General features: G+C 40.6%; 6 protein-coding genes across 7 annotated transcripts; 5 read left to right on the forward strand and 1 right to left on the reverse strand.

Annotated features, from left to right (window-relative positions):
• The first annotated feature begins 210 nt into the window (after positions 1-210).
• Positions 211-9,463, forward strand: LOC136676067 (uncharacterized). The gene is made up of 2 exons (XM_066652919.1): positions 211-920; positions 7,352-9,463. The coding sequence occupies exons 1-2, from the start codon at positions 291-293 to the stop codon at positions 8,078-8,080; spliced, it is 1,359 nt and encodes a 452-aa protein (XP_066509016.1). The 5' UTR covers positions 211-290; the 3' UTR covers positions 8,081-9,463.
• A 1,808-nt stretch (positions 9,464-11,271) lies between these two features.
• LOC136675618 (claudin-4-like) lies at positions 11,272-11,904 on the forward strand. The gene has a single exon (XM_066652261.1). The coding sequence runs from the start codon at positions 11,272-11,274 to the stop codon at positions 11,902-11,904; it is 633 nt and encodes a 210-aa protein (XP_066508358.1).
• Positions 11,905-14,046: 2,142 nt separating this feature from the next.
• LOC136675670 (claudin-3-like) lies at positions 14,047-15,129 on the forward strand. Its single transcript, XM_066652362.1, has one exon. The coding sequence runs from the start codon at positions 14,047-14,049 to the stop codon at positions 14,701-14,703; it is 657 nt and encodes a 218-aa protein (XP_066508459.1). The 3' UTR covers positions 14,704-15,129.
• On the reverse strand, positions 15,130-21,387 carry LOC136675669 (ribosome maturation protein SBDS). Its single transcript, XM_066652361.1, has 5 exons — positions 21,161-21,387; positions 19,920-20,049; positions 19,247-19,447; positions 17,133-17,297; positions 15,130-16,179 (listed from the first exon to the last, which is right to left on the reverse strand). The coding sequence occupies exons 1-5, from the start codon at positions 21,286-21,288 to the stop codon at positions 16,051-16,053; spliced, it is 753 nt and encodes a 250-aa protein (XP_066508458.1). The 5' UTR covers positions 21,289-21,387; the 3' UTR covers positions 15,130-16,050.
• Positions 21,388-22,336: 949 nt separating this feature from the next.
• On the forward strand, positions 22,337-50,526 carry LOC136675567 (NADPH--cytochrome P450 reductase-like). 2 transcript variants are annotated; one of them, XM_066652186.1, is made up of 16 exons: positions 22,337-22,384; positions 24,863-25,052; positions 36,685-36,733; positions 37,308-37,436; positions 37,930-38,079; positions 40,981-41,105; positions 42,001-42,090; positions 42,737-42,835; positions 43,803-43,919; positions 44,878-44,996; positions 45,488-45,669; positions 46,051-46,200; positions 46,397-46,664; positions 47,178-47,323; positions 47,986-48,071; positions 49,136-50,526. In XM_066652186.1, the coding sequence occupies exons 2-16, from the start codon at positions 24,877-24,879 to the stop codon at positions 49,278-49,280; spliced, it is 2,031 nt and encodes a 676-aa protein (XP_066508283.1). In that variant the 5' UTR covers positions 22,337-22,384; positions 24,863-24,876; the 3' UTR covers positions 49,281-50,526. The 2 variants fall into 2 exon arrangements, with proteins under 2 accessions (XP_066508283.1, XP_066508284.1); XM_066652187.1 differs by lacking the exons at positions 22,337-22,384; positions 24,863-25,052 and adding an exon at positions 34,014-34,114.
• A 10,515-nt stretch (positions 50,527-61,041) lies between these two features.
• On the forward strand, positions 61,042-70,352 carry LOC136676099 (RNA-binding protein FUS-like). Its single transcript, XM_066652957.1, has 16 exons — positions 61,042-61,163; positions 62,322-62,355; positions 62,464-62,509; positions 62,599-62,665; positions 62,769-62,871; positions 63,001-63,122; positions 63,559-63,730; positions 65,627-65,661; positions 66,216-66,248; positions 66,388-66,494; positions 66,760-66,889; positions 66,979-67,092; positions 67,185-67,260; positions 68,138-68,220; positions 69,728-69,863; positions 70,245-70,352. The coding sequence occupies exons 1-16, from the start codon at positions 61,154-61,156 to the stop codon at positions 70,285-70,287; spliced, it is 1,311 nt and encodes a 436-aa protein (XP_066509054.1). The 5' UTR covers positions 61,042-61,153; the 3' UTR covers positions 70,288-70,352.
• Positions 70,353-70,684: the final 332 nt, after the last annotated feature.

A 70,684-nucleotide genomic window follows, 5' to 3' on the forward strand; every position in this document is an offset into this window, starting at 1 on the left:
GCGAGAAGATACTTTCTACCGACTCTTGGAATTATTTATTGTTTCGTCCTTAGCTCTTAAAGTAAATTCAATTGCTATGTGTTTGGCCGAAACTGGTTCAGAGGAATCTGGTCAGGCCTGAAACTAAAACACCGGAGAGGTTTCAGGGCCAGTCGCTGGAGCCTTGACTCCACCCTTTCAGAGCAGCCTTATAACTCGAAGTGAAGGACATCTCTGACATCAATCTTGCAGCAGACAAGCCAGAGACGAGCACAACCTTTTTCAAAGAGAAGAACAAGACAAGAAGCAAAATGGTGTCCTTGTGTCGGCAGATACTAGGTGTGACCCTTGCGGTCTTTGGCTTTCTGGCCACCATTCTTATCTGTGCCCTGCCCATGTGGAAGGTCACGGCATTCATTGGGGCCAACATTGTGACGGCTCAGATCATCTGGGAAGGACTGTGGATGACCTGCGTGATCCAGAGCACTGGTCAAATGCAGTGTAAGATCTACGACTCCTTGCTGGCCCTACCCCGGGATCTGCAGGCCGCCAGGGCTCTAGTGGTCATCTCCATTGTGGTGAGTGTCTTCGGCATCCTTCTGAGCACCTGTGGAGGAAAATGCACCAATTTTGTGGAGGATGAAAGCCGCAAAATCAAAATAGCCATCGCCAGCGGAGTCACCTTCATCGTTGCTGGGGTCCTGTGCCTCATTCCTGTCTGCTGGTCAGCTAACACCATCATCCAGGACTTCTATAATCCTGTGCTGACCAGTGCCCAGAAGAGGGAGATAGGAGCTTCGCTGTACATCGGCTGGGGGGCCGCTGCCCTCCTGATCCTCGGAGGGGCCCTTCTCTGCAGCTCCTGCCCACCACAGGAAGATGACCACAAGCCTGTTTACAAATACTCACAGGCTCAATCTGTAGCCACCAGCCGAGCCTACGTCTGAGAGCGAGCACGGGAATGGCAAGGAAAGACTCTGCTGTGATTCAGAAAGCTGACTTCTCAGCTTCTCCTGAAATACGGAAAGAAAAAAGTGGCAAAGATGGACTTGATATGTTTAAATGCTTTACTGGGAAATATAATGTATGTAAACTATGCACTGAGCATTTACAGCTTTACAGGGATAAGAAGGAGGTGAAGGATAAACCCTGTATCTCCAGAATGATCACTTCACAGGACGAGGAAAAACCTCTAATGAAAAAATAACAAGCTTCTTTCAAATTATGCAAAAACAAAAATACAATTTGGATAGAAAGTGTTAATATTTTCTGTAAAATCTCTTAAAATATATACTGTGTTATATCAACAGTTATAAATACATGTGCAATATAGTAAATATGCCAGTTATTACATGTAATTGTTAAATTCACAATAGATGTAAAAATGTATGTTTAAAATCTAGGAGTACACTGGTTGACTCTTTGTTTTTATAATTTCATCTCGTGAATTTTGTTTTGAGTTGGGTGCATTTTTGCACATTATAATAAACTTGTTTAAACTGACTTCATGTGTTCCATGTGTTGTGTGATGTATTTCATGCGGAGTAACCTTATCACAGATCATATTCAGTACCATAGCAATAAAAGCTGTTAAACTGGTACAACACCTCACAAAACACACCAAAAATCCCCTCTGTTCATTTCCCATTCACTTAAGTATGCTGTGAAACTGGATGGACTTGTAAGACAAACTCAGTGAGCCTCCAGTGCCTTCTTTGGCAAAGTATGTGGCATGTGAGAATTCTTTCACATAATAAAATTTAAACAACTTCTAAACAATATTATTTAAATAGCAGCATTAATCTAAAATGAATACGTAATTCTCAAATGAATTACTGAAATGTGGCACACAGCTCCGGGACCTGGAGGTTTTGGGTTCGATTCCCGCTCCGGGTGACTGTCTGTGAGGAGTGTGGTGTGTTCTCCCTGTGTCTGCGTGGGTTTCCTCCGGGTGACTGTCTGTGAGGAGTGTGGTGTGTTCTCCCTGGGTCTGCGTGGGTTTCCTCCGGGTGCTCCAGTTTCCTCCCACAGTCCAAAAACACACGTTGGTAGGTGGATTGGCAACTCAAAAACAGTGTCCGTAGGTGTGAGTGAATGTGTGTGTTGCCCTGTGAAGGACTGGCGCCCCCTCCAGGGTGTATTCCTGCCTTGCGCCCAGTGATTCCAGGTAGGCTCTGGACACACCGCGACCCTGAACTGGATAAGGGTTACAGATAATGAATGAATGAATGAATGAAATATTGCTTGATTTTCTAATTTTTCAAACTCAATTTAAGCTCCGCCTTTTTGTAAAATGAAATAAAATCCATCTTTTGTGATGTGTTCATTCTCCAAAACTTTACAAATCACAAAGCTTTTCAAAGTTGCAAATAACCAACTCGACTATATTTGGTAAACATAAGCCAATTTTGTAAACAAAAAACATACACAAACTCTAAAATCAAATGAAAAAGCACCTGGTATTCTCAGAATAATGGACTGAACGCCCCAGAGCACAGACCTCGACATCACTGAATCTTAAATATTTGAAGCATTCAGATTTGAAGGTGTAGTTGAATATGAATGAGTGATTGACTGTGTGAGTGCATGAACCCGTTGAAACTGTAAGTTTTTGAGGGACTGATTGAGTGCGTGGGGCAGTGTGCGAGTGCCTGGGTGAGTGTGGAATGTCCTGTGATGGACTTGCAATCCTCTTTTTAGGGTGGGTCAGTGCCTTGTGTTCAATGATTCAAGACAGGGCATTGGCTTTAGCCTGTGAATCAGAATGAATATTCCCATCTGAACTTTCTGTTTATGTTGAAAAATCAATAAATTCCTGTAAATTAAATGAAGGACAGATGCTCTGTAATTCTCCCCAGTACTGGAGGGTTTTTAAGTTTGTGTATGGCTTGTATTTTCAACTGAGTTGGTTTCAGTGAAACTCTTGACAAGTGTCTGGAGAATCCTGCCAAACCGGTTGGACATTTGTCCACAAATATATTTTAGCTCAGTTGACACAACATCCCTCCACTTAGTAGCTTTTAAAAACAGAAGCAGGGCTTCACAGCCTAAAATGGAGTCACGTCTTACTTTCCTTAAAGGAGGTAGGGTGCCATGGTGGCGCAGTCTGTAGTGTCACAGTCACACAGCTCCAGGGACCTGAAAGTTGTGGGTTCTCTGGACCCCTGTGTCAGTGTGGGTTTCCTCTGGGTGCACCAGTTTCCTCCCACAGTCCAAAAACACACGTTGGTAGGTGGATTGGTGACTCAAAAGTGTCCGTAGGTGTGAGTGTGTGAATGTGTGAGTGTGTGTGTTGCCCTGTGAAGGACTGGCACCCCCTCCAGGATGTATTCCCGCCTTGCGCCCAATGACTCCAAGTAGGCTCTGGACCCACCGCGACCCTGAACTGGATAAGGGTTACAGATAATGAATGAATATAGAAGATCGGATTTGACAGACATGGATTTCACAGGATTAAGTCCGTTTAATCACAGGTTGGGGAGAGTACCTGATATTTAATCCAGGGCAGTAGCTAACACAGTGTCTAGGTTAAAGCTAATGGGGAATGCGTGGATTAAATATTTGCATGTTGTATGAACATAGTTTTGCTTTCTAAATCTTCCTCAGTGAACACCAAGTGTAATAACCACCAGCTACTTTAGAGACATTGTGGTTAGTTGTATTCGTTATTACAGTAGATCACAGCCAACATATGTTCTATTATATAGATGTAGTGTATTCTACCTGCCAAATGCTCATTAATTATAATACATTTTTCAGAAAATTCAAACTGTTCTTTACAGAATCAAAACACATTTAGACAATTCAAAAAAAAAAATTAATAAAACAAAAATGTATTTTTAGATTCCAAACAAATTTGTTGGCTCAGTTGTGGACATAGATATAGCAGTGTTTCTCAAAACGTTACGTTTTCCTGATAAGTTCTGAAGAACCGAGACAATCACTTGCTATTCATTAATCAACAGAAATTAATCAAAATTAAGAAAAAAATGTAAATAAGTCTAAAGAACAGTTTTAACTGATGCAGTGAACTAATTGAAAGACCAGTTAAAGAAAAGGTATATTGTTATATGCCTAAATATGATGCATTCAAAATGTATACGACCCAAAATGTAAAAATGAACTACATTAGGATTTTCAGTTAAAGGGCCACATGATGTGTGATTTTCAAAAAAAATCTGTTTTATTGTATTATTATTTCATGTAAAATGACATATAATCTGAAAATTTCCCAGGATAACTACATTGGGCCCCTTTTGCAGAATACGTTGTATATAATTGAATTACCTTATATATTCTCACCTACACACACATTGTCAGACTCTCCAGGGCAGGGGTGTCCAAAGTCCCGCCCCTGGGCTAAATGTGTCCCCCTGTAAGATTTTAATTGGCCTGTGACATCACTTTTAAGAATTCAGTAACACCTTTATGGAGTAAGATTACTGTCAACAATAAACGTGTGCATGCTCATATACTTTCATACATAAATATTTAATTTCTACACAAAAGTCTGTTTTGTGTGTGTTTTGTACAAATACGACTTAAAAGACTATTGAAAAAATTGATAAAGACTTACACATACGACATGAATTATTACTGGTACGACTTCTAAACTATGAACATGAATTGGAAAGTGAGAAAACACTGAATAATACATCACTGGACTCACAGACAAGACACAGAGCAGAAGGCTGTGTCCACATGGTCTAAGAGTTTGGGACTTTTATTTTAACTGCAGAGAGCTGCTAAAGAACAGGTGAACGCTCAGACTGACCAATGAGGTGTAAAGTGTGCTTTAAGCCCGCCCACACTTCCCAGTCAAAATAATGAACCGTATACAAAACATAGACTGTATTCTCGTATTCTTCGTGTGTTCAAACTGAAAATGAATAAACAAGCTGGATTTTGCGTTTCTCCCATTCTCCATTCCCTCCCAGAACCAAACTTATCAAATGTACACGGACCCTGCCTCCGCCACCCGTTCAAAACAAGACGCAGCATACGACGCATGCGCACTATATCGAATCGATTGGCCTTCTGCTCTATGCGTCATGCCTGTGAGTCCAGTGATGTATTTTTGACAGTGTTTTCTCACTTTCCAGTTCATGTTTGTAATCTAGAAGTCATACGCGTAATAACTGAAGTCGTATGTGTAAGTCTTTATAATCGTTTGTATGGAGTGAGATCACTCTTTTATGCGAGAGCGCAAAAAACAAACTAAATCGAGCACAGAATCAAGAAAACCGAGCGAAAACAGCGACAGCGATGTAGCTCCGCGCTCTCGTTTTACTGTTTTCAGTGCGCGCTCCCGTTTTTTCCTCGCTTCAAAAATTTGAGCTCGCTCTCGCTTCTCGGTTTTAACAGGAAATACGTCACAGACTCAAAACCTGGTAACCGATTCCTAAAAGACTCACTCCAAGTTATCTCACTCCATACGTACATTTATGAAGTCGAATTCGTACGAAACACACACAACACACGTTTGTGTACTTATTAAATATTTATATACAAAAGTATATTAGCATGTATGTTTATTTTTGATAGTAATCTTCCTTCATATACCTTGACTTACAAGTTTAATTCGTTCTGTGACTGAGCTCGTAACTCTATTTGCACGTATACCAAATTAAATTTAGAACTCAGCTTGCATCATAAAACAAAAGATGACAGAGGGACAGCTCATATCTTGGAAAATTCGTAAGTTGATTCACGTGTAAGTCAACGTTTTACTGTACATTATTAGTGGACCACTGGCACTTTGTTTTTCCTTTCACCTGATGGTGGCAGCAGTGCGCAAATGTATAGGATATAGCACCACGGTGTTAACGAACATTTCTCTAGACCAGCGAATTAATTCACAGAACATTTAGTGAGGGCTGCAGAAAATAAAAGTCAGTGTTGAAAGTTGTCAATGTTGAGAACTGGCGATTTCAAGAGAGATTAAAGTATCTGCAGCATATCCTTTGATATCCTGCAGCAGTTAATGCTCTAAAATGAAACTGAGTTGCAGTAGTTAATAAATACAAACTGTTTTGTAAATATATGTTCTTAATATTTTGAATACAACGTTATAAATACTTTAGGAATTATATATTTGGAAAGAGAGACTGGCCCTTACGAATTTTGATATGATCCTGTTTGGCCCCCTTTGAAAAAACTTGGACACCCCTGCTCTAGGAAGAGTCTGGTACTTTTCTCCACGCAATGTAGCTAAGAACCATGCTACTGCACGACTTTAAAAAAATGACTGACATGAAAAGTGACCAATCACAAGTCTGCTGTTTTGGCTTGTGGTGTAAAACAGACCACCAATCAGAATTCACCTGGCAGAATCCTGACAGTGAGCCCAAATTAAGTCAATGAATGCATCAGACTCTCTGTCAATTTGTAGGCGGGGCCTCTGTGGCCGAGACACACATGAACCAGCTGATACATGACGTTATACAGCACTACTTTTTAAAATACTGTTAACATTACAGAGGGAGGAACAAATAATAATAATCATCATCATCATCATAGTTACAGACAGAGGGCGGCACGGTGGTGCATCAGGTAGTGTCGCAGTCACATATCTCCAGGGACCTCCCTGTTCTCCCTGTGTCTGCGTGGGTTTCCTCCGGGTGCTCCAGTTTCCTCCCACAGTCCAAAAACACACGTTGGTAGTGAGTGTGTGAGTGAATGTGTGTGTGTGTGTTGCCCTGTGAAGGACTGGCGCCCCCTCCAGGGTGTATTCCCGCCTTGCGCCCAATGATTCCAGGTAGACTCTGGACCCAAAATAAAAACCAGGTGTCATATTAACCTTATGCTTCCACGTAAAATGCTGAGTCATGACCAGATTATTTAGCTGACATTGGAGTTTTCCAGTGCAGCTGAGTTTTTCCATAGTCCCTTCTTCCCTTTGTCAAAGTGCAAATGGCAGAGTGGATAAAATTAATTTATATGATGCAGTTGAAATTTTTATGATTTTGGTTCACAGAAGTAAAATATAACTTGCTTCTAGCGCTTCACTCTCTGCGAGTAAAACAATTTGGATGTCTCTATATTTTAATGCTTGTTTTCCTAGGGCTCAGCCCCAGTGGCCTGTTCATTTCAGGTGGCCATGGATTGACAAAACTACAGCTAACCGAAACCAATACTGAACATACAGGATGCATTTACCCTTTTCAAAGAGGTGCGACTGTTTTTGAGATAACTCTTAGGTTTCAAACACATTCTCATAAATGGAGCACAAGCACTGCCCCCACAATCTTTGTCCCAGATGCAAAGAATTCTGTAAGACTGGTAAGACCAAGAATTACATACAACAGGACACTCCCCCTTCCTGTAAGCCGTGACAAAAAGCCTGTTGCTCAGCTTCAGGTGGCTTTTGCAGCGGTCAAAGGGAGCAGAGTATTGTCAATATTTGAACACCGCTTGTCAAGCAATGGCATCTTTTGGTTTGCAGTTTTTGGGCTGCATCTTGTCCTTGATCGGTTTTGTGGGGGTCGTCCTCATCTGTGGACTGCCCATGTGGAGGGTCTCAGCCTTCATCGGCAGCAACATCGTCACTGCTCAGATTTATTGGGAGGGCATCTGGATGAGCTGTATATATCAGAGCACCGGACAGTTACAGTGTGAGCCCTATTTCTCCATGCTGGCCCTCACCTCGGACCTCCAGGCCGCTCGGGCACTCGTGGTGGTCTCCCTGGTGGTGGGAATTATCGGGCTCATTTTGGCCTTTATTTCTGGAAAGCGCACCAACTTCATCCCAGAGGAAAACAGAAAAAAGAGAATAGCCATCGGTGCTGGAGCAGTCCTGATAATCTCAGGCATCCTGTGCCTGATCCCCGTGTCCTGGACGGCTTCCGTCATCATCCAGAACTTCTACAACCCCACGCTGCTGGATGCGCAGAAGTATGAGCTGGGCGCTTCTCTCTATATCGGCTGGGGTGCCAGTCTTCTTCTGATAATCGGAGGGGGGCTTCTCTGCAGCACTTGTCCAGAAGATGACAGAGCACCATCACTATATCACCCAGTGACCAAATCCAGGAACGACTCACTGCCCAGTCAGAAAGCCCCAGCGCCACTGTCCTACGCCCCTTCATCCAGGACATACATATGAACGGACATTAGAAATACTGCTGCGCAAACGTTTTGAAGACAGTGCAAATGTTTCTGTATAGTCTTTATTTGGATTTATATTCTTCACAATAATTTTGTCTCTTTATGCAGACATTTTACAATGATTTAATAACAAAAAAGCAGCTTAATTATTATTTTAAAATGTATTATGATATTGTAGCTCTAAAAAAAGTAATCTTTTTGTATTTTTGTATTTGGGAATTTGAAAAAAGCTTTATATTGTGTTAAAATTTCCTGATAAATAGCCCAATATACATGCTCTTGTTCCCTCAAATTCCTTTAAAATGTAAGTGTTATACTAACATTTGGAAGATACCAACACAGACGGCCAGGCTGCCGCACACCTAAGGACCCAGTCCCCACAGCCTAAGTTGTGGAGGCGATGTCCATATGGCATGGTTAAAAACAAAACGTGAGGGGATTTTGTGAGCTATACTTCAGTATTGTTAATAAACGCCGGCAGCCGTATGTTCGTGTCTTTTGCTACATCAGAAATGGAAAAGTGGTTCCAGTGGAACGTGGAAGCTGACAAAACGTGCGTGGGAGAGAGCTACAGCAGCGACAAGGAAGATGCAAGTTAAGTGTCACGGCTGGTGGTAAGCTCTGGCGCCCTCTAGCGTCGGACGCTAGGCTTTGACGTCATTGTGAAGCAACAAGAACGGAAGCGGAAGGAAAAGGGACTTTGTTGAGGGCTTTTGGTTTTGCTACCTTGGTGGAAGTTTTGGACATAAGTCGCTGAATTACTCCATTAATGCCATTTGAAAATGTGTACTTTACAGATTACAGTAAAGCAAATAATTTTATAAAATAAAAAAATATATATTTTCAAATGGGATGAAGTTAAGAGTGTGATCTTAAGCCGCAAGTGAGCAGCTGAGGTGTGATTCCATGAAGGAACATGAAGGTTTAGACTTATCTTAGAGACTTTTAACACTTTAGGGGATATTTTTGGAATATCTGTAACTCTGAACTGAGAGATGTTTGAATTTTAATCAAAGACTGGAGTGGGATTATTAACTTTAATATACAAACACAGTTTGTTTATATATATATATATGGTCTGTGTTGCAATATTGGAAGTTAGGCACATAATCTGAGTTGCAAAAGTGTTTTTTTGTTTGTTTGTTTGTTTGTTTTACATATTTCAGTCTTGGGGGAGAATGAAATGGATATGTTGTATAATCTACTGTGACAGTTTTCCCCAGTTATTTTTGGTTTGAAGTATCCTCTGTAATAAAAATACACTGTTGAAATAGCTCTTGAATTAAACTGTGCACTAATTCTGCACACAATTATACAATTTTTCCTGTACTTTAACAGGATTAGTGTTGCATTTGTTTGATGACATTCTGTTTATTTAAGACTGACTTTAATTTCATAGCCTGTGTCCAGAGTTTGTTTCCTGGTCAGATATAAGTCCGGGTGTAGGTTTCCTAAATTTAGTACAGGACACAACAAAAAACAGTTTGCTAAGGAACACTGAATTACAAATTACAAACCGGTCTTCTACATTGTGTGTGTGTGTGTGTGTGAGAGAGAGAGAGAGAGAGAGAGCTGTATCCTTCAACTCTGAAAGAACCTGTGTTCTTGACTTTGTTTATAAAGATAAGATGATTTAAAATACTTCAGACACTTTCTCCTTGTCTGCAAATTAGTTTCCAAACTCCCAGTAGGATGTGTAATGTGAAAAAAGAAAAATTTAATGTAGTGTAATGTGTAAAAGAAGAAAACAACACTTACTGTGTGTGTACATGTGGTTTCTCAAAAATCCATATTCACCACAAACCCCAGTGCCTGGGACATCCAGCATGGGGGAAAATACAAAACTCCGCACTGACGCGAGGCGAGTGTTGAACACAGGACCCCCTGGACCCCCTGGACTACCATAAAACACATTTAAATTAATACAGTCCTCCACTTTCCCCAAACAAAGTTGATAAGTTGAGAATGGTGTCCAAATTTGCTTTTTTTTGCGGCTGCACAATCAACAGAAGTAAATCATTACTCAAACCTTTTCTGTACATTGATTTGCCAAAATTCTCTTCACTTTCAAACCACATCTGGATGTTTATCAGGGGGAGGGGCTTGATGATGTAGTTGCATACTGTTTACAATAAGCGTGTAAAATTATACCTTACCGTGTATTTGTTGTGCACATTTTTATTAATTTTTTGGGGTTTGTTGAATTAATTTACTTGATGTTTTATGTATTTTAATTTACATTGATATAGTTGAACACATAAATAACAACAAAAGATACATCAACTGATTTTTATTTTAAATTCAGCAAGCAGACAGTAAGTGTGCACTAAATTGTGAAGAAGTGTGAATACATATGTATTGAGGCCCAGATTTAAATTCTTTATTCACCACTGCCATCTAGTGAAGGAAACATGACACATGCAGACAGAAGATAACTAGACCTGGATCACAACAGTTTCTAAATCTCATTTCTAGAGCAATAAATGGCACTATTGGAGTGACCCTAAGCTCATATGTGCGACTGCTCAAACTTAAGGGGTATCTACATACAAAGCCCAAGCCCATTTCTTATTTTACACCTACCCTTTGTTTTCAAGTGTCCCCTTGTGCTTTGGAGCTAAATTAAAACGTGTAGAGGTGAAAATCTCCCCTATGAACTAAGCTGACCATTCAAAGGCCTGATATTTCACCACTTTACTTCATTTCAGATAAATGTAGGGCCTCATTTGCCTTCAGAAGGATTCCACAATCATATATCATCACCCCTTTTTCACTCTTCTGTGATTCAGATTCTTATTCAGCTGCTTTTTGTTCATACCTTCCAGTTCCACCTTAAATGGTGCAGTAGTTTCAAGTCCAGAATGCAATTACTTCACAATTTAAGGTGGAACTGGAAATTTACAGCTAACTACAGAGACATTGCTACTACTAGTGATGTTTTTTGTTTGTTCTGAAGTAAAGGGCCATAATACACTACATTAAACATTACATTAAACTAAGAGAATACACTGGTATATTAATATAGAACTCTCCATTTGGTGTGTGCAACTAAGAAAAAATTGCAGTTTGAAGAACATGGCACTTCACCCTACACCTCTTTTCCAGGGGCTGAAATGAAATTGACTCTTGAATAAAACAGACTTTCTAGTTCCTCATCCCTCTCCCTTTTTTGTCTCTCCAGGCTCCTCAATGGCTCTTCAGGTCATGGGCATCACTTTGTCCATGATAGGCATGGCAGGTACAATCATAATTTGTGCACTGCCCATGTGGAAGGTCACTGCATTCATTGGCACCAACATCGTGGTGGCGCAGGTGTTCTGGGAGGGTCTGTGGATGACCTGTGTGTACGAGCGTACCGGGCAGATGCAGTGTAAACTCTACGACGCTCTCCTGGACCTAGATCCATCACTGCAGGCCTCCCGTGGCCTAGTGGTCACCACAATGGCTCTGGCCTGCCTTGCCTTCCTCATTTTCCTGCTGGGGGCCGACTGCACCAACTGCCTCAGTAACCCAAGGGCCAAAGCACGGATCGTAGTGGCCTCTGGCATCACCTTCATGCTCTCTGCCCTGACAACCTTGATTCCAGTCTCCTGGACAGCCGACTCCATCATCAGAGACTTCCACAACCCCATAGTGCACGAGGCACTGAAGAGGGAGATGGGGGCTGCCATCTATTTAGGCTGGGTGACTGCGGGCTTCCTGTTTGTCGGGGGGGCAGTCCTCTGCACAAGCTGCCCACCACAGAGGGTGAAGCACTCACAAAGATACACCTCAGCAAGGTCAGGGACTCAGAGCAGTTATGCTTTTAAGAACTATGTGTGAAGTTGATGAAGGCGATGGACTGATGAATGGCTAGAACTCTGACAGATACGTTTTTGTCCTTTCCAAATCTGAAGTCTGTACATATCATCTGACACTACCAAGCTGGGAGGACAAAGACTAGTACATCTTCCTTCCCGGACACATGAATCCAGCTAATGCTACCATTTAGAGTAGTTTGATGTGAAATAGCACAGTGCTGAGATACTCAACTCCAAATTAATCAACAGAATTTTGTTCAGTGCTGATGGTGGTCATGGATTGGGTAATGTAAGGATTATTTTGCTTTGCATCTCCCTACAGGCTCCTCTCAGCTATGAGTGGATTCTTAAAAATACACTGTAGGCCACTGTAGTAGGGTGACCAGACGTTGTCACGCCCTCGTCCCGTCATGTCTGTTTTCTCTATCTCAGCACATGGCTTTGTTTTGTTGTCGTTCATGCCCCGCCTTTGTTCCGCCTCCTTGTCTTTACCCTCGTTATCCATTTCAGGTGTTTCTCGTTTGTTGTTGTATTTAAGTCCCCTTCCCTCATTTCCTGGTGTCGTTCATTTGTTCTTTTTATGGTATGGCTCTTCGTACTGTTTGTTCCCGATTCTCGTTCTCAGTCTTGTTCTTTCCCCGCTTAGTGTTTGCCCTCTAGTTCGTTAATGTTTGATTTGTTAATTTCCTGTTAAATAAAGTCTGTGTTATTAGCTCGTGCGTCCGCATCCGTCAGTCCGCACCCCCGTGATCCTAACAGTCGTCCTCTTTTTTAGACTTAAAAAAATGTCTGGGCGGAATTTCACAAAGGTCCGGCATTTTGTTTTTCTAGAACTTACACAGAACTTCGAGAAGTTTCGTTCACAAACTAGTCCCGCCCTCCCCTACTCCGATTGGTTCGCTTGAGTGAGAAGGGGGCGTGGTGAAGTAGCCTAAAATCTTCTGATTGGACGGGCTGACTGTAGAGCTACCGTTATTGGTCGAGAACCTTCTTTGTAAACATTTAATTGGTCAGTCTGCACGTCAGTAGTCCTTGTTTACGTCAGACAAAGCTCATGTACCCACCCTCATCTCGAGCAGCCATGTTTTGTGTAGAAAATTAAGGTGTAAAGGACCTAAAAATAAGCATACATGTCCAGAGACATGTCCTCTTTTTCACCATCTCAGATCTGCTCACCCTACACTGTAGACTGTACGACAGAGGCCAACATCATCATCATCATTTTCTTCTCCGCTTCTCCATTTCAGGGTCGCGGTAGAGGCCAACATGTTTGAATAAATCTGCTGCAGGCCATTGTCTCAGTTAACAGTCAACATCTGTGTGATGAGGGAACTTCAAGTGCTATTAAAGTCTTCAGACATTAAGTTTCTATCAGCATAAATATTGAAAAATCAGTGGATTTTCCTTTAATAAAGAAAACAAGATTCCAAATATGTCTCTGCATTTGGGGAAAGGGGCTGCAATGTGGAAATCTGACTTTTTGACCGAACTGTCCTTTGACCTGCACCTTTTTTTTTTTCTTTTTTTTACGTTTTACAAATATGACTCAATGTGAATGGTTTTCTGAATCGGTTCTCTTGACATGTGCAGTCACTGGTGGGCAGAAAAGCTATGGCGGTGTGTTAGTTTTTGAATAATTTCTGCTGTTATTGACTGTCATTCAGGATTTATTTATAAAATACATAAAACCAAAAGAAGCGTATGAATGTAAAATATACATTACAGTAAAATGAAAAGTCTGTTTGTAATTCTAAAGATTATTTTCCTCTGTTTAGATCTAGAGTGATGTTTACAGGCTTGTAACATCACTGGAGTGTGTCGCCTTTACTCTGACAGTGCTGGGTGTTTTAAAAGTGTTTCCTGTTTGAATAAAATTTGGTTACATGTTTCATGCATGGCCGTGTCTCTGCATTTCAAATGCATCACTGTGTCTTGTACAGAGCTCCTCAGACAAAGGAGGAAGCACACTGACCTCATTGTTTTTGCCTTGGGGTGGAAAAAAAGCAGATAGAAAGTGAATGGGCAGTGTTTTGAAACCATGGAATAAAGAAAAACAGGAGAAACCCCAGTGACTGGGAAACAGTGCAGACTCCACACCCACTGCTGGAATCCAGAGAGGCCGGTTCCCCCCCACATTTTGTTCAAATATTTTTTCACTCCGAGCATGGACAGGAGGTTCGAACTGGCTGCATTCGGGCTGGCTTGCACGGGTTGGCTGTGTGCTCTTTTCACCAGGTTCCTGCCTATGTGGAATGTGACCGGCGTAATGGACAACAGCACCGACACTCTCGCCATGTACTGGGACGGAGTTTGGCTGAACTGGCAGGAGCTCAGTAAAGGAAGCCTCCACTGCAACTTCTACATGTCTTTGTTGTCTCTGGCTGGCAGCTTTCGCTCTTGGAAAGCCCTCCTCCTCGCTTCTATTGGGACAGGGGTCTTCCCTATGGTGGTCTACTTTGTAGGATTCCTGAAGTTCCCTCAGCGTGTGCAAATCAAGGCGGCGGCTGGGCTGGTCTTCATGATATCAGGGCTTCTGCTGCTGGTGGTCATAGCCTGGACTACACACACCACGTACAGCCACCTGGACGCTGATATCCACCTGACCAGGGACTGGGGGGCAGCTTTATACTCAGGATGGACAGGAACAGTCTTGCTGTTTCTCGGGGGAGGAGCTTTGTGTGTCTTTTGCTTCAAAGCACCACAACAGGAACAAAGAGGACCCGTGCAATCACCCGAACCAGGGACAAACGACCCACTCTTCGCGATACACAGTGCTGCATTCAATCAAAGCCCCTACAGACAGACTACAACACCCATCTGAAAAAGTGCTGAACATTGTTGTGTCCTGAGTTGGGGCTGAAATTGCTTTAAAGGAAACGTCCACCAATTTTACAAATCCGTTTCAGTGTCAGTGGGTAAGACTTAAACTAAACCCTTCAGAATGTTTTGATGCGAAATGCTGCTTTCTGGAGAAATACAGAACTGTTCACAGGCAGTGTTGATTAGAACCAGATGCCTGCCTCTAAAATCTCACTTCACAGAACATGCAATGGTTGGAAATACACTCCACAAGAAGACAGACATTGTTTTATAACAGTAGATAAGTTTAGAAGTATGTTTGTTTAACTCCAAATCTATTTAGAGACCCACACAAAGCATGTTTATTTAAGTATTTACATTCTATCAGTCTCCCTTAGCTAATGCATTGGATCATGCACAAACATGACCACCTTTGTTTATATAAGAGACCTATCTTGATCTTGTCACCACCACTTTATATAAATAAGATTTAGTCAGAAACAGTGAAACCATTTTGCATCAAAACAGTCTGAGGGACTCTTAGTTAATGGGACTTTTGAAAAGTTGGTCGAGTTCCCCTTTAAATGTTGTTATATGAAACTAGACATTACAGAGATGTTACAGCATGTACATTTCACTGTGGCTCACCGTGGCCACGTCAACACTCTAATTTATTACAGAGATACAGTGTTCTGATGGAAAAATAGTACATTTCTCCCCTTTAAAGCATAGTTTAAGCCGCGAGTCCCAATCCAGACTTTCTACACAGAAGACAGACAAGGAATATCACATTTCTGTTTTTATTTGCAGCTTCTGTTAGCATCCTGACATTGGATGTTTCCTCAGTGGCACAAGCCGCACTATTAAAGGCAGACATTAGAGTACACGTCAGAGGAAGGCAAGCTGGATATATACGCTCATATATGTCATTTGTTCAGCCGTACATTAAATGTGTGCTTATATTTATTTTAATATTTTATTTCCACTCCCTTTCTGCAGCAAAACATGTAAATTTCTTAAATTTTCACAGAAAATAAACCCCTTCATTGTGGTTTGAGTTTGATTACACTCAGCCATCTCTGCTTACATTTTTCAGGAGGATTTAGTGAAGCCTCAGACATTTGTGGAAGCTGTGTGCGTGCGTGTGTAAATTAAAATAATATAATCGCTGGTCTGTAAAATATTTCACTCAGCCTCTGTCATAAATATTGCATGAACGATCTTCGACAAATGCTGCTGACGGCTTCATTAAATCCAGCCCTGAGATATATACATCCACTTAAATAATCTCCATATTTAACAAACCACAAGAAATGTTATAGTTAGTGTGGTGAAAACACGTAGAACTCGGGGAGGTCATTAACAGTCATTACTCTAGCTTCTCGTCCCCTTCTTCAACATCTTTCAGATTCAGAACTTCCACTGAGCCTTTGCCCTTTGTTTCACAGCGGATCAGCTCATCGATTTCCCGGAAACAGCCCGGATCTATCAAACACACCTAAGAGAAATACACAGAAGAAAATATCATAACAGCCTCCAAAAACTCCACATAGACAGTTATTACAAATAGTTATAAATTAGCTATAATCACAAAGGTTTGTAAAGCAGCTATTATATATCATAACAGATATTCGCAGGGTGTTGTAAGGCAAAAATATTTTCTAGGTTTAACAGCAAATAAAGTAAATAAAATGGCTAAATTGTGTTGTGCCTATATTTAACAGCACAACAACAGGTTCCAATAGAACAGCTTTCAGCAGAAGTGCCCCGACACTAACAAGATTTTAAAAAGCATTATTTAAACAGAAACATGATCTCTGGGTTAATCTGGAGGTGTTTTGAGTGTATGCTGTAATTAATTTGAGAAAGGTCTCTTTTCACTGTTAAAAGTCTCTATTTGGGATAAAGTCATGTGACGTTCCTGTGGCACAAGCTACAAACAACAGGAAGCAGATGGTAGATTCTTCATTAAAGGAACCCTAGGGACCTAATGTCATTCAGTTTATAGCACTATCCTGAAACTAAGGAAGAGGGTGTGGCTTCCCACCCTCTCCCAACATTTACATAGTGCTGTTCCTGCAGTGCTGAGCCAGGAGAAAAATGTTTCTTATATAAAACAAAAAAAAAGGTATTAACAGGTAGTTTTCACGTTTGCTACAAAAACCCTTTAGGAAGACTCTGCTCTATTGAAACATTTCTGTGAGCAATGGATGGCTTCCACAAGGAGGATAGTGACGTCAGGTACTCCTGCTGTACAATTATTTTTGGATCATGAAGACCATTCCAAGTCATCCTTAAAGGTATGAGGTTGATTCTTGGCACTGAGCACTGAACTGGAGAATATAGAATGTCAGATCAGGCAAAGCACATTAATTCACTACCAATGATGGCCCTGAAGTGTAGGTGTTTGGAATCATACTCATGAAAACCATTTAGCCTCAAGCCACTGACCATCTCCAGCTGGTCATCGAAGTCTTCACTCTCCACCACCTTTAGAAGTGGTTTGAGCTTCTCCTTCAGCCTCTTTCCCTCCTTGGCCGGCAGGATGAAACGAAGCCTCATGTGAGCTCTCTGAATCTGAATGGACTCCTTTAACTGTCTGATCACCTCAAGTGCCTGGAGGGGATGAATGACAGGTTACTAACCATTAATAAAAAAGAAAAAAGGTTGTTATTATATCTAAGATTCTAGGACAGTATTTTCATCCAGCTTTCTGGTCATTTAAGCATAGGAGATAAGTAGGCCTGTTACTATGACTACATTATTGATTTCTCTTACAATATATAGACATTCATTCATTCATTATCTGTAACCCTTATCCACTTCAGGGTCGCGGTGAGTCCAGAGCCTACCTGGAATCACTCGGCGCAAGGCAGGAATACACCCTGGAGGGGGCACCAGGGCAACACAAACACACACACACACCTACAGACACTTTTGAGTCTCCAATCCACCTACCAACGTGTGTTTTTGGACTGTGGGAGGAAACCCACACAGACACAGAGAGAACACACCACACTCCTCACAGACAGTCACCCGGAGGAAACCTACGCAGACACAGGGAGAACACACCACACTCCTTACAGACAGTCACCCGGAGGAAACCCACGCAGACACAGGGAGAACACACCACAATCCTTACAGACAGTCACCCGGAGGAAACTCACGCAAACAGAGAGAGAACACACCACACCAGGTCCCTGAAGCTTTGTGACTGCGACACTACCTGCTACACCACTATATAGAAATAGAAATATATAGCCCAATATATAGAAAGTTCCTCAAAATGATTTAGTTGCCTGTTGTGTTTACAGAAATATTTGTTTATAGTGTAGTATTTTAGCTGATTCCAAATTCTGAAAATTCTTAATAAGATTTACTAAACTTCACTACTCTTTAAAAGGGTGTAACTGAATCATCATTTTATCTTTATTTAAGCGCCATAAAACTGCCTTAAAATGTCAAATGTTCATCGCAATTATTTTGAGGGCAATATAACGACAAACAAAACTGCTGTTAAGGCTGTAGTGACAGGTCTATATATCATCATTCACCAGCGCTGTCCCTGGAGATCAGTTTTCCTTCATTTTCTGACACAGCAGACAATTAACAGCAGAAACAGAGCTGAGAAGTGGTTTATTTGTGGTGATAATAACAGCTCTTTCCCAATAAATAAATCATTCTGCCGAGCAAATAAAGATTCACTTTATGATCTGAATAAACAGTAACACAGAAATGGTGCTTTTCCACTGCATCGAACCTACACGTCTCTATTCGACTCGGCACGGCTCTTTTGCATTTCCACTGTCCAAATCTGGTCCCTGGAACCGGGTAAGTTTCCAGTCCCAGGTCCCCCGGGGCTCCAACGGTGCAGATTAGGTACTAAATGGTGAGGTGTAAACCCTGCAGAGCGCTGATTGGCCAGAGCCTTGTCAATCACCACAATATGCAGAGCTCATTCAAATCCAGCACAAACTCCCTACAACATTTTTCACATTTATTTTTATCGGACTCCCTACAGCAGCCCGTAACTTTACCTTGAGGTGTTTTGAAGAGGTTTATAAGCTCCTGAAATTTTCCAGTGAGAGTCAAACGTGCAACAAGTAAGTTCCGGGGGGCGGAGCCGTGTTCAGTCCAAAAAACAAACACAACACACGAATACATGACGAGTAAACAGCGCCTAACTTTTCTGCTGCCGTTGTGTTTTTTGAAAAGCCAGTGATTCCTGTTAGAAATGGGGTTTTGCAACGTTTCTGGGTCCATTTTGCGGGGGGAGACCTACCAGTGGAAAAGCGGCAAGCTTTAAGCGAGCCGAGCCGCGTAGAGTCGAGTCAATTACAGCGGGACCCAAAAGAGAACGTGACACAGAAAAAGTTACCAGCTGTGTTTATAACGGCTCAATTTAAAACGCATAAACTCTATAAATGACATCCATTGCAGACAGCTACATGACGAGTGCTTTAGGTGGTCCAGTTCACACAAATCCACTCTGAATGATTTTGTATACATCTGATCCACCCAGTCTACAAAACCATACAGCTATTAGACAGTGAGGTTCAACTGACCTGCTGCTTTGTGCTCTTATTGGCTTTGACTGAGTAGTGAATGTCCTTCATGGCTTTTTCAATAAGGCTGACTGTATACGGACGCTTGGTTTCTGGATTTACACATTTCTCTGCCACTATTGTGGCAATGTCCCGGAACATCTGCTCCAGCTGAGTCTGTCTCTCCTTATCGGACACTTGAAGCTCTCCTTTTGCTAAAATCTTGAAAAGAAAAAGGTAATAAGCACAGTATGAGAAACTGAACAATCAAAAAATATGATAATTCTAATGTTTGAGTAATGTTTGGGTGGAATAGGTGACATATTTGAAATTAAGGATGTGGGTAGGCAGTATGTCATCTCTTTGCTGCTGCGACAGTTTCTGCACTTCTAGGAAGATGTTGTTTCTTAACACTGGTCCTGAAGGCAACCCGCCCTGCACATTTTAGTGGTTTCCTGGTGTTAATACACGCACTGCAACCCTGAAAGAACCTGCTCATTACTTGATTAGAGGCATTAGGTTGTGCTGGGAGAAGGGAAAACAACAGATGTGCAGGGCAGGGTGCCTCAAGCATAGGGGCCACCTTACTGTAGGTGTATGTCCAGAAAGAGAGTGTAATTGGATAAGACCTTAGAGACTATGAAACATAAAGTATCTTCATAAAGATAAAGACTCTGTCTAAAAGTACACTCACCTGTTTGCATATTTCTGTCAAGTCATCTGTTCCAAAGGCTTTTGACAGATCGTCCTTCTTTGCCACTTGGCCCTTCGACACGTTTGTGAACACAGAGTGCGTCTGAAGCACTTCATCCAGATCTTTCTCTCTAAAACAGAAAACCACAACACTTCAATGAAGCCATATGCGGACATTAGGACCCCCAACATCAGCTGGGCATCACCTGGGATCTCCAACACCAACATTTAGACCAGGGGTCACTAATCTTACTTACAAAAGGCCAGTGTGGCTACAGGTTTTTGTTATTCCACCCAAACAGGAGCACACCATGTAGAAATGTTTAGAGAAGGAGAGTAGTTGCTCAGACAAGTAGAATCAGGTGTGCTCCTGCTTAAGTGTAATGAAAACCTGCAGCCACACCGGCCCTTTGTGTATAGGATTGGTGACCCATGATTTAGACCATTACCCCCACACTAACGCATTGGTTAATGCGACCTCCAGTGGTCACACAGGTGAATCACAACAACAAAGACACATACCCAAGTCTGGAGTGTGGTTTTTTAGATCATTTATCTCAGACACAGAGTGCACAAGTGCTGATGAGACTACTTAAATCAGTAGTTCCCAAAGTGTGTGTGGTGTGTGGTGGTGCATATCTACTGCAGGGGGGCATGGCAATTAAGGCAAATAAATGAGATATATAGGTACCTCACTTATACAGTGTAATAAATTCCACTGTAAATGTGATTTGTCATTTTATTTTGTTCAATAAGAAATTGCAGTGTTTTAAAATAAAGTCCTTTGGAGTCTATAAGCAAAAGATTTGTACATATGTGCGTTCTTTATAATTAACAGTCATTTTGAAAATTGAAAAAAAAGGCTTATTGCACCTTTAATACAAGGAAAGTTGATTTTTAATTGTGATTTAAAAGGTTACCTTAAAATCGTAAACAAGTTTAAAGTTAAATATATAAATATTCTCTAAATAACCTTCCTTTCGTTTCACGGTTCTAAAGTTCAACATTTTTCCTGAGTTGTTTCTAAAATTTGAGATAACGTTATCGCACTCGCTCGCTGCTGTATTTAAGGTGGAACCGAAAAATACCTTTGGACGTTAAAGTGCTATAGACACTGAGTTGTTTAAGGTGGAACAGGAAGCTAATTTTCCCTTCCCACCTTAAAGTTTGCCGCAGCTACATTCCGGCGCCTGGGCCGTGATTTAAGGTGGAATGGAAAGTTCTCTACATTGAGATACTCACGCTCCGGATCTCCAGCTCATCACTTTGTTCTTGTAGCAGGCGATTTCAAAGCGCTTCCCGCCTTTCTTCATCCGCACCACGGCCACGTTAGTGAGGCGGATCTGGTTTGTTGGAGTAAATATCGACATTTTTTTATTCTAGAGAAACGTAACAAGAGTCAGACGCGCCCCTCACTTCTTCACATAAACCCTATGCTGTCAGTCTCCGCTGTTTACAAAACAGTACTGCCCTCTGCTGTCCTGGAGGAGGATAACGTTACACAGCTTACAGAACAGTAATGGTGTTTTCTTTCTTTCTTTATCTTACTGTCTGTCTCTCTTTCAGTCTGCCTGCTTCTTTCTTTCTTTAGTTATTATAGAAATAATTACAGTTATTGCATTTTGTTGCCCTTTATCTATCTATCTATCTATCTATCTATCTGTCAGAAAGTGGTTGAAAAAGGCAAATAAATAATCTACAAAAATAATAAGCAAATAAATGTTTGTTGAGTGTTTCTGTGGCTATGAGCCATGCTGGAGACATCCCTTCAGAATATGAAGATTACTTAATAAATAATTTGACTGAAATATTTACACTCTGGTTCTCATAACTTAAGTCATTCCCACGCATTCCGTTTCTAGCTCCATAGGTGTACTATGCAGGTTTCAGTGAATTTATACAGCTGGGTGTATCTGTGAGTATATTGTTACTTTTGTTGACACCTGGTGTACTGTTGATAAGTGGGATGATAATTGAGGGGTTCATGTTGCTGTAATCTTCATTACTATTACTAATCACCTAGCGTGAGGGAATGGAGGCGAGTTTCAGGGCCGTGAAGACATACTGTTCTGTAGAAATGATTGCATAACCCTGACCTCTTCCCCGCTGAACTTTGAGTTTAAGTTTCACATGCTTACAGTGCTAAACCAATCAAGAGATACGTGCATTACAAAACCACGGATTCGTCCACTGTGAGAAGGGAGCGAGAAGTTTACATTTCAAATATACAATGATAGAGTCAAAACAATAGAGGTTTAACAAACATTGCGAAACTGATATTTTAATGCGACTTCAAATACATATTTTCTACTTATATATACCTTAAGTAAAATAATCACGCAGTATTTTGCGGATTGAAAACGTTCCCCCCCTTTCATGCAGAATGGACTGATCCGGTGTCGTATGTGTAGGCTGTGACGTCAGGCTTCACCGTGTAGCACACTTGTCAGTGAAAGAAGTGAGAAGGTGAGTAATCTATGATGTTTCAATGGTTTTATTTTATATGTTTAAAGAGTACCAACGACATACTTTACAAGAGCGGCGTGTAACATAGCTTTCTACATTAAAACCAGGCGCTGTTTGTTGTTATTTCCTCAAGACATCCTGTGTTTACCATCTTTTTCTTCAATCAGCTGAACTTCGCCTGCTTCTTTTTCGAATTTTCCGTTCCACCTTAAACATTAATGTAACTGAATGGCTATTTAAGGTGGAACGGAGAGTTCGAGCATGAAGCTCGCGAATAAAGCTCACTTCAGTATTTATGTTATATTTTGGGCTTTTGAGAGCTGATTTGGGTTTTGTATGATTGTGAAATGTTAAAAAAATGTGTCTTTAACATGGCCCATTATCTTAAAACCACAGTTGATAGTTGTTTTGTACCTACATTTTGATACTTTCATTGGGCCAACCAAGAAATCCAGGCAAGCAAACTTGCCATTTTCTGCATACCCTGAGGGCAACAGCTAAATGTTGTTGGCTGACGGATCTGCTTTGTTTAGGAGTTTGGAGAAGCTAGTCACTATTTTCAATAAAACATATTTATAGTGAAATAATGTGTATGAGGGTGTGTATGCTGATATGTGTGCCTTGCATATATTTGCACATCTACATTTTCCCTATGAGCTCACTAACAGCACTGCAGAACCTAAGTAGAGACCACTTATACCAAGTTTGTCACACACATTACGCCTGTGTAAGTGTGACATGGCAATAAATTTGATTTGATTGCATAAAATATTTAAGACAAACAAATGAAAGTACTCATTCTTTAATGACTAAAAAAAGCTGTGGCACATTGTTTATTAATATATTACTGAATTTAATTTATGATTTTGACTGTTTGATAAAATCTATTGAAATGCTTTTATGTGTGTCTTTATTTAGTCTTTTACTCTGTGTTAAAATTGAAAAAAAAATATCAATGATAAGTGATTCCAAAAGATAGGATCATGAGTGTAGTGTGTTGTCAGGATAGTTCTCATGTAACGCTGTGGTCGTATCTTGAGGCTGAATGGCTGTCAGACCCCTGCAGATGCTGGCTTTGCACATTCTTCATACATTTGTTGAGTAGGAATGTTGATTTGTTGGCTGGATTTCATTGCTGCAGTGTGATGTGAACTGTCCAGGTTGTTTTGTGCATTGTGTGGGTCAGAATGTCCTTTGTTGCATTACAGCTGCACATCTACATAGATTCAACAATACCCCTTGGGAACATAATTATATTTAAGTTAAAAATATAAAAAGGACCATATTAAGTTGTGTAATTTCCAGTATGTTAAACTCACAGGTGAATATTATGTTTGTTCTCTGAGGAGGTGTAATTCCACTCAGAAATATATGTCAACAAAGCATGTTTTTGACCAGAGACATACAACCCTACACTATTCTGAGTATGATTTACGTTAGCTATTGGAACACTGATGTGAGGATTTGATGACCTTCAACCAGGAGAACATTTGTGAGGTCAGATACAGATGACGGACAATTAGCTACGGATCACAAATCAAATAAATTTGATGGAGCTTCGTGACCACACAGAATTCTGTTGCAATGCGGGAGAGGTTGTACTTGTTATACCTCCCTGGCCTACAGTTGGCATTGTGTTAAATTGAGGAAATACAAGAACACAAAAACAGCTTTTGTTGCCCTCGTCTTTAGTAGAGCTAAGTGTACTTAGTAAGAGCACAGTCTGAATACTTTGGGACACAGTATGAGGCTGTTACTCTCGTTTTTACAGGGCTTCTAAAAACACTAGAGAGCAGCACACAATATCCCACAGGATAATGACTCCATTCAACAGTTTCCAGAGTTACTTAACTGCTATTTATAATCGAGAATGATTCACCACAGAGCAGTGTCTGAGAAACTGTGCCTGTACATTCAATGCTCAGAATCGTATTGATAAGAAACATGGCAATTAGCGTTCAGCTCTAAAGTACATTTATGGGAAGGTGGATTTTGTGGTCTATTTAGATATTTCTTGATTTTAAACTGTAATTTTGGAACTATGAATTGATGCTGGGGTCCTGGGTGCCATGAACAAAGCACACCACTGTAATCTGTGCTGTTATTATGGATGTAATTATAATTTTCCAAATATATCCTTAACAGCACACAGCTTTCTGAAAAGCCATTACAGGTTTTCATAGGGTACACATATAATGTTCAGGTCTGCTTGCAGAACATGACTAAGCTTGATCTAGGACTGTAGGCAAGACTCGTGGATCATGCATCAGACTTCAGCAGAATCTTTGTGACGTCTATTCAGTATGTGGTGGATAGAGGAACTACATTTTTTCAGTTAGAAACTATGACCACACTGTCTAGTGAAGCAGCATTTTCACACTAACTGACACGTCTACAGTGAAGTAATGATTTAATCCAGATTACCCATTTAATCTTGAAAGAAAAAAAAAAGTGAAATAGCAAAACTCTTTATTTCAGAGCTCTTCACAAACATGGCAGACCCACAGTCAGATGCCTCTGCAGGGCCTGAGCTACAGGATGAGGGAGAGTCTCTCTTCAGTAACCTGGACATCTTTCTCTTCTCCCTCATTGTGGGTCTCATCATTTACTGGGCCTTTTTCCGGAAGAAGGCTGAAGACATTCCTGAGTTTAAGAAGCTGGACACTCCGTAAGTACTGAGCATATGTTGCAAATTAAGCTTGAATCACTTTTAGACACTTTTATAGGGTGGTTGATAGTCTATGTTCTTCCTGGTTCCCAGCTCTCAAAGAAACATCTGTATCACCTGCTTTAAATCAGAACTTTGTTCTGTATGTCCATCTGTGTCATAGTAAAATGGATTCTATAGGAGGTTTTCCTGTAGCTGAATAAAAGAAGCTCTACAGTGTCTTTATCCTTGGATGCACTGTGATACGTTCTGTGAGCATTCACAATTATACGATGGTTTTCACATCCCTGGATACAGTCATTAATGAAAAAAGGATGCTGAAGTATACGTCATGCCTGTTTGTGTGCATGTTCACTATAAATGTTTGTGAGGTTGAAAAAATAAGCTATGGAATGTAATTAACATGGTATTAACCCGGTGTGAATTTAAATGTCATATTTCATGAAAATCTCCCTGGTTCAGTCTCCCTGGTGGAGCCCACCAACCCACATACTGTGAAACAAGACCACCCAGTCAGTTTTCTTTTGGCTCTGTCAGAAAACATGGGGTAAAACAAGCTGTTCTCCCATCACAGCTCTGGACCCACGTTTATTTGAGAGTGAAAGACAAGTTTAGACGCACCAAAACAGTCAGTAAAATGGAGAAAATGAAAGCCAGAGTTTCTGCTCCTCACCCCTCATTGTTGTGCGCTCAGGTCAGTGGGAACAGCAAGCAGCTCATTATCATTTAAAGGCACAGGCACTGAAACTGGCCGGTCTGGAGAGGGCTGTTTACACAGGGGGTGGGGTAAATGCGGTGTGGGGCTTGTGGGGTATTGATCAAAGCAGGTCACAGATGTTTCATTACGAACCAGAACTGTAGATGGTGTTAAATCTAAAAACAGTAGCCTGTCGTTGTATGAAAGAAAATGTTGCAAATGTGTGTTGGTTTGTTACTTGTGAAGTGTACCTGAATTCATTGGTAAAGTTTGTAGTAGGTGGTGTCAGCGTGTTTCTGACAAGGCTATTGATCTCTTTTCCCTCCACACCAAGTCAATTTCCCTGACAATGCTAAGTCGTTGCTGAACCAGACGTTCTGTCTACTGATTGCATTCCTCTACACCCAGAAACTGAGGAGATGCAAAGTTCAGCTTTGATGTTGGTTCTTTAGAAACTAGGGCTGGACAGTATATCAGTATATTAAAATATATCGGGATATAAACAAAGGGGGATATAGGTGTGTAAGATAATGTCATTTGACATGTGCTTCAGTCGTAATTTTGATAATTAAAAATGTTTTTTTTTTTTTGACATCTTCAAATTTTCAAAAGTGTACAATCATGGGGAAAAGTTAGGGTTAGGGTTAAGACACCCAATGAAACCCTTTGTAAACGTATTTAAACATGGACATTTGAATTATGTTGAGAGAGCACATAAAACCGTTTATGTTCTGTTTATAAAATCTTCATAAAACAGATTTTTTAACATTATTTTTCCCAACGTATATTACATCGTATCGTATATCTCCATTCAGCTACAATACATCGGGATATGATTTTATTTATTTATTTATTTATTTTGGTCCATATCGCCCAGCCCTATTAGAAACTGTCGGCATGCCACTTACTTTAAGCTAATTTTGTTTGTAACCAAGCCTCAGTGGCTGTGACATGTCTGTACAGCCCTTTCTAACCCTGTTCTCACTGAAGGAGTTTCAAAGAGGAAATATCGGATTGCTGAAGAGATTACATCAGCTTTCTTTGTGCAGTCTGGTCATGTGAAATGGTGGAAGTGAAATCAGCAGTTTAACTATCACTCCAGTTAAGATATTTTGAGAATTGATCGTGTTGAAATACTTTGGTAGATACTACATTCATATACAGGCACATGGTGCATATACATTACACTTGTAAAAGGCTGTATTTACAATAAAGGCAACCCTCCACTCCACGTGTATTTAGCCTTGTGAACATAAAAGTCTTGAATGAAGTCTAAAACAGCCCCACGCTACAGCCACCTACTTACAATGAAGCATGGCAAAGCTACATTTAATTTGGTCTAGTGTTGCACTGACACCGATACTATAGGTGTGTTGGAAATGGTCCCCTATTCACTATTCCCTACATGTAATACAGGTGGCACTTTCTGGAACGCAGCCCATGAAGCAGATACAGACGCGCATACGCGCCGCTAGATGCAGCTCAAATTTAAGGTTGGGGCAGATTATAAACAGACTGGGTATTACACACTTCATGACTGTTTTTGTCAATTTTTATGGAGACTGGAAATATTTCACACACAGTACACGACTGGGGATAACACACTACATAACCCCAAACTCCCCAACCAAACACACAACTCGCGTTTCCTAGGAGACACAGATAAATACGGACGTACAACTCGCTGCAGTTTTTGTGTGTTGCTATTTGTGTAGATCCACAAAGGTCTGTACACACTGCAGCGGGAGCTGGAGATTAGTAGAAATAGTTCCACTTTAAATGGTTCCAAAAATTAGGGTAACTGGGGCTGTGTCATTTATAGTGGAATTTAAAAATTAGAATAAAGTTGGAATAAAGGCTGTAACAGTGTGTTTTGTGGCTCACTATGTTCTCCTACAGGTAATACTCATAATTTGGAGGCGGTGCATCCAGCTCTATGTAATGTATTGTAGTTTTCCTTAGTTTTACCATTTAATCCGTCCTCCATTGTAGAGCTCCACTGCACGGGCCTGTGTTTACTTTCAGTGCTCTGTTCTCATTGGCTGTTGACAGGACTCGTTCAGAGCTGAGGTGGTGGAGAGTTGACACTACGCAACTACGTCCAAAGTCAGGTTGAAATAAAAATCAAACGTTGCGAGTGATCTGAAACTCAATTTTGAGGCAAAAAATAAAAAAATAAATGTGGCTAAAAGTTGTGTAGTGTAACCCCAACATTCCAAGTGACAAATATCCTCATGACAGTGTAAAAAGCACTGCTTTAACAAAATAAAATTTGCAAGTATAGCAATATAAATATCTGGATTTATAGGCACTTATCTAGTATTTAAGATTAGAGTTGGTATCGGTACCCTGTATCGGCAGATACTTGAACATGAAATATCGTATCAGAAGGAAAAACTGGTATCCGTGCATCTGCTGAGCACTGATATTCTGGACAATAGGGCTGGCCCCAAGTATACATGTTTTCAGATATTTGTTCGTGGGTAGGTATTCGGTTTCTAATTTTGTGATTCGGATATTCAGTTTTTTGGATAAATGTGTCTGTTGATGAAGGCAACGCTCCACTCAACCCACATTCAGGCTCCAGCAGTAAAAACAGTGCTCTCCCCACTCCACCCATATTCAGACTCATCAACATACGCCTTTGTACAAATGAAGCCTGTATATATATCATATAAATCGGCCTAACATGCTAAAACATCACACTTACAACGAAGCAAGGCAAAGCCACAATTCAGTTTGTCAGCTTTGTACCTGAAATTAGAGCACCTCAGTTAAATTGTGTATACTCTGTGCCCTTAGCTAGCAAGCTAGTTAGCAGGTTAGCGAGCAGGGGTTGGAAGTGGATTTTGTTAAAGACAGTATTATTAGAATATTCACTGAATATCCCAGCCAAAGCTCCAATGCCCAAATAGTAGTATTTGGGACAGACCTACTGAGTCTCTATGTTAGGGTGACGAGATGTCCTCTTTTACCCAGACATGTCCAATTTTTTAGACTTAAAAAAATGTCCGGGTGGAATTTCACAAACGACGGGATTTTGTTTTTCTAGAGCTTACATAGAACTTCGAGAAGCGTTTCGTTCACAGACTAGTCCCGCCCTCCCCTACTCCGCTTGGTTCGCTTGAGTGAGAAGGGGGCGTGGTGAAGTAGCCTAAAATCTTCTGATTGGACGGTCTGACTGTAGAGCTACCGTTATTGGTCGAGAACCTTCTCTGTAAACATTTAATTCGTCAGTCTGCACGTCAGTAGTCCTTGTTTACGTCAGGCAAAGCTCATGTACCCACCCTCATCTCGAGCAGATATGCCGAAACGTAAATGTAAGTTCTCGGATGAATTAAAAAAGAAATTCCTATGTTTTATGTAGAAAATAAAGGTGTAAAGATCCTAAAAGCACACACAGGTTCAGCTAAGCGTACCCGCCCCCCGCCCCCCCCCCCAAGACGTGTCCTCTTTTTTTACCATCTCAGATCTGGTCACCCTACTCTATGTAGATCTAAAAGCACATTTCACAACTAGACTTACTTTTCTTTGCATTTTTTGAAGTTATTTTAATGTATTGTCTGTAGTTTAAGTTTTTGTGAAGACTGCAGAGACGAGTGAAACTGCCTCAAATGCAATGTACTTAAGGATCTGAGTACATTTTTCTGTGATGGTCAGTAGCTTTCTCACTTACAAAGGCAGTCCATGACCTCTCACTTGTGTACGTCTCTCTGCTGAGCATCTGTTCATTGCATTTATAAAGTTGGAGCAGTCTTTAACCTAACCTCAGACACAGAGTACAGAGCAGCCTGTTGAGCAGATCTGTGACTTAGACATGTTAAAAATAGTCAGATTCTTTCTAAATAAGGAAACAAGTTGAAAAATAGTAATTTAAAATTTAAAAAACTTATTACGCCAGAAAATTAAATATGATTATATGCGATTAATTATAAATGATTATAATTATGCCTTAGCTTAAAATACCATCTTCTTTAAAATGCTGCAGTGAAATGTCTTGTTATGCAGTATAATAACGTTCCAGTAATACACTGCTGTTTCAGATTGCTAAAATTGATAATGGATGACTTGATTAGTTAGCTTAGATATAGCTCTTCTACCACTGCTCTATCACTCATGTCCTTAAAGTTCGGTGTGTTTAAAAGCATATCAGCGGAGATGGCAGCAGTAGGCTGGGTATAGAGCAGAGTAGCAGCGGGGAAGGCAGATCCTCTCTGTCGGCAGTACAGCAGAGATAGCGGCCACACTGGGCCGGCATGTACAGCAACGTAGCAGTGGGGATAATAGCCACCCTCAGTCGGCGTGTTAAACGGCGTATCAGTGAAGATAGCAGACGCAATTGTCAGAGTGGAGTAGCAGCGGGGAAGGCAGACCCACTCGGTCGGCAGTACAATAGAGATAGCGGCCAAACTAGGCCGGCGTGTACAGTAAAGTAGCAGCGGGAATAAAAGCCCCAGACACATAAAAGACATCCATAGGTTCACACATGAACGGCTGTATAATGCCAATTATAGCTACCCGTCTGTGCCAATTTATTGTGTAATAAACCCCAGAAAAAAAACACAACTGCTCTGTCTCGAGGCTGTGTGTTGTCATTAGTAGAGAGCTGTAGAGTAGAGCTGTCAGTCATACATGGTCATACATTAGTAGAGCTGTCAGTCATACATGGTCATTAGTATTGGGCCATGCCCACACCATTCTCAGAGAGCTCTAAAAAGCATATTTTGAGGAGAGGTTTATCATATTTCTGGGTTTTTTTTTTATTATTTTTAAAATGTATTTTATTTTTTAAAACTTTGCTGAACATTTCACATAACACCCAAGTTTAGAACAGTACACAAAACACAACATTTCGCTATGGGTTCTACGGGGCTTTAAAGGGAACATCTACGATTGTGTGGAAACTCTGTTCTAATCTCCATGTCTTTTAATGTGGAACATTATATTTCAGGGGAAATAACGACTTGTTTGTACGTGGCTGAAGTTTAACTTGAGAGAGAGACTGAGACTGACTCGTAAACACGTCTGTTTCAAGCACACAAATAAACTGGAGAGCTAGCAGATGGTGACACTATAAAAGTCTTGTGTGTTTTTTTTTTTTTTTTTTTTTTTTTTTTTTTTTTTTTAATATAATTACAATCATGAACTTTGCCTTTAACCGTGTCCATGGCTACTTACAGTTCACAAAAGTGCTGATATGTTTTATTAATGTTAATACACTTATTTAACTTTTTTTGACTGTATATTCATCCCTGAATAGTGATTTTAGATACAAATGCTGGCTCTGTGGGGAGATCACTAAGGATTCACCCATGCATATATCTATTTGCCACTTTATGTGTGTTCACTCTGTTAATCTCAATCTTTTTTGCAGTTGTTTGTGTATTTTTTTTTTCTTCCTTTTTTTTTTCTCTTCTCCTCTTTCAGTTCATGCTGATTATATCAGGGCAGTAGCAAGCTGTGCATGAATACTGCATGCTCACATACCTCTGTGTGGTAGGGCTGCAGAATATAGATTGTGTTCCTAGATAACATGAGCGACCAGATACACTAACCAGCCACGAGATTAAAACTGAAATCTAGCAAATAATGATGATTATTGTACAATGGGAGCTGCTGAGGGGAGGGCTATATCAGGCTTGCTCATGGTGGAAGGAGTGAAGGCAGGTCTGTCTGAAAGAGAAAATGCTTGTGTAGACAGGAATCCGAACACAGGTCAGTGCAGTTTGGTCAAATCGCGTTTGCTGATCTTTGTCCACTGCTAAAAGTGCTTACATTACATCAGGTGTGCATGTAGCGCTGACCCGGGGGAGGGTCACTGTGATACTCTGGGCAATATAGCTCATGGTGCTCTGGGGGTCCTGGTGTTCATGTGAATGTTACTTTTACACCTACCCCTTCCATAAACATTGTTACAGACCAAGTCCACCCCTTCAAGATAATTATTTCCTAAAGGCCTTGGCCTATGTCAGAAGGATAATGCTCCTTGCCACACTATAAACACTGCTGAGCAATGGCTTGAGAAACGTGATAAAGAGGTCATCTAAATCAACCCAGATCTCAGTCTGATTGAGAATCTGTGGGAGTTTGTATCGCAGTGTTACACAGACAGTGTACAGAACTGTTTGTGGGGCATGAAGAGGACCTACACAAAATATCTAATTGGCGTATGCGCATATATCAATGTATTTTTTGAAATTGCATGATTAAAGGATGTAATTGTGGTTCTTCACTGAGCTGTAATAGGGAGAATAGAGTCTCTGTCAGTGCTATTCCATGCTCAGCACTGTAGAAACAGCACTATGTAACGCATCCCCTTGATTTCAGGACAGTGCTGGAGGGGGCACCAATCATTCACAGAGCAACAACACTCACACACTCTCACCTACGGATACTTTTGAGTCACCAATTCACCTACCAACAGTCACACCCAGAGCAGGATTTCAACCCACAACCTGCAGGTCCCTGAAGCTGTGTGATTGTGACACTACCTGCTGTGACACCGTGCATATATATATATATATATATATGTCACAATTCATTTCCCACTTTTTTTTCCTTTTGTTTTCCCTGCAGTACATTAATGATGCATCAAAATCCTTTCTGTAACATATAATGTTCGGTATTAAGGATTTTTCTTGTTGTTGCTCCTTTTTTGACTGACGCACGTAAACAAGTTCCTCTGTTCTGATATAAACTAGGTAGTGAATGGCATGCTTTGTTTTGACACCTTAATAAAGTGCAAAATAATACAATGAAGTTGTGTCCAATGACATGGGCACTTTATCAGACTTTAAATTTTTATTTATTTTTTTGCTTTGGCTTCAGTGAGTGTTTTCCGATCTCAACATTAGGACCTTGTTCTTAAAGTGAGCTTAGTTCAAAGCTTGTTTCTTTCACCTTGTAGTGATTAACGGGAGACCATTGAGCACATGTGAAAACGCACGCAGACGAGCTTTAGATGACATGCTCCGCCTGAATCTTTTTTCTTCCTCTCCTCCTCTTTAGTGGGAAGGATCTTTGTTTGTCTGCGGCGAAGGGTATGCAGGAATGTAAAACCACATATTCTCCTGGGGTCTTTGAGGAATGGTGCGAGTGAAAACTCAGCTCCGTGCCTGGGTTCAGTCCCTGCCCCCATACTGTTTCCGTTCTTGTTCCCTGTGAAAGAGAGTGCATCTTGTTTGGAGCCAGCTTCCCCCACTCTTAGTTTTTGTGTCCCAGGACTTCGTTTTTTTTTTCAGCACTTCCTGGAGTGTGAGAGTAAAAGGCCAGCCAGCGCTTTCTCTCAAGGTGGAAAGTTGAGCTGAGAGACAAGCCCTCCTTTCTGTTGCACTTTCCTTCCTTTCTCCACTCGAGACCATCTCTAATTTGCTCTCGCCGCTTCCCTGAAAGGCTCAGGGCTTCGCTTGTCACTAGAGAGTCCTTTTATGACAGATGAGGTTGCCATGACAGTCAGAGTTCCTCCGTCTTTGCGATGCTCCAATGAGCAGCGTGGGTTAATGTGAGCGAGGGGCGGGTGGCCAAGCACAGGGGGCATTCAGTCATTCTTCTTCTCGCAAATGCAACGACATTGTCATTATAACAACAGTTGCCACGGTTACACAACCGCACTCATTGTGCTTTTCTTTGTGCACTTCTTTCCGTATGGCTCATGTTCTGGAAAAAGGGGGCAGGTCTTTCTGCAAGGATCCGTTTGGTTTTGATTTGAGTCAGTGTTTATTTGAGGGTTGGTGTGCGCCAGCCCTGCTGGTTTTTATGGGACATTTTATTAAGCAGTCTCACCATAACGGTCTTTGTGGTTGCCAGATGTTGCTGGCGCCTGTGAGGGAGTGAGAGAGTTGGTATAGAAATCGCTGCTCCTTTTTGTGACAGGCTTCAGTGACCGAGGGAATGACTTTGAACGTTGTGCTCGGATGCTGCTCTCTGCTAAGCCTTGGTCAGACATCTCTTTAGGATTTCTGTGTTGACGTCTTCCATGTTTTCCAATAAGTCTGCAGTAAGTCTTTGGCACGATTCCTTATCCTAAGGATGTAGGACTACACTCGATTTGAATCTACTCTACTGGAGAAAAACATTGGATTGAAACTCAGACTAGCATCAGCAGTGTTTGGAGGAGTTCATCTCAGGATTCAGTCTCAGCCGGGTCCTTCCTTGGATTCCACATGGTTTCTTTCTTTCTCTCTAAGCACGAGGAAGAAAATATCACAACGTCATACAAATGACGTAGTGATGAGTGGCTGCCCTCTTTTCCCCTTGTGGACCTGTGATGGTTGGACAGTTGTATCCTGTTGTGGTGTTTCTGTTTTTCCGAGGCTATGGGTTGTGTATTCTCTCTTCCAGAGGACAGAATTGCTGCAGCAGACAGGTGTGTATTTAATTTCTGGCTTGTTTTTTTTTTTTCCAGTGCTTTCTCTTGTACATTCCCATGTGGTCCTAGACGGAGATCTCAGTGATTACATAAGTTTGTTTAGTCAGTGTGTTTGCATGTGCATTTATGTCTAAGCATGGATATTGTGGCCAAAATAGTCAGTGAGTCTTGTGTTTTTATTATGCAAAATAGACGTGTAATGTTTGTAAAACTTTAAAGCTGATAAAGGGCAAATGAAAAGCACCAGTTGTGCCACACTCTGAAAAAATACTCTCAACCAAGTGCAAGTTCTTCACTGAAGTGGGAAGTATGATAGTATTAATTATTGTAATATTCCACCAAACTATGCCTGCCCCATGAAACCATAGAGTCTAACCACAACAAGCAACACTATCTTAAAACCCTCATCAAATCAGGGTTCTCGGAAATGTGTGTAATATTTCCACATGATCTTAGAAACCTTGTGCTGGAAGTAGAACATGCCATCAGGTGCATGTGTACTGTTTGTACAACCTGTAAAAATGAAGACCATCTGTACTGTCTCCTTCATAAGCGTGTGTTTGTGTTCACGGTGGACATGTTCCAAGGTTCATAGGAAAGCAGAGCAAGGCTGGTATGCAAACTAATGACAGTTCCTCATCCTGTGCTGCTATCGCTTTGGACAAGCACACACAACATGATGGATCACTTGCACTGCTCTTTGTTTCCATTCTCATTTATTGTTGGCCCCAAGTTGAATGATTAGCCAAGGATCCTTCAGGTTTGCAGTGATTTTCTACAAGGAAAGGTCTGGTTTTAGTCGTAGGAAAAGAAAATAATCAGCAAAAACACACATTTTATTTTGGACACAGTGGACAAGTTGCTGTTGAATAAATTAAATGCACAGTATGTGTTTAAAATAAAACTTATCAAAAGTTTGAACTTGCTGAATAACTTCATTCACTTCCTTTTGTCACAGCTGCCTTTGTGCCTAGCACTTTTGGGCAGTAGTGTCTCTGATATGTTATAAGCTCTGAACGTTCATGCGTGCCTTGTCTTGCTTTCTGTGAAAGACTGCAATAAAATGAATGTCATTGTTTTACTGATATTCCCACTGCATCATAATCAAGTGTTCCTGGTCACGCTGCTTATGAAAAGAGCTCTCACTCTAATTGTTCTCTCAGAGGCTGATGCACAGGCGCTCATGCAGAGATTTTATCTGTTCTGTAGGTGTAAAGATTATACGTCACTTATACACAGGATACACAGGTCTGTTTCGATGTTGAACAGGTTGATTCATGCATTTTGGAATTTTTGGAATTCTTTATATTAAGCTTGAAAAAATAAATGTATTTGTGACCTCAGCACCATTAAATATGTCCTTAAGTCAAAATCGTGTGTGTGTGGTGTTGTTTATATGCTAAAACAGAGGTTCTCAAACATTTTAGACCAAGCACCACTTATTATCAAATCAAAGCCCCCCAAGTACCTCCTACGAATTACTTACTTGAATATTTGTAATTTACATGAATTACACAAAACGAATCTAAAATAATTGCTAAAAAACTATAGAACACATACAAATAATTAGGCCCAAACTGTATGTTTTACACAGTCATGCATTTATGAGAAAATATAGCTACAATTTTGGGAAAATAACCATTTTGAGAGATTAATTTAATATGCGCTTTAATAGACTATAGGTGAGAGCAGTGTGGCGTTTGGAGCAGGTGCTCACAGCGGTAGGTGAAGGAGGCGCAGCACTGTTAAACAGTGTTTTAGGACTCTAATGATGCAAAGATCCACCACATCATTTTCCTTTAGTTACGTGTTCTCTCTCTCTTTATGCCTCTAGATTTAGTCCTCCTGGGCTTAGGAGTATTTCGCTGGGTTGGTTTCGGTTTGTTTTTCTTGTTTCCACTTTGCTTTTTTTTGCAATAAAGTCCAAATTACTCATGTCTGTCTCTAGCCTTTGCTTACGTTCAGTAAGAAGCTGAAACTGGGCTTTTTTCACATGAGTTTTGCAAACAACTGGGAGATCGCGTTCCCTCCCTGGAAACAAGAAGGAACGCTGCTCAGCCTTTTCCTTACAGACTACTGAACTACTGTTTATTCGTAAACCATGTTGTGTGGTGTTTTTTTGCACAAACAAATTTGATCAAAGCTTAATTATGAAAACCTTAAAACATTATGTAGTTTACACATGAATATTTTTCAAGTATTAATTAATTTGTTAGTTAGGCAGTAATTTCTTAGAGCTCATCTGTCGAACCATCACTTGCTGCTTCTTCACATACCACAGTCTGAGAACCACTGCGCTAAAATATGTATCGTATGAATTATTATTATTTTTTAATCACGCAACAAAACCTTGTGTAGTGATTTGTTTGCTGTTGATACCTAAATGATAGAGTCTGAGTAAACCCACATTTATTTTAAAGAAGGACATGCAGGATAAATTACCTTTAGAAAAGTATCTCGGATTTTCACGTTCCCAACTCCTGAATTAACAGGACTACAGGCTCCTAAACAAATCTTGAAAATGCTTTGCGGTGCATATCTTTACTAATGTCTGTCTCTGTTTGTAGAGCCCCAGCTGCGAGGGAAACCAGTTTCATTGAGAAGATGAAGAAAACGGTAGGCTTAAATAGCCCTATTGCTTTATTTATACAAAACAAACCTACAAATAAAAGATTATAATGTTTTAAGGAAGTCCTGTATCATGGAGATATGACTTGAATTTTATGTTAAGTCTAGAGTTTTACAAACAGTCTCTGCCAGCACTGAACAGATGAGTCGGTGTGTTCTCATTCTTTGGTCAAATGTATATAACTAGATCATCATTTTCTGAAATACAAATTCTATATAAGGTTTCAGGTTTAATGAGGCTCAAGGCTAAAAGCAAAGTACTTTACGTTGCTCGTAAAGAATGTGTTAATATTACACTTATATTTACACTAAAATGAAGGGTTCAGACTTTTACACATGACTCTACAGTTTAATTTACAGTTAAAGTGAAATACATTGCTTTTATTTTGCACACAATGACTTCATACTACATACTACACTGGCATTTTACTGGATGCATGATGTAAGTGTATAAAACGTTTAATTAAATCACAGATATAATGCTGTGTCCTGTTTTTAAATGATCAGGTTTGATTTTTATTTTTTTTTTTAAAGAGAGACATGTATTTTTTGTGATCACCAGGGAAAGAATATTGTGGTTTTCTATGGCTCTCAGACGGGCACAGCTGAGGAATTTGCCAACAGGCTCTCTAAAGATGCCCAGCGCTATGGCATGAAGGGCATGGCGGCAGACCCAGAGGAGTACGATATGGTAACATCCCACTCTTGCCTTTACAGACTCATTCATGAGCAACAACATTAGAATTTAGTATTAAATTTCTGCATAATCCAGTTAAAAAGAGAGGTTTGATGAGAGCTCCTGAGTAGGGGTTGGCTTCATCATCAGGAGGTCACCAGTTCATCAGCGACATAAACACATTTCTCACACCAAACCTTTCTCAAACCTATTATTAAACTATTCCTCGTGGAGTGTGTTCACAACCATGTGATCTTTTAACTTGCTTTGATGGAGAATTTAGAGGCATTAAACACTTGGACGTCTGGTTCTTATCACTACAACCGTAAGCAGCACCTGTAATGATGCATTTCAGACTTCACTGTGTCTTTCTTTGTTTACATCTTTAATGTTGAATGAACTAGAAATTCAATGCATAGCCACAGTCTTGGACTGCGCTGATCAGGTTTAAAGCTCAGGTTCTTGTTTTACTGTGTTCACTGTATGCACTTTCTTTTGCTCTTTTTAGAGTGAACTCTCTCGTTTGAAAGAGATTGAAAACTCCTTGGCCATTTTCTGCATGGCCACTTATGGAGAGGGAGATCCCACAGATAACGCTCAGGATTTCTACGACTGGCTTCAGGAGGGTGGTGCTGACCTGGACGGAGTCAATTACACAGTACGTTTCTCAGATTTGCATTTCCTCAGCTCCTTTTCTCTGTAAATTTACCCAATGCCACTTTTTTTTTCTGTAAAACCAGGGCATTAAAAATGAACTCAGAGAGCACACTCTGTTCTTTTGAAAAGTATTTACCCTAGAAACATTGCAGTGAGAAACTGATTGCAATCAGCTACAAGAGCATTTCTAGTAAACATCCTAGAGAACTATAAGAAGAATTACAAAAAAAGTAATGTATACAACTGCAGTGGAAACTATTAGTATATCTAGGATCTATCAGCATTGAAACTGATGTGTGTTTGTTTTGTAAATTTGTTCTGAAAAAAGAAAGTGTGTAGAAAATGAAGTGAGTAAAAGTTGTTACTGCATTGTGTCCATGTTAAACTCTCAGTTTAAATTCAGAAAACCTGAATGTCCTGAATTCAGTCAGTTAGGAATTATCTTGACCCTTAACCTTATGTTTTTCTGAAATGTACAAATACACAATGACACGAAAGTGGCAGAGCGAGCGTCATCAGGTCATACTTCAGTGCTGAGTAATGCTTCCCTGGTTTAGCACGCGGCTGGGAAAAGCTGACAGGAAGCCATTTGCTGTGTGTGTCTTGTAACGTTGCGTGACTAAGCACAGTGGCAGAGTCATTGAGCAGTTTTGTTTTCCTGTTGATGCAAAAAGTGACTTAGCAAATGCCAGGGTCTTTATTCCACTGACAAAAGCATTGGTCTGAACATAATAAATGGACCTACTGTGTGGATTAAAACAAAAAAAGATTTTTTTATTGATCAACTCATGCAACAGTGAGCTTAACATGGGGATAGTCATTACTGTCTAAATGTCAAATTCGACTGAACTCTGTTTAGTTTACTACAGTTTAAATGAGACCTTTTTCAACAATGCAGAATTCTTGAAGTGCAGTGAACAATAGAGTGTCACTGGGTTTATTTAAAATCTAATTCAAGTCAATTACATGTCTCATATAAAGTCAAACAAAACATTAAACATTAAAATATTTAAAAAAACATTTAAAAATTATAAAACCTATAAAAGAAAACAGAGATGAAAAATATATCAAATAAAGATGAATATTGTAATATTTAAATCAGATTCAAATCAATAACTGAAGGTATGGGTTTCATACTGGCGTTTACTTAGTGTTGGTTTATTCACCAAATGTTAGTATTGAAAACATAAAACCACAGTGTAATAGTTAATAGAAACCCAAATATTGACATGGTTTGCTGCATCATTTGTTCTTCTCTCCTTTTGTGACTGAGCACATTAGCTCTCTGAGAGTCATGTGGGAGAGTCATGCTTTGCTGATTCATGACAGTGTGTGAGGCCAGACACTGACTGGTCAGGTGACTCGGCCATGTGTGAAAGGCTCACCATTGGCTTGTTCCCACTTGGTGTCCTATGAGCTTTTCTGCCATGTGTCTACAAAGGTTACAGCGTGTTGTAAACATAAAGACAGTAATAAAAGAACGGCTGCTGCTTTGTCCGAGGCTTTATTTTTTCTATTGCAAGTCAGATGAAAGCAGGCTAGAATTCATTAGCATTGGGAGATGAGCAGGGCTCATTGAAGTCAGACTACAAAGGGCTTTGGCTGGTTGTCTGAGATACTGGACTCGATCCTGTGTTCTTTTCAGAGCCGAGAAAGCACGTTATCATCCACATTTATCCATTTCAGTTTTTTTGTGCAAATCGGATTTGCCTATTTTGTCAGTTCACATTCATAAATGTAAGTGGCCAGTATCTGTCTGTGATGTGAATAAATACATCCCTGAAATGGCATCCATGTGCAAATTGATATCTTTATGTTGCTTCATCCCAAATTACAGCTTCTACCCCCAAGTACAGGCCAATATGTCTAATGCATCTGTTTATATGCATGGAGTCATTTGGGACACAGCCTGCAGTTACTGCCAGTGCTGTATGATGTATTTAGTCTAATGTATTAGGTCAGGAGCAGGAAACATTCTTACTCTGTTTGGTAATTCTGGGCGGCACGGTGGCACAGAATGTAGTGTCACAGTCACACAGCTCCAGGGACCTGGAGGTTGTAGGTTCAAGTCCTGCTCCTTGTTTGTGAGGAGTTTGGTGTGTTCTTCAGGTGTCTGCGTGGGTTTCCCCCAGGTGACTGTCTGTGAGGAGTGTGGTGTGTTCTCCCTGTGTCTGCGTGGGTTTTCTCCGGGTGACTGTCTGTGAGGAGCGTGGTGTGTTCTCTCTGTGTCTGCGTGGGTTTCCTCCGGGTGACTTTTTGTGCGGAGTGTGGTGTGTTCTCCCTGTGTCTGTGTGGGTTTCCTCCGGGTGACTTTCTGTGCGGAGTGTGGTGTGTTCTCCCTGTGTCTGCGTGGGTTTCCTCCCACGGTCCACAAACAAACTGTGGTAGGTGGATTGGTGACTCAAAAGTGTCCGTAGGTGTGAATGTGTGTGTGTGTTGCCCTGTGTAGAACTGGTGCCCCCTCCAGGGTGTGTTCACGCCTTGCGCTCAATGATTCTGGGTAGGCTCTGGACCCACCGCAACCCTGAACTGAATAAACGGTTACAGATAATGAATGAATGTTTGGTCATTTTCTTGCTTAAACATAAGAATCACCAGACTGAATTCTTTTAATAGTTAACAGTTTTAACAGTTGTTAAGATAACTAATGTAACAATTGGGTTGTTCAAATCAGCAAACTTTTTTAGTTTCCTGAAGTAATGGAATAAGAAAAATTTGTGAATAATTTTAGGGTTATTTTGGGCCATTTCTGTTGGTCTATTCATCATGAACATTACATGTGATGTTTAAATAACGGTTAAAAAGTATAAATGCTTTATTTTTACAGCAGAAGTACACAAAGTAATGCAAATCTTGTTGCTGTGCATTCTCTCTCTCTCTCTCTCTCTCTCTCTCGCTCTAGGTGTTTGCACTTGGCAATAAGACATATGAGCATTACAATGCCATGGGAAAATATGTGGACAAAAGGCTGTCTGAGCTGGGTGCCAACAGAATCTTTGACCTGGGCATGGGAGACGATGATGGAAAGTGAGTAAAGAATCCTGACTGTTCAGTCATTTCAATCCCTGCACTAATACAGATCATTTACTAATACAGGTCATTGAACCCTCTAGTCAGCAAGCCAGTCAGTGATGGGTTATTTTCAGACAATGACCTTCCACAAGGTAAAGCATTACAGCAGCAACAGGGGAAATAACAATAACTGTTTAATATTTTTATTGTTATTTATGTTTAATTGTTACCTCTGTCTCTCCGCTGTTTCCTCTCTCTTTGTAAAGATACAAAGTTATGATTTATTCAGTGTAAGGCTGCTTTGTTGAACCTTGTGGGGCTCATATCAGAAAAAACAAAGTCCACAGTTTTTATTCAGTTACATGTTACGTGTTTAAATCCTCAGTCTGTTCATGGAGAGCCTGTATTTGAAAATGTACAGCATTTCTCCCTGTGTCTGTGTGGGTTTCCTCCGGGTGACTGTCTGTGAGGAGTGTGGTGTGTTCTCTCTGTGTCTGCGTGGGTTTCCTCCGGGTGACTGTCTGTGAGGAGTGTGGTGTGTTCTCTCTGTGTCTGCGTGGGTTTCCTCCGGGTGACTGTGAGGAGTGTGGTGTGTTCTCTCTGTGTCTGCGTGGGTTTCCTCTGGGTGACTGTCTGTGAGGAGGGTTGTGTGTTCTCCCTGTGTCTGTGTGGGTTTCCTCCGGATGACTGTCTGTGAGGAGGGTGGTGTGTTCTCCCTGTGTCTGTGTGGGTTTCCTCCGGGTGACTGTCTGTGAGGAGTGTGGTGTGTTCTCCCTGTGTCTGTGTGGGTTTCCTCCGGATGACTGTCTGTGAGGAGTGTGGTGTGTTCTGAATAAATGACTACCCTCCAGCGACTGTGAGGTGAGTGTTTGTCTCCTAAAAGCTTTTGTTTTCCTCCTTCTCTCAATAGTCTTGAGGAGGACTTTGTGTCGTGGAGAGAGCAGTTCTGGCCGGCTGTGTGTGAGCACTTTGGAGTCGAGGCAACAGGAGAGGAGTCCAGGTATTAAAAATGCTTGTCTTTAATGATTAAATAACCTTTTAAGACTTTTTGTCGCACTGTTTCTCATGTCTCATTTGCCTTGCTTTCCCTCTGTCAGTTTTTGTCATGCCTCCCGTGTTTCTTTATTTTTTTTAATTCCTTCTGTGGCAAGGTTTATAATGTGCTCCTTCAGTGAATGTTTGCCTCACTCATTCAAACATCTTGTTCTCATAAAGTGTAGCCACCATGAATTCCCTCATTTTAGTACAACAAAAGTGCAGCTGCGAGCAGGGCAGTCTGACCTGAAGCTTTTTCCCTCTCTCTTTCAGACTCATTCTTTCAGTGTTCCTTTCTCACTGGGTTGCTTTCACTTACTTTTTTCCTCTCTCTCAGTGAATTACTTAATATTAACAGGTCTTTTTAGAGAGCTGGTCCTTCAAAAACCCTAGTTTGAGATTTCAGTGCCAAATTATACTTAGTCTTATAATCGTTTAGGATACAATCATGTATGGATGGTGTTTTTATCTCATCAGTCTTTTTTCTGTTGTTTTGGGGTAACTGGTACTTCATGTGTGATGTGCGGTACATCTGTTGATCTCTCTGTGTGTATGTCTGTATAATTCAGTATCTATATGGTCCATGGTTGACACACATCTTTCTGTCTCAGCATTCGTCAGTACGAGTTGAAGGTTCATGAGGACTTAAATATGAATAAGATCTACACAGGAGAACTGGGACGCCTGAAAAGCTTTGAGAACCAGAAACCGTACGTACAACATGGGCAACACAAAACACAGACAGACACCATAAATAACCCTGATTAGGGAAGGCAAGTTTATTTATAAATCATACAAGAGCAATTCAACCATTTAAAAAGCAAGAAAAAAAATTATAAAAGTCGACTAAAACAATTAAAATGGTGAAATAAAATGTAATACATAAAGAAAGTAAAAGAAAACATGATAAAAATGATTAAAACACTTTAAAATGATACAATAAGTAAAGCGCCAGTACAGAATAAAAGTGCAGAGTATTTTAAAGTGAGCTGTAAACCTGTTCAAACAGGAATGTTTTAAGTCTTGATTTAAAAGTGTCTAAAGTCAGGGCTGTTATAGTATTCTCAGCCCTGCATCTTCTGTTTTATTTTATTTTTTTTAATCTCCTGCATTATTCAGTACAGATGCGTGTTAAAGCAGCAGTGAACATGGCTTCTCTTTAACGAAGTTGTTCTACCATTTAGGGTGGAATGGAAGCTTACTAAATACATACAGGTTTATTGCACAGTTCACTGCCATCAATGACCAGTTACTTATGTTGTACAGTGTGTTGGATTATGGCTCGTTCTGCGATGCATTGGCAGTGTTATGAAGTTCAGTATAGGCCAAGATTTTTGCAGCATCACCAATCTGCACAAAAAGTATTGTACCTTATGTAACTGGTAGCTGACAGTAAGTTTAAAAATAAAACAACCATTATTATTAAAGACAAAGGCACCGTTCTTAGAGGCTATAGTGCAGTATTTAATGTAAATAGTTGACTCTGTCCTACAGCAGCATTTGTAGAGATTGTGTTCAGTTGAAGATGTTCTACAGTAGTGAAAAAGGACTAAGGAATGTGTCGTCAATCCAGTGGAGGAATTCACTGTGGCCTGGATTTCATCCAGTATTCAAGCAAATTAAATGTGCAAAGGAATAGTCTGACTCTCTGCTGATGAGTTGTACCACTGTTTTCAGGCCGTTTGATTCTAAGAACCCGTTCCTGGCCTCGGTCACTGTTAACCGCAAGCTCAACAAAGGTGGTGACCGGCACCTGATGCACTTGGAGCTGGACATCACAGGCTCTAAAATCAGGTAACTATTCTGTTTCATATGTGAACCACTCGATACTTCAGAATGGGTCTGAATGGATGCTGCTTTCTAAAGAAGTCACACTTTGTATTATTTCAAAGTCAACTCTACACATTACATATTAATTGGTAGTTAAATATTGTCAATATGTGCACAATAGTTTAAATCAGTCTGGATGCTTTTTGAACAGTGTGTTCTTTCAGAAAATGCATCATCTCAGTTATCCAGAGTCTATAGGATGTAGCATTTGTCTTTTGTAGTGGCTAAAATCCATAAACTAAGTAAAATAAAATATGATTATCTAGGGGCGGCACGGTGGTGCAGCAGGTAGTGTCGCAGTCACACAGCTCCAGGGACCTGGAGGTTGTGGGTTCGATTCCCGCTCCGGGTGACTGTCTGTGAGGAGTTGGTGTGTTCTCCCTGTGTCCGCGTGGGTTTCCTCCGGGTGCTCCGGTTTCCTCCCACAGTCTAAAACCACACGTTGCAGGTGGATTGGCGACTCGAAAGTGTCCGTAGGTGTGAATGTGTGAGTGTCTGTGTTGCCCTGTGAAGGACTGGCGTCCCCTCCAGGGTGTATTCCCGCCTTGCGCCCAATGATTCCAGGTAGGCTCTGGACCACCCGCGACCCTAAATTGGATAAGCGGTTACAGATGATGGATGATTATCTAGTTTTATTGGTCTGACTTATTCATATGGATCAGTATGGACTTGCCCACAGTGAGCCCTGTTTGTTTTGCTGTTGTTATCTTAATATGTAGTGAACGTTTAGATAATGTACTTTTAACTCTGTTACGTAATATTGCCCTTTTATATAATCTTCAGTAGTTCACTGCCTACTATCTTAGACATATGCCCATATCACTCACCTTTTTTTATACCTTGCTCAAATGTGATTTACTTGGGATCAGATATTGTCCTCACTGTAATAAAGATTAAGCTGAAATTTGTCTTTAACCCACAGGTATGAATCTGGAGACCACGTGGCCGTGTATCCCACCAATGACTCCACTCTCGTGAACAGGCTGGGGGAAGTCCTTGGCGTGGACCTTGATACTGTTATCTCCCTGAACAACCTCGACGGTATGGCCCTGACCTTGAGTGCCTTGCCCAGCTTTGTCTGTACAAATGTCTCTGAGGGGCAGATGATGATGATGACTTAATTCTTTGGCTTTGGCAGGATTAATCTGTGGCCTATTTGTCAGTCAGAGGTTAACTGCTGATCTAATCTGAGAAGTCTTATTCCATACTTGTGCTCTAGTAATAATTTTAACATTTGAAGGACCTAAAGAGCACTTAGACTGATTTTATTGAGTTCAAGGCACTTTAATTCAGTGATTGAGATGTGGACAGCCATTCAGATGAGAAATGGTACACTATAGAGGAACAGACTTAGTCTTATTGAGTTCTTTACAGTGGTGGTGATGGGAAATATATAACACCATAATCCTAAATACAGCCGTTTTATTTATAATAAATTACCTAGATATTTTTTGCTTTATGCATGTACCTCTCCACTTTGGTGAATGGAATGAGGCTTTCCTTAAATGTAGTTGTGGTTTATCATTTTTCAGAGGAGTCCAATAAGAAACATCCGTTCCCATGTCCTACCACCTACCGCACAGCTCTCACTCACTATCTGGACATCACCAACTGTCCTCGCACGAACGTCCTGTATGAGCTGGCACAGTATGCCTCTGACCCCAAGGACCAGGAGAATATGCGTAAGATGGCCTCATCGTCACCTGAGGGCAAGGCACGTGCCTCCACTTGTCTTTTATGTTGATGGACCTCAAGTGCTTGTTCACCAAGTTTTCAGCTTCATGGTCATAGTACACTCACTATTTTAACAGGTGTCACTAATGAAATATCTAATGAAAATGATTGGCCCTAAATATACCTCCTCAATCAGAAGATCTCTTTTATCTGATCCCAACCATAACTTATAAAATTGCTTTATGATGATGATGAGTTTGATAAACACCGTACAAGTCATTGTTTTGTTTTATTCATTGTTTGCACTATTTAACACTTTACTCATTCTTCTTTTAGAATTATGATAATGGAGTTACATGTTTTAATTGAACAATATATAAAAGAGTCTGAGATCTTTTTCTGTTAATTTTGTTCTCATTAGGCATTGTATCAGAGTTGGGTGTTGGACTCATCAAGGAACATTCTGGCCATTCTGGAAGACTTACCGTCTTTACGGCCACCAGTCGATCACCTGTGTGAGCTCCTGCCTCGTCTGCAGGCTCGTTATTACTCCATCGCCTCGTCCTCTAAGGTAAGCGTTTCTCTCTCTTTCTTGTACCCCTCCCCCCTCTTTCCTGATAAAAGTGAGGCTTTCCCTCTTTATGTAATGAGTCCTTTGGTTTGGGAAAGGCACTATGTAAGTTGAACTTATTCACTTATATTTGTGCCACGGGGTGTTGTATCCTTCTGCAATACACTAGCTACTAAACAGCGCCCTCTTGTGACAGGTGCATCCCAACAGCATCCACATCTGTGCCGTAGTAGTGGAGTATCAGACAAAGACGGGGCGTACCAACAAGGGAGTGGCTACCAACTGGCTGAAGAACAAAATGCCCACCGACAACGGCCACAAGGCCACTGTGCCCATGTACATCCGCAAGTCCCAGTTTCGCCTGCCCTTTAAGGCCAGCAATCCGGTCATCATGATTGGACCCGGAACAGGCATCGCACCCTTTATTGGCTTTATTCAGGAACGGGCTTGGCTCAAACAGCAAGGTATGATTGTTTCCTTTGTGTGGTTCAATAATATGTAATATAAGCCTGACTGACACCGTGCATACAATATGACACATGTAAGACAAACAACATAGAGTACAATATGCAGCATTAAATAATACATAATAGAAGAATCAAAGAAAGTTGCACAGTAATGAATAATTTGCCTTAATTTATAAAGTTTTGTATCACATTTATAACAATATAGTAGTTGATGAGCATCTTCTACTGGATGAGAAAATTAATTTGTTCACTTGAGAATGTGCTGAGTGTAACAAAGGACCAAAGGAAGCTGTGTTCTAGTTATTTTTGAAATTTTACCAACAATTTGTGAGTTTGCATATCTCTAATCCTATATTGCTATACTATATCTCTAATATATTCCATATTACCATTTCACGAATTACTGATGTACGATGTTGCATTTATGACCGATGTAGGTTTCTATATCAAAACAAGAGGCACTGTGTTACTCCAGAATTTTCTTAAGGTGTGTTCTTAATGTCCCCTCAGGTAAAGAAGTGGGAGAGACTGTGCTGTACTTTGGCTGCCGTCACAAGAGTGAAGACTTCTTGTACCAGGAGGAGCTGGAGTCGTTTGAAAGGGAAGGAGTGCTGACACGGCTTAATGTGGCTTTCTCCAGAGATCAAGAGCACAAGGTACTGGACAATCTCCAGATTATGAACTTCTTATAGAAATCTAATTACGCTTGCTGTTCTCCACTTTTTTAACTCACACTGTCCACTTTATAAAGACTTACCTTGTCCTGTTGCTCATTACTCACTTTAGAATCACTTCCCCTATGTACTTACACTCACTATCCACATGTTTTCACTTACAGTCCATTTTAGAGCATATTACATGCGTCCTCTGCTTCATTCATCCTTTCCCAGTGTTTGGCCACACATGGATCAGGGGAGGCTGATCATTCACGGCACAGCAGTGGCATTGACATCAGAATCAGAAACTGAATCCCGCTTTATTGCCCACATGTGCTTACACATAGAGAAATTCGTTTTTGTCCAGTTCCTCACATCATGACAGGAAAGTACCACAGTCATATGAAAATCCACACATTCCTTCCACACAGACTATGGTGTGTGTTTTTGTGTTTGTGTTTTAATGAGCGTATCGGACACAGCAGTAAAAGAGAAAAGCCCCTCTGTAGTCAGAAACTGACCTTAAATGAATGGCAAACACAAACAATGAAGTTTACAAACTGTAACTACAAAGAATGTGTATCCCATAAAGCAATCATCAAGCATATGGAACATGAACTTTCCTTAGAAATGTATAGCTGAGTTTGTTTTCCTCTTTCTAGGTGTACGTGCAACATCACCTAAAGAGAAACAAGGAGGACATTTGGAGGCAGATCCACACAGACAATGCACACATCTATATTTGTGGGTGAGTTGTCCTAAACATCATACATCACTAAGTAGTCAGTTGTTTCACCAGGACTCTCTCTGACTCAGAGCTGGAGCTCAACTGGAGCTCCTCTGGGTGACTGTCTGTGAGGAGTGTGGTGTGTTCTTCCTGTGTCTGTGTGGGTTCCTCCGGGTAACTGTCTGTGAGGAGTGTGGTGTGTTCTCCCTGTGTCTGCGTGGGTTTCCTCTGGGTGACTGTCTGTGAGGAGTGTGGTGTGTTCTCCCTGTGTCTGTGTGGGTTTCCTCCGGGTGACTGTCTGTGAGGAGTGTGGTGTGTTCTCCCTGTGTCTGCGTGGGTTTCCTCCGGGTGACTGTCTTTGAGGAGTGTGGTGTGTTCTCTCTGTGTCTGCGTGGGTTTCCTCTGGGTGCTCCGGTTTCCTCCCATAGTCCAAAAACACACGTTGGTAGGTGGATTGGCGACTCAAAAGTGCCCATAGGTGTGTGAGTGAATGTGTGTGTGGTAGGCTCTGGACCCACCGCGACCCTGAACTGGATAAGGGTTACAGATAATGAATGAATGAATGAATGGATACCTTATTGATCGCAGAGAGAAATTCAAATGAGGAAAAAAAAATTCTGAAACATAAGACTACACTCCCTATAGAGCCTCAGATACTTCACTAGCCCTGCCAGCTCATCGTATTTGTTGGTTAGCGAGTTAATGTACCCCATAATCACCGTTAGGCTCGAGGGTTTGTACCTCCACACCTTCTCCATATTCTTAGCGTTTAGCCTAGCCTTTAGTTTAGCTCTGGCTCTACAGCCTCAATACTTCGTTCTCATTTCCTCCAGTATTGTGTGGACAATGCCCCTGCACCCCCTTGATTGTAGGGCCAGATGTTTTTCATGAGAATAAACACGATATTCTCCGCTGCTTCGCATATTTGAAATACAAATATCTACAATATATAATACGCACATGAGACGTAAGCACCAAGTACAAAAACAATACTGACAATTTCTTTTAAGTTGGTCAAGCATATTCCATTGCCCTTTTGACTTGTGTAATGTAAAGTGTAATGTTAAAACGTTCTCTTCTTCCAGGGACGCAAGAAACATGGCAAGGGATGTGCAGACTTCCTTCTATGAAATAGCAGAGGAGCTAGGGGGCATGACACACACCCAGGCTGTAGAATACATCAAGAAACTGATGACCAAGGGACGCTACTCGCAAGACGTCTGGAGTTAAATCATCTCCTAGTGCTGTTTGTTTGTCTCTTGTTGTCGTTTTTTGACGTTTCAGATATGTATGTAATCTTTCTGGACTTAGTTAAGGAAAAAAACACAGGCACACAGATGTTTAGCTCACTCACTGTAGCTTTGAGCTGGTGCTTGTTCTGATAGATGCCTTTTCAAATTCTGTCATTGTACATAGATAAAATATGTCATAGTTTGTCAACCAAAACAGTGAAATAGGCTCTTTCCTGATTCGATGCCATACAGATTAGTGACAGTGGGCACTAAGGGGGCTTATTTTTTAGCAAATGTGCTGACTGTTGAATGTTTATATGTGGGACCATAAACGTAATACGCTAATTATGTTGTAGTATTAGTACAAGGCTGTCGAACATAGCCTTTCACTTCATGCATAGAACTTTATGGCTTTTTAATTACAATCAAGAGAGTATATGTGAATCTATATTAGCCACTAATTTTAACAGCCTGAGATGTACTGAATTTGAGTTCTCAGTACTGTGACTCTTTCATCAGGGCCAAACTGGCTGTGAAGACTGCCTTTAATATCTCTGAGACACTGATGATATATTGTAGGCCCACTTTAAATTGGCTATATCTATGCACTCAATGCCATTTTTACTCAGTGGCTACTGTGCTTCTCTTTTTTTTTTTTTTTTTTTGTATGAATGAATACAGGGCATCAATTAATGTTGAAAATTGTGTTGCAGGCTTCTAAAGATGCCACGCATACCCGCGAGGTATGGTTTGTCATTTCATGTTTTTCACTTGAGTCTATTGATCAGGACATGTGCTTTTTTTCCAGATGTATTTTTCATTTTAGTCTTTTATTTATATGTTGTAGCATTGCGTTGTGAAATGTGCATAATTTCTGTTATGTTTTCACTGAAATTGAGATGCTCAACATGTTTAAAAATGACTGACACATTGCATAACGAAATGTTTCCGAGCTCATAGCCACCTCAGACCTCGTCAGACTCATCTGTACACAGACACTTGCAGAACATAAAGGGACTGTTGGCCTTTAGAACTTTTATTTACTAGTCAACCTGTGCCTTACTGAAAAAGTAGTTTGCCTTCTCATGAATGGAGTCTGCAGTTCAGCGTTGCTGATGTTGAATGCATTATTTTGGAAGAGAATATGTAAATTGGTACTGTTGCTGTTACTTATTTTGTCAGCATCATACTGTTTTATATGCAATTAATGTTTCCTATATATTACTACTATCTAGGCATATCCTTTTAAATTAATAAAAATTTTAATTTAGATTTAATTTAATGCTGTGTCAGGTTCTTGTTCTAAAGCTTTAAACATGAATTGCTAGTGATATCATATAATAAGCCTTGATACTCATTTAAGTGTATTAATCATGTGACTGTGTCGAATAATTCTAAGCTATTTAGTGCTGTGAAGTGATCTTTTCTTTTAATGCTGGGGTGCACCAGTAGATGGGTGACATTTGACGTAAACCCTAATAAATGAATAAATAAACGCGTTAAAGCATAGGTGCAGTTGCCTTCAGACAGGTGCATAAAATGCGCCAATTAAAGGGGCTATATTATTAAAAATCAATATGGTCTATTCTCCATACGTAATCGAGTCACGCAATGTACACCAAGAGAATGGAACAGACCTTAATGGCTGACCCTGCGTGGCCACAGAATGAAAATATCCTTTTTCCAAAAGCAATGAGTGGTAACTCACCAGTTTGATTAGTGTTAAAATAATGTAAATCATGCTATGGCCTTAAAATATTTCCATACACCCTGTATACTCCATGGATCATGAAGGCTTATACACCAAAAAGCACACTAAACGTTATATAAGGAATATTGCAAGTTATATCTGAGTATAAATTGTCATAGGAGACGTATAATGCATTCCTTGGATGTCTAACAGGTAAATGTGTATGAACTGTGCAGTGCACTACGTAGGGAGTAATATCCTCCATCAAGGCATCTCTAGGGCGACACACAGCTCCAGGGCCCTGGAGGTTGTGGGTTCGATTCCTGCTCCGGGTGACTGTGAGGAGTGTGGTGTGTTCTCCCTGTGTCTGCGTGGGTTTCCTCCGGGTGACTGTCTGTGAGGAGTGTGGTGTGTTCTCCCTGTGTCTGCGTGGGTTTCCTCCGGGTGACTGTCTGTGAGGAGTGTGGTGTGTTCTCCCTGTGTCTGCGTGGGTTTCCTCCGGGTGACTGTCTGTGAGGAGTTAGTGTGTTCTCCCTGTGTCTGCGTGGGTTTCCTCCAGGTGCTTCGGTTTCCTCCCACAGTCCAAAAACACACGTTGGTAGGTGGATTGGTGACTCAAAAGTGTCCGTAAGTGTGAGTGAATGTGTGTCTGTAACCCTGTGAAGGACTGGCGCCCCCTCCAGGGTGTATTCCCGCCTTGCGCCCAATGATTCCAGGTAGGCTCTGGACCCACCGCGACCCTGAATTGGATAAGGGTTACAGATAATTAATGAATGAAAGGCATCTCTACTCTATGGAGCCTGGGAGGGGCCGAGGGTAAAAATATACTTATGAAGCAGACTTGAAACCGCGCTGGTCATGGAAGCAGACACACACACTCACACAGGAGTGGAGATCTGCAGATTTATTCTGAATAAAACAGCATGGGGCACGGTAAGCTCATACAGCAAATCAGCACTCTCTCTCACCTTACACCATCCACTATGTTTCTAATGAACCCCTAACCATATAAAGCAATTTCATATGAAGAGTATGAAATACACTAATGAGGGTTAATATGCACCTGAACACAGATTATGATTAATTTTGTGATACATGACAGTATTACATTAATTCATCTCTTCTACTCAACTACCAAACAGCTGCCATTTGCCATACGCACAGGAAAGAAACATGTTGCTTGGTTTCCCTGTACAATGAAATAGTAATAAAGCAAGAAATAAAAGAAAATTAGCATGGAACAATATAACAAAAGTATTCATAAATAGAAATGTAAACTATACAGAAATGTAAACTATGTGCATACAGTCATTGTGCAGTAGTGCGCTACACTGCTTGTTGTCAGACTGATATGAAAACCCAATAGACTCATCACACTTATAAATTGTCTGGACACAACTGGCACTGCCACATCATCTCCTTTCTGCATTTGCCACATGTGAACCTGTTACAAGAAACACAAAGCTTAGTGGCATGGTTATTCTTGCAGCAACACTTAACCTGGCACAATGCCCTTTTCCCTGAGTCAAGTGTGGGTGGTTGCTGCTGAAAGTTTTCCTTATGCACCTCCTTGGTTTCCATATGAGACTGTGCAAGCTCTCTCGCAAGCTTCACCAAGAAGTCTGACCGTCTCTCTTTGACCCCAGTGCATGCCTGAAAAAGCACATGTGCATTCAGTGCTGAAATGTCAATCATGTTATAAAACACAGCGATTGGCCAACGCCGTGTTCCTGAACGTACAGTGTACTTTCGCAGCATCTGGTCCATGACATCCACACCACATTTTAGGCTGTTGTAGTCAGTGACTGTGTTAGGCTTTTGTTTTCGGGTGTCCCCAGTCTCCACCACACTGTGCATGCTACTGAGGATACAGACAGTCTTTCTCCGTTTGGGCGCGTAAACGGTCAGTGTGGCACCAGAGGTTGAAAACACCTGTGTACTGAATTCCTCACGGTCCAAAGTCTTTTTGGCAGAGTCTGGAAGCTCACGGCGAATCTTGTTTACCGTGCCAAGGAGCGTGGTCTTCCGGTCGAGCAATCGTTTCGCTAGTGGCAATGAGGTGAAAAAACTGTCTGTGGTGACAGTTCTTCCTTTGTCCATAAATGGTTCCATAAGCTTCATCACCACATTTTCCGATAGTTCTTCCCCCTTGGGACCACTGGAGTCTTTGCCAAGATACGGGATGATGTTACATACATACTTGGATTTCAGGTCACATGCCACCCAGAACTTTATGCCAAACTTGCCAGGTTTCGTTGCACTGTACTGCAGAAAACAGCAATGGGTCTTAGTTGGAAAAAGTTGCTCATCTATGGTGATATGCCTTCCTGGGTTGTAAGAAGTGATGCAGTTGGCAACGAAAGACCCCCAAACATTGGAGACTGCAGCAAACCGGTCATTTGCAACCCGTTCACTGCGTGTGTCCTTGTCATCGAAGCGTAGGTGCCGCATGATGTCCTGGAAGCGGTTACGAGCCATAATCTTGCTGATGGAGGGCACTCCCAGTGTTGCAGACCATGCGTCATGCGTTGCTGGAAGGCGGACAATCCCTCGCAGGATGAGGATTGCAATGAACGCCTTTAGTTCAGGGAGGGCCATGAACCAGTTTTCATGCAGTGTCTGGCATGCATGCTGGACAGTCCACTCCTGTACGGTCCGAAGCATTTCCAGAGAGATGAAACAGAGGAAACTCTCTAAGCGACTCGACACTTTTCTTCTGGTAAAAGCAGTTGGCTCTCCATCCATGGGATTGCATTCTATTGGGCTGTGATGCAGAGGTCTTCCGATCTGTTCTTCACGCCACACTGTGCCGTCTTTTGCCGTCTCTGTCAGCCACTCGTGTGTCTCCATGCGACCTCTCTTTCCTGGAGGTGGTGAAGTCTCCTCATCTACAGGACCATATGTTTGAGATTTGATTAGTGAAAGGTTGAAATAATGTGAAATTGACACAAGCATGGTATTTGAATTATAATTCCAAAACATCTGAAGTATGCCTCCTTTGTGCTAATGTAGGATTGTTTTCACAGTGCAAACAGTGGCATATTGATTAGTCAAAATAGCTCTGATATTTTGTAACCTTATTTTAAGGTGTTTTTGTAAAACTGCCAATAGGTAAAGATATTTTTACATAAATTTATACAAAAAAAAAAACAACCCTCAGCTAGTTGTAAAAAAGACATTTTTACTTAAACTTTTTTTAAAACCCAAAGTAAAAGAATCTTATCAGGACATTTTCTCTTGTTTTAAGTCAAAATACAAGTCAAAATTACTCAAATTAAAATAGAATAATATTCTTGAGCAATTTTAACTTAGGGGTGGCACGGTGGTGCAGCAGGTAGTGTCGCAGTCACACAGCTTCAGGGACCTGGAGGTCGTGGGTTCAATTCCCGCTCCGGGTGACTGTCTGTGAGGAGTGTGGTGTGTTCTCCCTGTGTCTGCGTGGGTTTCCTCCGGGTGACTGTCTGTGAGGAGTGTGGTGTGTTCTCCCTGTGTCTGCGTGGGTTTCCTCCGGGTGAGGAGTGTGGTGTGTTCTCCCTGTGTCTGCGTGGGTTTCCTCCGGGTGACTGTCTGTGAGGAGTGTGGTGTGTTCTCCCTGTGTCTGCGTGGGTTTCCTCCGGGTGCTCCGGTTTCCTCCCACAGTCCAAAACACACGTTGGTAGGTGGATTGGCGACTCAAAAGTGTCCGTAGGTGTGAGTGTGTGAGTGAATGTGTGTGTGTGTTTGTGTTGCCCTGTGAAGGACTGGCGCCCCCTCCAGGGTGTATTTCCGCCTTGCGCCCAATGATTCCAGGTAGACTCTGGACCCACCGCGACCCTGAACTTTCTTCCAAAATCACAACAAATAGAAAATTTATGAAATCTTACCAGAAGAGATTTCAGAGTCACCGCTCTGATCAATAGTAATTTCTTCTCCATCGGAGTCACAAGGGTTGACATGGTTGAGAATCATGTCCAAAGACTGCTGTGTACTGTAATCCCATGCCATCTTTGCTTCTTGGTCAACAGAGTAAGTGAAATGTGTGGTGACGTGGCTTTTTATCCACATGGAGGTGGATACATACATAATCGTTATCATCGTTCACGCTATCACCCACCACACCCATCCCTGTTCACTGTTACCTGGTACTGGCATATTTCCATCTAATGGCTGCAACAACAACATTATTTAAATAAATATAGAACCCATCTCAGGTACCTCCATCATGTATATTTGTAATATTGTACTATAGTGAGAAAGGTTTATTCTAGTTTATTTCACTCAGCATGTAGCCAGATAGGCTATTTACTTTGGTGCAGTTTATTATATAAAGTTTACACACTTTATTAACAAGTTTTCCAGTGTCTGCAGTCATCTTTCTCTTTATTCTAAAACTGACCCAAAGACATTATTTGAACTATAATTCCAAAACGCCTCAAGTCTGCCTCCTTTGTACTAATTTTGGATTGTTTTCTCACTGATGATTGGCCAAAATAGCTAAAGTTCAGATTTTTTAACCATTATTTTAAGTAGTTTTTGTCTTTTGAAAAACTGCCAATATTTTTACATAAATTTATACAAAAAAACAACCCTCAGCTACTTGTAAAAAAGACATTTTTACTTAAACCTTTTTAAAACCCAAAGTAAAAGAATCTTTTCTTTTATTCAGGACATTTTGTCTTGTTTTAAGTCAAAATACCTCACCCCATTGGCAAACATTTTTTTCCTTGACTCAAATTAAGATAAAATACTATTTTTGCGCAATTTTTACTTTTTAAGAAGAGTTAAAATCAAGGGTTTTTTCTCCATCTGAGTCAATGGATCAACACAGTTCACACTATCACCCATCCCCTCGTTTAGCACCTAGTAGTGGCTTAATTTACATAACAAAAGGTGGCCTAATGAGATGCAAATGACCCCAGCACTGCCATTGGGCAGTCTCTGGTAGAAGAAGGGTTCATATGAAAATCCTGGTAGTTCTAGTGTTAACAGTGTTAAACAAGTTCCACACGAAAGCTGTGTAATGCTGAGCTACCACAAAGAACTCGAAAACTCATGTGAGGTAAAGAAGAAAATAATTTTACAAAAATAAATGAAATAAATACATGAAAAAAATGTAATATTTTGATCGTATAGTGTTTTAAATACTACACTGGAGCCTGACAGATCTCAATATTTCATATGAACCCTTATTACAATCGCACAAACAATGAACATACCTGAATAAAACAGCAAGGGGCACGGTAAGTTCATGCAGTAAATCAGCACTCTCTCTCTCTCTCTCTCTCACCCTACACTGGTAACGTTAAAGAAACGTGACTGTGTTATATATCGCCAATTTTCATTCATATTTGACACAAAACTGACGTTCCAAACATTTTCTCCTGAGGAATTATATTACACGGAATCACAATTTCATTATTTAGTTGTTTAATACTGCATTTTTTAAAGAAAGAGAGCAGCAGGTCTTACCCATACAGCCTCCACTTTAGTAACGTGAAGACAGTAGTGATTTCTGTGAGGTCGCGAACGAACCGGTTCAAAGAGCCGGCTCTTGTAAGTGAACGATGAGAGCCGGTTCCCGTCTAAGACCGAGCCATTTTTTCTAAGGCTTGTCATTCAACCAATCAGAGAACAACAAGCAAGCTCCAACCATCCAAGCTGAGACACTTGGTTTTCCTGAATACCAATCTGCCTTCCAAAAAATAGTTGAAGAAAATGATAAATCAGTTAAATGTTTGTCGACAGTTGTGGTTGTTTTAATCACTACCGTTGAATGCTGCTGTTTTGCACTTTGCAGAGTATTTGTTTATTTTATTCCCCAGAAATGGATGATTGTTTAATTTAATAAGCTATTTTGTAATACCTACCTTTTGGGTTCCATTGGCTATATTTCAGAGTTTTCAAGTGATTTTTTTATTAAGGTGTTTAAATAAAAATTTAAAGTTATTTATAATTTAAAGTTATTATTTAAAGTTATTTATACAATTGAATGTGTGAGTGCCATCAGTGAGTTATTACAAGACAGCCATAAAAACAATTGGCCATTGCAACACTATTATTATTTTAAAAATTGAACAATAATGTTTTGTCCATATAGTCATGTAAAATGTAGGTAATATTGTTCTGTACCAGTGGAAATAAGTGGTAAAACAAAGAGCCATTTATGAGCTGAAAAAGCCGGCTCTTTATGAAGAGCCGAGCCAAAAGAGCCGGCTTCTCAAAAAGAGCCGAAATTCTCATCACCAAAAGACAGCAAAACTAGCGATCGGATTCCCACGACAATCGGAAGTAGATTTTTCACAATAAAAGACTCTGGGGTTTAATACTTTTAAATGTGTAATTATTCAAATAAATATTTAACTTCATAAATTGTTCTAAAGCATTTTATAATTTTGTATGAAACAAGCATCACTATGTAAGAATCTCACATAGTATACGTGTGACACGCCATATGGTGTAATTCATTCACATATATGAGTGATGGTCATAGTTTTAATGGAATACTGCCTAAACTATACATTGTGTCAACACAAACCCATAGTGAAATTAACTCTCCAGACCCTCCTCTTTCTGAAAACATGGAGTTTTATATCAAACAAGCGTCACTGCACATGTAGGAGTCTCTCACGCTATAGGAGTGACACACCATATGGAGTAATTCATTCACATACACAAGTTACACTACATTGAGTGTCACATCAATTAAAACCCCCGCTACAACAGGTTCCGGCGCAACCCAAAAATGGTTAAGAAAATGTAACTAATCACACTTCAAGCATATAGTGACACACACACACACACACACACAAGGTTTTGGTGAAGTTCACAATATTAATTTTTCATTCATCCTTTATCTGTAACCCTTATCCAATTCAGGGTCACGGTGGGTCCAGAGCCTACCTGGAGTCATTGGGCGCAAGGCGGGAATACTCAACTCAACTTTATTTATAGAGCACTTTAAAAAACACCAACAGCTAAAACAAAGTGCTGTACAAAAGATGTTTATAAAACAAAATAAAATAAAATGACCAATAAGGAAAAATAAATAACTTAAATAAAACAAAACTAATAAGAAAAAAACAAAACAAACGTCTCATGCTGGGTTGAAAGCCAAGGAATAAAAGTGGGTTTTAAGATTTTAAGGTTTTAAAAATCGAAAGTGAAGAAGCTTGCCTAATCTGTAATGGCAGGCTATTCCACAGTTTCGGCGCAGCAATTGAAAAGGCTCTATCTCCTCTGAGCTTACGTTTTGACCTCGGCACCTCCAGGAGCAGCTGATCAGCTGACCTGAGGCACCGAGCAGGGACGTGGGGGTGTAGCAGCTCAGTGAGGTAAGGTGGGGCCAGTCCATTTAAAGATTTAAAAACAAATAAGAGAATCTTAAAATGTACTCTAAAATGCACAGGCAACCAGTGGAGAGAGGCCATAATGGGAGTTATATGCTCCCTCTTACGTGATCCCGTTAAAAGTCGGGCAGCAGCATTTTGAACTATTTGAAGATGTCTGAGGGAGGACTCCAAAATACAGTGCCTTGCAGTAATCCAGCCGGGATGTGATGAAGGCATGGATTACTGTTTGAAAGTGCTCGTGTGAGAGAAATGGCTTCACCTTTGCCAGCTGCCTCAGGTGGAAAAAGCTGGACCTAACTACTGTGCCTATTTGGCGGTCCAATTTAAAATCACTGTCCATCTTAAAACCCAAATTTAAGATAGTTGGCTTCACATACAAAGTCAAGGGGCCCAAATCAACTGGAGGGGCTTCACAGGGACCAAACACCATCACTTCTGTTTTGTTTTCGTTAAAATGTAAAAAATTTAAAGCCATCCAGTCTTTAATGTCATTGAGACATAACAACGGTGGTTTAATTGAGAAAGCATCTTTCTTCTTTAAAGAGACATATATCTGGCTGTCATCAGCATAACAGTGGAATGCAATGCCATGTTTTCTCAAGATAGAGCCCAATGGGAGCAGATAAAGTGAGAAAAGGAGGGGTCCTAAGATTGAGCCCTGTGGAACTCCATATGATAGGGGAGCTGAGGAGGATTCTGAGCCATCAAAACTCACACACAAAGTTCTGTCCGTCAGATAGGACCTAAACTAGTCCAAAGCACTATCACAAATGCCAACTAGATGCTGCAAGCGGGAAACTAAAATGTTGTGATCCACTGTGTCAAAAGCAGCAGTTAGATCCAGCAGGACAAGAATTGCATGGTCCCCAGAATCATTGGCCAGGAGAATGACATTGAAAACCCTGAGCATTGCTGACTCTGTACTATGCAAGGTTTTAAAACCAGACTGAAAAGCCTCCAGAATATTATGCTCATTCAAAAATAATTTCAGTTGAGCATAGACAACTTTCTCCAAGATCTTTGAAATAAAAGGCAGCTTGGAAATAGGCCTATAATTAGCCAGTACTGTATGGTCGAGGCCAGGTTTCTTGAGCAAGGGTTGAACTACAGCATGTTTAAAACTCACAGGAACAACACCAGAAGACAGGCTGCTGTTAATAATGGCCAGAACCTGCTGCCCTAGAGTATGAAAAATCTCTTTTAGAAAGTGAGGAGGCAAAACATCACAAGGAGAACCTGAGGGCTTTAAATGGCCCACCACATCCTCCAAGTGCGACAGAGTCACTGGCTCAAACCTATCAAACACAGCCAAGCAAGGGGCAGAGTCAGAGGGGTCAACAACAGGAGCTGTGATAAGACCCTGGAATACACCCTGGAGGGGGCGCCAGTACTTCACAGGGCAACACACACACACTCACACATACGGACACTCTTGAGTCGGACTGTGGGAGGAAACCGAAGCACCCAGAGGAAACCCATAAAGACACAGGGAGAACACACCACACTCCTCACAGACAGTCACCCGGAGGAAACCCACACAGACACAGGGAGAGAGAGTTGGACTGGAAATTATATACGGAAAACGAGTATATCTTGTATTGTATGGATATTGTTTTGTATTTTCTTAACCATGTCTTTTTTATTTTATGTTGCACTAGCTTTGCACTAGTTGCACTTTAATGTTGTGTATTGTCTTATGTAGCACCTTGGTCCTGGAGGAACGCTATATCGTTTCACTGTGTGCTGTAAACACTGTATACTGCTGAAATGACAATAAACTTCTTGAACTTGAGAGAACACACCACACTCCTCACAGACAGTCACCCGGAGCGGGAATCGAACCCACAACCTCCAGGTCCCTGGTGACTGCGACACATACCTGCTGTGCCACCGTGCTGCCCAAAACAAAGACACAGACTGGGATTTATTCATTTGTAAATAGTGAAACTTATTCGTGACATGTGTTTTATTTGTGCATTAACATTTATGCATTTGTAAAGTATGTGAGACTAATCTCTCCATTGGCATGCATCATCATCTTTTCAGCTGAGCACTATAGAATACAAGAAACACTATATATAAGCAACATATAGAAACGAAATAGTCAAATAATTTTTCCTTCAATGCACTGCCCTTAAATCACCTTTGTATAATTCTTCATTTGGAACGAAACTATTATTTTTTGTGAATTCATAAATCTCCGAGATCATGGCTAATACTTTTACAAGGCGGGCAGTCCTTCTTGACATCTAAGGACTGATAGCAATTTTATTTACAAAATAAATTGCAATATATTCTAATATATTTGCCAAATTGAATTAACTGATTTACAAGGAACCATGGACTCTGGCGAGACCAGGGGGGGGGCTTTCTGAACAGCGGCAAATCTGTCCATGTTACTCCACATATAGAACACGCGAAATAATTGTCTTATATCAAGGAATTTACATTCCGCCCTAGACGTCTTATTGTTGGGCCCTCTGTAGTACGGAGGGAGTAGGGGACTATTAGATAGACGTTCAGCCCTATCTTTAGCCAAAAGGCGCAAGGACTGTACCACTTTCGAGCAAAGAGGTGTATTTGTGTATTGCGAATGTTTAAAAAATATCATTTATTTCTATATTATGTCACTGTAGATGACATAAAAACACTTCGTAGTGCGATTTAATTGATTTGTGAGACGGGGTTACTTTTAAAAACAGACAGATAATGTCAACATACTGCATCTGACAACTTGGGACGAGCCCAAAACGGGTCGTTTATAAGTACTGCAGTGTGCGTGTTTGCAGTGGGGCTGCGTTTTCTACTTTGGGGCTTGGAAGTGAATAGTCAGATTTATTTTCACAAGGAATCATGGCCTCTGGTGAGATTATATGTTACATTTTATTGGATAATGTCGTATTTCTGAAGTTACTAGTGTTATATGTAGTTTAAATATTGACGTTTTTTGTGACCTAAATAGCTGGCAGTTTAACGTTTGGTTTAGCTCCCACCAAAGACGTCGGACGTTTTCGAATGTATTTCAACGTATTATAGCCCATTTAATTTATCATTAGTGACCGGTAACCATGTTCATTAGATTTGACCACCAGTTAGAGGTTAAGACGAGAGTCAAAATACACCTCAAACCTGAAATTATCCCTAGTATCCTCTTCGCCTGTTTAGTGTTGATATTTCTCAGGTCCACCTTAAATGGTGCTGTAGTTTCAAAGGGCCACCCCAGCCGCCGGACTGTAGCCGCTATGCTGGTTAAGGTGGAAAGGAGAATTAACGTAGATAGCATTTTAGCTGCAGTGTGTTCCTGATTTTCACCGCCATTTTCATTCGGCAGCGTGGTGTTAGCCGATATTGCTAAGGCGGTAAAGCAATTTTTAGTCAAAGAACCCCTTAATCTTAGGTTATGATTTGTTTTAATCCCATCTAGATGGTCCACCAAATACAGACATTTACCTAAGAGTAAAAATAACAGTTAGTGACAAACGGTACAACATTATCAGCACGTTATCTAGATTTTGAGAGCGTCACCTTCCTTCGTGTTTAATAAGTGCGGACCTAACAACTGGCTTTAATTCAGTTTTTTTTCAGTGTAAATGTTCTTTTGCTGGATTTTTGATAGCAACTGAAATTATTTAGTTTTTTTTAAAGTAAGACAGACAGAATATAATCATAATTACGTAGCTTTTAAAAGAGATATTTCAATATTCTTAGAAGGATATCTTTGAATTAAATATGTAGGCTTATTTATTTTTCATACATGGGGCCAAATAAGGCTTTTGAAAGTCTAAATTAACAGCTCAATCGAATAGTGTTAGTCATGAGAATTTCTCCTGTAAACAACATGATCTGTGATTATAAAAGCTTGAACATGGCCTGTCAACAATGTGTTGTCAGGTGACAAGTCGTCGCTGGTAGTTTAATAAACATTTTAATGAGAGATTTGTTTCAATTTAATTGTTTTTATTTAATATTGACTCTTCTGATTTTGTTATTTTTATTTGTTTTTATTTTATTCTTATTGCAGATTCAGGCTATGGGCAGCCTGGAGCCCAGCAAAGGTCAGAAACTTTATTTTTATTATTTATTTATAATTTGTTTAATGGCAGTTTGAGACTGTTTTGCGATTTTTGTCTCTGCTGACTTCTATTCTCTGTTTCTTCTTGCAGTTATGGATCCTATGGGGGGTCCCAAGAATATCAACAAAGTGGACAGGTAAGAAGAGTGAGCTTTGAGCAAATTGTGGCACTTTTTAATGTAAATTGTGCAGCTTAATATGAACCACTTTCTTTGTCATTCTTTAGAGCTATGGGCAAGGTAATGGCAGTGGTTCTTTTGGGGGACAGAGCTACGAAGGTTATGGGCAAACAGGTATATGTCATGACAAATGTTTTGAAGTCTCATAAAACTGATCAGGCCTAATAATGCCTCCTGTGTTTATTGTATCTTCATATTTCTTTCTTTAAATTTTTAGAGGGTTTTGGGCAGTCATCCCAGGGTTTCCCCTCTACTGGCTATGGCCAGCAACAGCAAAGTTATGCTGGTTATGGCCAGCAAAGTACTGATTATTCATCAAGGTACGTTTTTGTATCCTGGTTTTGTAATTACTTTTTCCTTCCCCATATGAGGATGCATGTACTGTTTATGGTTTATATTGTCAGGTCCACTTCTGTTTCTCTCTGATGGCCATTTCTTTCTTTGTGAAGTTTTGGAGACAAATCCTATGGGCAACAGAGCTCTTATGGGCAGCAGTCTGAAGGAGGGTATGGCCAGCAGACTGGGAGCTCTTACAGTGGTTCTCAGGGAGGTTACGGAAGGCGGAATGAGGGTAATGCCATTTGGTTCCCACCACACACACACACACACTGTATGTTCAGGTTAAACCCTTTTTAAATAATATTTAACTATTTACAGTACTTTTGAAAATGGGGTTTGCTTTACTGCCACCTCAGGGACAACAGAAAACAACACTTTGTGGGAATGTCTTGCCCTTCTTCGTAATGACACACACTGTATGTGAACTAAAATGAGTATGTGGTGCTAGAAATAAATGTTGTCAAGAACTTTTTAGGTAATTACCAGTTTCTAAAAATCAGTAAATGCAAAACGCCATAGAAGTTGAGTTGGTTACAACTTTTCCATTTGTCTGCTGTTTCTCATGTAGCAAAATAAAGCTCGTTTGAAATCTTGAAAGTTATCCTTGTGCTGAACTGAAAGGTGATATTGTACGGTCTGCTTTTTCAACACCGGTGTTGTATCTTCAGATGATGATAGCCGAAGGTATGGTGGAAGTGATGGTGACCGATCTGAAGGTGGATACAGAGGCAGAGGACGCGGTGGCTTTGATCGCGGTGGTTATGATCGTGGCGGCTATGATCGTGGAGGTTATGACCGAGGTGGAAGAGGAGGAGGAGGAGGACAATCCTTTGGTATGGGGTAAGTCCCAAAGTGTGCCCTCCTTGCAGGTACTCCTAGCCACTGCTAATTCTGTTTCATGGAAGTGCATGCATGCTCTCATTCATATTTCACACTTCTGGTCACACAGATAAGCCTTCATTTCACCCAGTTTGTCAGATGTGCTTGATCTAGCGAGTACAGTTCAGTCAAGGACATTTTTAGCATATGTCCACTGTGGTGATTCATGGTAAGCGAGGCAAGGTAACATTGGAATGGTATATGTTTCTGAGGAAGCAAAAGCCTTGATATTTGAAAAAAGGAAAAATGCTTGAAACGGCATAGGCACCCATATGGGGCTCCTGGACTGATGTTGAAATACCTCTTAGTAAATAAAATTAATTACCTCTTAAGTATTTTAATGAGGTTTTCCATGTCTTAAGCTATCCAATTTATATAAGTGTGAAGGATTTTGTTTTATTATTTTTTAACAAACAAGCTCAAGCTTCTCCCTGAATGCTCAAAATTCAGATGTATAAGTCATATTCACATTTTAAGTGGGTTTTTTAATTATTATTATTATTTTTTTAATTTAATTTTTTGTTCTGTCCTTTGGATCCACATCAGGATCAAATCTCTTGACCAAAGTTTGCACATTCTTCTGTCTGTCACTAAGCAGAGCTCTTCTCAAAGGCAAGAGAATAGTTAAATATAATCTTAAAGGGGAGTTGCACCGATTTTTATTATTTTAACTAAATGATAAGATATAAGCAGTCCCTAAGTGTAGTTTAATGAAAGCTCAGTTCTAAAAGTATAAGGCCTTTCTCTACAACTGAGCTGTTCTAGTAGTGTTTACAGTTTCACACGCAATGCTTACAAACCCTGCTGTCTTCAGCTATTGTTAGCCAGCCTGCCCAAGAACCCAGGAACTGCACAGCACAACCAATGGAAACAAACTTTAACTGGGCTCAGGCGTCCAGACCTGTACAGAAAAGCATGGCATGGCTATGGTAACTGTTCAACCCTGCAGTGGAAAAGAGGCAGTTTGTTTGTAGTTGTAGGCTTTAGCCAAGCGGAACGCTTATCAACGTGGCTATAAAAGCAGACAGTTTGTAAATTTGTCAACGTTGCAAAGCTTTTTATATTAATTTTAATAACATGCATTTTTTTTAAATCTGTGGAATTCCCCTTTAACTGAATGGTCAGAGCTTGTCCTTATCCATTTGTTCTCAAATGACCCCATTATGTTAGTGATTCTTTGTCAGTCACCTCATTCAAGAAATAATCCATTAGACCGTTTAGCATGTCATGTCTCATGGCTGCCCTTACTATTCTTGCCAGAAAATCTCCCTGTGTTTGTTTTGGAGAAACTGTATCTGAATTGTAATGCCTCAGAAACCGGAGTTGAACGTTTCAGTCGCTCACCATGAAACGGTACAATTGAAGTATTGTATTTTTATTTTTCACATGGAGTCGTATGCTTTTGTGTTAACATGGTCTACATTTTATACTACAGGTATCAAAGTGAATGAAATTAAACTTGGACCTCAACTATTGGAGCACATATAAGCACTCAGTGGAAGAAAAAAACCAAAGTGCACTCAGCTTAGTGCTTCAGTTCATATGTAGATGTATCTAAATCTAAAATTCTGCTTTGAGAGAGCAGAGAGGGTATCCTCTGTGCTCTACTCTGTTTCGGCAATAATTCTGTAGTTCAGCTAATCATCAATCTCCCAAATTGGAACTTAAGAGTCCAATATCTCAATTTTTAATTGAGGTGTAATATTGGCCCAGTTCTTTAGTCCATGTACATCATCTGGAGACTTTGTGCTTTGCAATACTGAACCATGACAGGATACAATGCACATAAGAGGGGAGCCTTGGGCTCCCAGGTTGCGACAAAGGAAAGCCATCATATCTTCCATTTTTCCTCTGCAGTGGTGGTGACCGTGGTGGCTACAAAAATTACGGTGGTAAGTGATGAGCATCAGAACTGTCTCAGTGGGATAAAGGAGAGAGGGAGATGAGAGAGGAAAAAAGAAAGCTTTAACTGACAAAAGGCAGTGAACTCTTGACAGCCACCTCTTTTTGGTGTGACAAACCCCAAAAAAAAAGCCCCCTCCCTTATTGTTTAATAGGATTTTCTTTCTGGTAATGCTTTTGTTCGACTAAGATCCAGTGCCTCATTTTACTGATAATGGTATTGCATGAAGAGTTTTGTCCTAAAGACAAAAGCCGGTGTGGGGATGACAGCAGTGCCTATGGCGAAGAAGGGACACATGGTTTAGCTGAAGAATACTTGGTGGTTTTTTTTATACTAAATGCTCACAAGAACATTGGTGCTGGTTTTACAAGTCCATGACAAGTGATGCAAACCAAATCAGAAATAAACCTTTTGTAGCCGTAAAGTCCTGTATCTTTTGTAGCGTAACAGTGTCAGTGCTAATGATGTAAAGCTTTTGCCTGGGTTCGAAGCTTAAAATTTCTCATGGATTCCTCCTTCCTTTCCTGTCTTGCTGTTTTTCAGGATCAAGAGACTATCATCAGAAGGATGATTCAGGTAAGCATCAATACCCTTCGCTATATCCTTGGTGTCCGGTGGCCACTGAAGAACATGACCTGAGAGGCCCCTGCAGTAGGAAAAGTGATGAGTAATCAGTAGTAATATTTACTCAGACTTGATTTTTGTGCCTTTGCAGAAGAGCAAGATAACTCAGACAACAACACCATCTTTGTCCAAGGACTCGGAGAAGATGTGTCCACTCAGGAAGTTGGAGACTATTTCAAACAGATTGGGATCATTAAGGTATTTGTTCAGTTCAGCAGCTATATGCACTCTTTAATCTTACTACACTTACAGTAACATAGTTTACAAATAGTTAAGTTATTTAACCATATGATGTCCAGAAAGGTGTTAATTATTTACTTTTTTTAAATGGATTAATTAGACCACTTAACTTGTTTTTAAGCAAGCAAAGGCTATATGGACCCAAAAGGGTTTTTTTGGGGGGTGGGGTGGCTGACCCAAGAGTATATGTAGCCCTCAAGTATGTTATACCTTTTCCTTATAGGTGAATAAGAAGACAGGAAAACCAATGATCAACCTCTACACTGACAAAGCCACTGGCAGACTGAAGGGAGAAGCTACAGTCTCATTTGATGACCCTCCTTCTGCCAAAGCTGCAATTGACTGGTTTGATGGTAAGTTTTCTTCTGCTTGACCAGGGCATGTTTCTCACAGGCCACCAGGGTTTTTAAATTATTAAAAATTATTCCTTTGTGTTCTCCAGGAAAAGAGTTTAATGGTAAACCCATTAAAGTGTCATTCGCTACAAGAAGGGCTGAATTCACCCAGAGAGGAGGTGGTGGTGGTGGTGGTGGCGGCGGCGGCAGAGGACGTGGAGGCAAGTTACTTTTGAGCTTTTAATACTGCGACTGTGCAATAAATTTTTAGCTTAATGGTTGTGCCATAATTCACTTTATTTATTATTTAAAGGCTTCAGAGGCAGAGGTGGCTTTGGTGGGGGTCCTAACTTTGATGTCAAAGGAGGAGATTGGCCTTGTCCAAACAGGTGAGCTTCGTACTGAAACACGGTCGAGTCCTCACAAGGGTCTGCAGGCGTTCTTGAATACATTTTTAAAAAAAACGCACAATACAAAAATGACAGACTGCGGGATTGCGTCTGTTCTTGTGTTTTTATATACCTGAATTCATTTTTGTTATTCATTTATTGTCCTTCACTCCCACTTCCATAAGCTCTCATGTTTATTTTAAACAGCTTTTCCAGGATACTCTGGCTCAGGATTTAGTCTGTCATATCCCATGGCACAGCAGGTGTCACTAGTGAGAACGGTTCAATGAACCTTTGGGCTGTGAAGCCCTATTGTGTCGTTTTTGCCATCACTACCAGAGTGGTTGTCATGGTTACAGATGAAACAAATGAGTGAGAAGATTGTGGCTGAATAGATCGCTGTGTTCATACTGGAGCACAAGCTCATAAAACAAGAAACAGACTATAAACTATTAAAATGCAGTGCTTAATGTCTTAATGAGCAACACTCAGAAGCAGAGCCTCAAACACCTCCAGTGACCTACAGAAACACTTCTGTGCTTAATTGTTGTTGTTTAGTTGCAGTGCTTGGAGCTTCCTCTTCCTGTGTCTCGTGATTTAAGTGTTAAGTGTCAGACTTGGTGTGAAGGTTCCACTACATTTGTGCGTTTTTTTTAATAGGCCTTTAGTTCTTTAACAGTGCCTTGAGTCTAGCTTTAGAGGACTTTAATTGTTTGGGTGGAGAGCCTGCTATAGTTTTGTTTTTACTGTGCCTTAAACATAAGCGTTTTGACTTCAGTGCTGTTGCATCAGAAGGGTAACAGTGAATATAGGTGTTGACATAAATTGCGTGTGTATATTAAACGTACTAATATTGGGTTCTGTTTCTTATTTACAGCTCTTGTGGCAACATGAACTTTGCGCGAAGATATGAATGCAACAAATGTGGGGCACCGAAACCAGGAGACAGTTTTGGAGGAGGTTAGTGGACAGGACAAGGAAACGTTGTTTGCTTAAGTACTTCCATTTTGGGCTGCTTTTTACTTTTATAACACTACATTATGAAATTCCACCATTACTTTTCGGTTTGCGTGAGTGAAACTGTATCGTGTCTGAGCAAATCTCCCTGCTCCGCATCACTCCAAGTGGCAGAGTGGCTTCATTGCTAGGAGACAATACAGTTTAGAACATGAATGAATGAGACTAGGTAACTACTGTCAGTTCTTAGAACTGTTTTATGAATTAATAAATTGATTTGTACCATTAAGTATTTCTGTATTTGAGTCATCAGTAACTACTATTCGTTCGTATTTCTGGATCTGTAGATGTCACAAATCGCTCACTGATTGTGTTGGAGATTTATTAAACACAATAAATGAAGGCAGGTTAAAACTGGACAAGACAAACAAGTCTAGAGGACAAAACCGAATATCACACAAGTCAGGAAAACAAAACCACAGCCTGTTTTAAGAAGCAGGTGTCTCAGAATTGTTGAAATCACTCAGACTCTACTCTGCAACTATGTAGAGCTTAAAGAAACACTAATACTTTTACCGTAAAATTACAGCCTTAAAATCGTTGTGATGCTTCACTGACCTGTAATATTGAGAACAGAGCCTCTGTCATTGCTACTCTCAGCTCAGCACTGCCGAAACTTCGCTAACTTTTGGACTTCCTCTCCCTACCAATTTCAGTACAGTGCTGTAAAAGTTAACTGCACTAGGGGGAGCCCAGGAGCAGGAAAAGAAGCCAGATCTTGCCTAGTGTTCTAAATGAGTTTTAAATAAGTGTCCTATACTCTTTCAATACTTGAGCTCATTTGAAAGTAAATGCTTTTGTTCAAGTGGTGATCTACGAGGACATTTACTGGAGTAATATTTTACCTTGAGTAGCTGTACTTTTACTCAGGTACATGGTTTGTGTGTTTTGTCCACCACTGCCTGCAGTGGGTGCACTCTTCTGTCAGTGTAGCCTTTGTTTTGAAGGGAGCACTGTGTGGTAATAAGTTGCTATGTTGTTGTGTTCTACGAGTAGTAATAAAGTGAACGGGCCTGTTCTGCTGCTCTGATCTGAAAGAGTTACACACCCAAGTGGCCTGTGAAAGAGCTGGTGACTTCTGCTTTCTTTAAAAATTCATCAAAGGAAACTGCTTTTAGTATGTAATATTATTTCAAAGCGCTCTGTAGAATTGGATTAAACATGTCACTGCAAAACGACATGCTTTTCTTCAGGAACCACAGATCAGTCCAGTTCTGTTTCACTGTAAATGTATGATTTTGTAAAAAATCTCCGTCCTGAATTCTGATCAGTCCTCTACTGTTGGAGAAAGTAGATGTTAACTTGATTGCTTTAGTGGTGTCAAAGCCAGTCTTGAATGGGTTTGTGGTTTTTATATTTGCTCAGATTTTATGATTCTGTTATTTGCTGTGACTTAAAAATGCTTGATCACTTTTAGATTGTGGTTTTAAACACTCATCTGTTCCTTTAGATCGTGGAGGTAGAGGAGGTTATGGCGGGGACCGCGGTGGATTCCGAGGAGGAAGAGGGGGTTTCAGAGGTGGGGACCGTGGAGGCTATGGCGGTGGTGGAGACCGTGGAGGTGGTGGATACAAGATGGGAGGAAGGTAAGGACTTGAATAATGTGCTGAGACGCTCCGTTACCTTGTGTTTAATTTGTGAATCATTTGGGCCACCATTTAAGTCATAACCAGGGGGCTCTCGAGGCACAATGATCTGAGCGTTGGCCAGATCTCCACCTGTGGCCATAAGAACATTGTTGTCCTCTGGTTTGTCGGACTGGCCTCTTTCTCATCCCTGTCCATGATTTGCTTTCTGGGTTGGACAGTGTGTTTTCAGATGTTCTTTGTTATCAGCAGTTCACAAAGATGCAGTGGGTCAGCCTCATGTCTTGGAGGAAGCTGGTTTCACTGATTGATCGGGGGATGAATAGATGTGTAATTGAAAGGTCTCACCTTTTTTAAACCTCACCCTGCTTCTGTTTCCAGAGGAGGAGATCACAGAGAAGAGAGAAGAGCCCGGCCGTACTAAAGAAAACGAGTGAAGACGTCATTGCAACTTAAGAAGTGGGGAAGGGCAGGGGGGGGTCTGACGTGGGGGGGGTAAAAAAAAGGAACAGGAGAGGTCCATTTTCCACAGTCTGCATACTGTTTCTGCCACAGCGTCCTATGTACTGCTTCCAGTGGCTCTTTCTGCTCTGAAGCATCAATGTGAATCTACTGTCTGTGGACTGGGGCTGAGAATCGAGGGAGGGGGGAGGGGCGGGTTCTAGAGGTGATTATTTTTGTTACTCCCTTTTAATTTTCTGGACTTGTAGAATTCACATTTTAGTGTGTTAGACTTGTCAGACTTCATATCATTGTTTTGTAAGATTGAAATGAACTGTTTTACATGGGTTTTTCTTTTTGCAAATGATATTAAACATTGT

This window comes from Hoplias malabaricus, chromosome X1, assembly GCF_029633855.1.
Source record: "Hoplias malabaricus isolate fHopMal1 chromosome X1, fHopMal1.hap1, whole genome shotgun sequence".
Taxonomy (NCBI): domain Eukaryota; kingdom Metazoa; phylum Chordata; class Actinopteri; order Characiformes; family Erythrinidae; genus Hoplias; species Hoplias malabaricus.

Coding starts and splice junctions, on each gene's coding strand:
- LOC136676067 (XM_066652919.1), top strand. CDS start 291: ATGGTGTCCTTGTGTCGGCAGATACTAGGTGTGACCCTTGCGGTCTTT. Junction 921..7,351: donor TAGCCACCAGCCGAGCCTAC/GTCTGAGAGCGA, acceptor TGGCTTTTGCAG/CGGTCAAAGGGAGCAGAGTA.
- LOC136675618 (XM_066652261.1), top strand. CDS start 11,272: ATGGCTCTTCAGGTCATGGGCATCACTTTGTCCATGATAGGCATGGCA.
- LOC136675670 (XM_066652362.1), top strand. CDS start 14,047: ATGGACAGGAGGTTCGAACTGGCTGCATTCGGGCTGGCTTGCACGGGT.
- LOC136675669 (XM_066652361.1), bottom strand. CDS start 21,288: ATGTCGATATTTACTCCAACAAACCAGATCCGCCTCACTAACGTGGCC. Junction 20,050..21,160: donor ATGAGCTGGAGATCCGGAGC/GTGAGTATCTCA, acceptor TTTCTGTTTTAG/AGAGAAAGATCTGGATGAAG. Junction 17,298..19,246: donor ATAAGAGCACAAAGCAGCAG/GTCAGTTGAACC, acceptor CATCCCCTCCAG/GCACTTGAGGTGATCAGACA.
- LOC136675567 (XM_066652186.1), top strand. CDS start 24,877: ATGGCAGACCCACAGTCAGATGCCTCTGCAGGGCCTGAGCTACAGGAT. Junction 25,053..36,684: donor TTTAAGAAGCTGGACACTCC/GTAAGTACTGAG, acceptor CTCTGTTTGTAG/AGCCCCAGCTGCGAGGGAAA. Junction 46,201..46,396: donor CCATCGCCTCGTCCTCTAAG/GTAAGCGTTTCT, acceptor CTCTTGTGACAG/GTGCATCCCAACAGCATCCA.
- LOC136676099 (XM_066652957.1), top strand. Junction 62,872..63,000: donor AGTACTGATTATTCATCAAG/GTACGTTTTTGT, acceptor TTCTTTGTGAAG/TTTTGGAGACAAATCCTATG. Junction 69,864..70,244: donor GGATACAAGATGGGAGGAAG/GTAAGGACTTGA, acceptor TTCTGTTTCCAG/AGGAGGAGATCACAGAGAAG.